At 41.7% G+C, this 71,816-nt stretch overlaps 5 protein-coding genes across 6 annotated transcripts in view; 1 reads left to right on the forward strand and 4 right to left on the reverse strand.

Moving 5' to 3' along the window:
- baiap2l2b (BAR/IMD domain containing adaptor protein 2 like 2b) overlaps window positions 1-4,150 on the reverse strand; it is a gene marked incomplete at its 5' end in the record, with an annotated part of 13,246 nt that extends 9,096 nt beyond the window's left edge. The window contains 3 exons of the mRNA XM_084070134.1: window positions 1,661-1,747; window positions 3,539-3,614; window positions 4,097-4,150. Coding sequence (XP_083926260.1) covers window positions 1,661-1,747; window positions 3,539-3,614; window positions 4,097-4,150 — 217 coding nt within the window. The remainder of the gene's footprint in view (window positions 1-1,660; window positions 1,748-3,538; window positions 3,615-4,096) is intronic.
- A 3,053-nt stretch (window positions 4,151-7,203) lies between these two features.
- LOC311054269 (extracellular serine/threonine protein kinase FAM20C-like) lies at window positions 7,204-57,820 on the reverse strand (the record flags this gene model as incomplete). The annotated part of the gene is made up of 10 exons (XM_084070145.1): window positions 7,204-7,477; window positions 8,551-8,610; window positions 9,151-9,232; window positions 51,114-51,223; window positions 51,821-52,001; window positions 52,305-52,420; window positions 52,700-52,792; window positions 52,926-53,004; window positions 55,179-55,354; window positions 57,297-57,820. 10 exons carry the CDS (start codon window positions 57,818-57,820, stop codon window positions 7,204-7,206), a joined length of 1,695 nt encoding a protein of 564 aa, XP_083926271.1.
- Window positions 10,333-49,489, reverse strand: dnhd1 (dynein heavy chain domain 1; the record flags this gene model as incomplete). Its single annotated transcript, XM_084085323.1, has 39 exons — window positions 10,333-10,746; window positions 10,964-11,589; window positions 11,976-12,140; window positions 12,413-12,504; window positions 21,084-21,297; window positions 21,608-21,700; window positions 22,016-22,190; window positions 22,294-23,340; window positions 23,674-23,855; window positions 26,696-26,881; window positions 28,444-28,530; window positions 28,861-29,263; window positions 29,558-29,989; window positions 30,310-30,501; window positions 30,828-30,956; window positions 31,598-31,700; window positions 32,421-32,607; window positions 32,801-32,933; window positions 33,597-35,491; window positions 35,618-35,864; window positions 36,030-36,183; window positions 36,331-36,430; window positions 36,540-38,916; window positions 39,133-39,254; window positions 40,095-40,220; window positions 40,553-40,775; window positions 41,054-41,145; window positions 41,680-41,733; window positions 42,062-42,338; window positions 43,213-43,370; window positions 43,468-43,711; window positions 44,316-44,533; window positions 45,234-45,339; window positions 45,576-45,707; window positions 46,611-46,865; window positions 47,245-47,401; window positions 47,756-47,959; window positions 48,148-48,232; window positions 49,108-49,489. 39 exons carry the CDS (start codon window positions 49,487-49,489, stop codon window positions 10,333-10,335), a joined length of 12,468 nt encoding a protein of 4,155 aa, XP_083941449.1.
- On the forward strand, window positions 14,206-18,721 carry LOC311064597 (uncharacterized protein). Its single transcript, XM_084084474.1, has 8 exons — window positions 14,206-14,296; window positions 15,937-16,094; window positions 16,201-16,326; window positions 16,636-16,683; window positions 16,829-16,925; window positions 17,062-17,190; window positions 17,486-17,581; window positions 18,603-18,721. The coding sequence occupies exons 5-8, from the start codon at window positions 16,847-16,849 to the stop codon at window positions 18,710-18,712; spliced, it is 414 nt and encodes a 137-aa protein (XP_083940600.1). The 5' UTR covers window positions 14,206-14,296; window positions 15,937-16,094; window positions 16,201-16,326; window positions 16,636-16,683; window positions 16,829-16,846; the 3' UTR covers window positions 18,713-18,721.
- Window positions 57,821-65,154: 7,334 nt separating the features above from the next.
- Window positions 65,155-69,663, reverse strand: LOC311058019 (dynein axonemal light chain 4). Of its 2 annotated transcripts, none has more exons than XM_084075283.1 (4): window positions 69,515-69,663; window positions 67,581-67,667; window positions 66,440-66,523; window positions 65,155-66,216 (listed from the first exon to the last, which is right to left on the reverse strand). In XM_084075283.1, the coding sequence occupies exons 2-4, from the start codon at window positions 67,650-67,652 to the stop codon at window positions 66,052-66,054; spliced, it is 321 nt and encodes a 106-aa protein (XP_083931409.1). In that variant the 5' UTR covers window positions 67,653-67,667; window positions 69,515-69,663; the 3' UTR covers window positions 65,155-66,051. The 2 variants fall into 2 exon arrangements, with proteins under 2 accessions (XP_083931409.1, XP_083931408.1); XM_084075282.1 differs by having other exon boundaries at window positions 69,511-69,663.
- Window positions 69,664-71,816: the final 2,153 nt, after the last annotated feature.

Consider the following 71,816-nt stretch of genomic DNA (forward strand, 5'->3'; position numbering starts at 1 on the left):
ACTTTTGTACTTTTACTCAAGTAACATTTTTATTCTGGACTTTTACTTGTAACAGAGTATTTCTATACTGCAGTGTTGGTACTTTTACTTAAGTAAAGAATTTGAGTACTTTTTCCACCACTGACTATTTGTCATTAACATTGTGGCAAGCCAATGCAGTCAAGCACAAATAGTGTTACGAATTTCAAACATAATGTTCTTACACAACACATTTTGTGAGTACATCCATACATAACATGAATATTATGCGCTGATAAAGCAATGCAATTTTTATTCGGAATGAGGTTGTTTTTTTATGGTGAATAAAAGGCATCAACCTGTATGAATAAGACATCAGCTATAGGAATAGACTAAATCATCATGACATCACCACAATCAAAAATGTGTTGCCGGGTAGATAAATAATATAATGTTGTACAAAATATGCACAGGTTGACAAACTAGACATAGCCAACGTTGTGGACACTTTATTTTATATTGTGTAAATATCCATTTATTCTAATCTACCCGGCAATACCGCTCTACACGTTTGTTTACCAACATTATGATCAGATCAAAATATTGTGAATTAAACATATCAATGAATTTCCCAGCATATGGGTTTTACTAATTTTTCCAACTGTGACATACCCAGACTGGAGAGTATCCATTTTGTTATTACTTAATACTTCTATCCACTACATCTTAGAGGCAAATATTGTACTTATTACGCCACTGCAATTATTAGAAATGTTTAGATACAAGTTACTTTGTAGATTTTGATTATTATTACAAAACATACATTAACCACTTACGGTAAGCCCTATGTTATACTTAAACTATTCGAACAAGCTATTTACAAGCTCACAGTCACAATGTGTCACATTATGACTATATTTCGCAAATGTTTTCGGAAAAGTTTGACAAATTTAGAAAAATATATAAAAGCATATTTTGATGTCAATACTTTTGCACTTTTACTCAAAGTAACATTTTTAATACATAAGTTTTTCTACAGTTTGCTACTTTTAATTAAATAAAAACAAATCTGAGCCACCTCCACCACTGCTTATACAGTATGTACTACCACTCAGATCATTCCGCCCTGTATTTGAATCAATGAACCAGGTTGCCAAAGTGGTAGACCTTTAGCCAAATCTTTAAGGTTTGCTCTGGTCTTATCTATTGGCACAGTTTGTGGGCGAGCTTAATGAATTGAGTGTGGCTGAAAGACTGTCCCCATCTATTATTTAGCGGCAGCTACCTGATACGGGCCCTAGTCACACTGTGGCTCCCTGACCTTCTCAGTTAGTCAGCCGAGCAGATCTGCATGGGTCATGCTACGCTAGAGCTGATGTATGAGTGGGCCAGTCCCAAAAGGGATGTTAGCATAATGCTTACCACGAACAATGCTATCGCGGGCCCCGGAGGTCATAGAGAAAGTGAAGCTTACGGAAAATACTGTGTGCATGCATGGATGCACGCGCACAGGCATACACACACACACACACACATGCATGCACGGACACATGCGCGCTTCTTGCACACACAGAAACAGGAATGTATGGGGTGGTGGTTGGGGATGACTTTGAGGTTGCTGAAGAGTGTGTGATGGATTTATCGCCAATGACCAGCAGTTAATCACCAATGAACAGAAAGGATCACATACACTGGCACTTACCGAGAGAACGACTTGAAATGGTGTGAAGTGCGTGTTCCCCCATCTTAGCCACGGCACTGAAATAGGCCTCACTGCAAACTGCTAATGCTGTAGTACACACACACACACACACACACACACACACACACACACACACACACACACACACACACACACACACACATTGAAAGCCAATGCTTTTTGTATGATTGGTCTAATAGAATAAATGGTCTAATACATTAACCACTTGAGCCATATTGCAAAAATTGCTGAAACATCAGATCTTCAAGCTCTAAGACACAAGGTTGTAGATTGTCTATTTTCACTATTTTTAATATATTTCTGAAGCTTTTTGAAAATTCCCCAAATAGGGACGTCAGGTTGAATGTTGTTAAAGGTAAGGTAAGTGATTTTCCTTTGTTAAAATAAGTGTTAAATAACTATATATTCTGTATAGTGATCCTTGCTACAGTGTTTGTTCAGTAACAGGAGTATCCCTGTCTCTCCAGCTCTTTACTTAACAGAATGCATTTTCAGGTCGGGACACCAATTTTATCCAATCAGGAGAGAGAACTCAGGATACAGGATTAACAAGTGAAGTAGGAAGTGATGACACAAAGAAATGAGCAGACAAAATTGGAACTACCTTTAATTAGCATTGTCAGTAATTAGCACACATTTACGATCGTCCCAGTCCATAACACACAGCCCAGTAAAATTACTCTTAATTGACTTCAATCACTCCTCGTTTCATCCGAGACAACAAGAAAACACTCCCAGTCCCAACACTAGTGACATGTGATAGGGTGATTGTGGTCCAATAATAGACCATGTCAGTGGCTATCACTTTACCATGCTGACTAGCTGCCCTGTGAGTGAAGGCCTGTCCGGGGTGTATCAGGCAGAGTGGGACATTAATGTTGTATGCTGCTCACCCAGTTACTAACCCAATTCATAAGCATGTCAAAGAATAGGAGGGCCGAAGTCATCCAAACGGATGGTTGTAATCATATGTGGGTAAATGGAGCATACTATATATGATCATAGTACCACCTTAATAAAATTGGGTCATCTTGAGACGATCCATGCACCAATTGTGTCAAGTTGAACAAATCTCTCGTCCTTTACGTTTGCCCTCTCCTCCTCTCTCCTCCCTCTTAAGCCCTTAAACATTATACTTTTGTTGACTGGGTCCCTTAGGGCTGTACCCTATAGAGCCCCTCTTTTTTTTCTTCTCTCAACACCAAATCTCTATGCTGAAAATAGCAGATCTACAAGCTCACGTTGTGATGTGGTGAAGAGTGAAGTCAATATAGACTCAAAGTTCAATATTGCATGGAAAATTCAAGTGGCTCTAATATTTTCATATAATAGATTTGATTTAATAAAAATTGCAAAATCATTCTTCCATACTGTGCATATCATATTCATTACCTCTAGATATTCTGTGAGTCTGCATATATACCCAATTCCTTGTTTATTTGCGTATACCGAGCCACAGAATTCTATTCACTTTCGTTAAATATCTGGTTATTGCCTGTATAGATTTTGTCCATATATTTCCAATGGCTTGCATACATTTGTAAGCACTAAATAAAACTGTACACTTCCTGTGCATTTAATGAATACATTCTGCAATGACTTTAACAAAATATGCTGCATATATAATTACTGCAGTTAATATTATTATTCTACACTTGCTACATCTAGATTTAATTGAGTTTGGGATTTAACATCCTAATCTATTCTAACTTTCCTGTAAATGTTTCGCTCCATCCATTTTGTGCAAATGAAACAACTCATTTTCACCTCAGGGCTCTTTTATCCAATCTAATCTTCATTTGACAGCCTGTTTTGCAGAGTTTACACACTCCCCCATGCACGAACACACCCACTCACCTTGGAATGCCTTGATGTAGCTGTTTCCTAGTGTAACTAGTTTCTGAAGGCCTGGATTGAACTGCTCCATCAGGTTCTAAGAGGACAAGAACATAATAATGATGATACTAATAACAATATTATTAATTATTATGGTTATTGTTGTTGTTGTTGTTGTTGTTAGGAAACCAGTCACCGAAACATACTGACATGCATGTAAGATTTAGCTGATGCACTTATACAGGACATTGCTTACAGTGAGTTGGATATAAGGATACAGTGGATATAAGCTGGGGGTTAGGGGTAAACAGCATCTCTTTATTTGATTTAATAAAACAAGATTACATTCAGGTGTATGTACAATGTGTAAAATGTGTGTGCATTGTGCAACAACTCAGTCCAAATCCTCAGTGGTAATTTACCATTTGTAAATCTGAGTGTGAGCAAATATAACCAATTTGTACACACTCAGAGTTAAATGAACACACAGGATGTTAGTGAAGGGGCGCAGTGAGAGAAGTGAGGAGATCATTGAGGAAAAAGTAGTAGAAGTAGTAGGAGGAGACAATGTCAACTTACCGAGTAGACACCTAAAGTGGTTCTGTGTAGCTGGTCACTGTTTGTTCCTGCCATTGTCACCCACAATGTAAGCGCAAACTTAAAAACTAAGCAAAAAAAAACGAAATGTGTCTAGCAAAGATGTCCAAAGCGGGATTTGAACCGTCAGAGACAATGATACACCGTTGTGGAAAAGGTACGCAGTCCCATGAACACCTGGCAGTTAGAGCAAGCTTCTGGGGTCCTTTCTTCAAGAGAGTGAGGCAGTGAAAGTCCTCTTCACCAGAACCCCCCACCTTCCACACTGTCTATCGTTCCCACCTGTCTGATGGTACGACTTTCGTCTTTCTTCTCTCTCTCTCTTTCTCTCATTCGTTAATGAGCCTTTTTATCCTTCTTTCATCGGCTGTTTTCACAGAGAGAGAGAGAGACAGAGAGACAGAGAGAGAAGGAGAGAGGGAGGGAACGAGGGAATAGAAAAGGGAGCAGGTGCCATTGATACGGTCAGGCCAGGTAAATAATTGATAGTAGCACTGAAACGAAAGGAGATGGACAGCCAACTGCCCAACTAGCTGTGACGTAGACCCACGCCGCAGGAAATTCCTTCACCTCAGCCTTCAAAAATATTCAGTACGCTAATATAATACATTTTCAGAAGTTCAAGTAACATATAACTTAAAAAAAAAAAAAACTTTACAGGAAATGTGTATGCATATTGATTATTCATATTCTGTATATCATCTGTCTATCAGCCTATCAATGACACTACTACAGTACTACTACTACTAGTAGTTGTTGTTGTTGCTGTTGGGCTATTTGCCAAGTACTACTGCTAGGGCATAGCATCTAATATGGAGGCCACAAATGAACAGTAAACTGCGTTTAACAAAATAATTAGCAATAGAATACGATGATGCTCAGAAACAAACTTCACATCTAACATTGTCTGAGTTTCTCCCACGCTTTATTGAGGATGTTATGGCAAAACTTAACACTATGTCCATTCAGGGGCTCCGTAGAGAATAGATGGTTGTTGCTCAAAACACATTTTCAGTTCAGAAAGAGGAGAGAAATTTGTATTGGCATTTTGGTGACAAATGGCTTCAAAATGCATTAGACATTTTGTTCATTCAAACAGCTCACAATTTTTATTTCTTCTCCTGATGTAAATATGTTTCAAGCCTACAAGCCTATCCACAAGACCTGCCAAGACCTGTATTCATGTCTTAAGGGGCGAAAATGCACCAAATGCATGCACGAATATTGTTAAACTTGGGACTTCAACTGACTTGTGATTCATGACCTGCTACCCTATACTCTTTAGTTCTATTTCAGTCTTCCTGACAGCCAGAGCCTCTAACTGGATGCTTCCATCTCATGAATGCACAGTCCGAGTAATTATAGCATCAATGTCACCTGTGACCTGGGATGACAAGGCCTATATAGGGTGTCTAGTGTACCGTAAAACCCCTGCAGTCTGTTCCTTCTATCTTCTTGATTTGAAAATAAAACTAGAAAAAGTGCTCCTCGGAGCACAGGTCTCCGCCAGGTCAGGTAGGTTATTATGGGCGAGCAATGTTCGGAATTGGCCAATCAGGATGGAATATATAAAACATTGGACAGAACCATCTTGATCACTTGACTATAGGGATAATGTGTACCGATTTGCATGATGTTTGGACACAATTTGTAGGAGTAATATAAAAAATCACACCCTGTGTGAAGGTAGCGGCGCCTTTGATACATTTTGTCATCGATATGTGTTTATAATGTGTTTATAGCCATGTGTCACGTGAAGCTTGACCAATCACTTTGTTGACGCACCTGACCAATCAGAGCGTTGACGGGTCTGACCAATCAGAGTGTTGACGGGTCTGACCAATCAGAGCGTTGGCGGGTCTGACCAATCAGAGCGTTGACGGGTCTGACCAATCAGAGCGTTGACGGGTCTGACCAATCAGAGCGTTGACGGTGAACACGGACAAAGTCAGGTATAGAGCAGGATCCGCTCTATACCTAAAGGTATAGAGCGGCTAGCGCCGCTAAAAAGAAAACTGTTGCAAAAATTGGCCTCAAGGTGGCGCTATAATAGGGCAATGTTAAAAGGGTGGCATTTGTTCCTCAACATAGTGCGAATATGCGCGCAAAGTTTCACCGCAATCGGACGCTGCGTTCATGATTTGCGGCATTTTGTTCAAAACCGGCCACTCCTTTAGATGTCAATTTTAGCCAATCAGGATGAAATATGAAAAATCTAACAGATCCGTCTTGATCACATGACTATAGAGATCTTGTGTACCGATTTGCGTGAAATTTGGATAAAATCTGAAGGCTTACAATCAAAAAAAATGTTTTACATAAGTCGGCCTCCTGGTGGCGCTATAAAAGGCAAATGTGAAAAATGCAGGGCAATGGTTTTTCCTTGGCCTCTAGTGTGCATACAAAATTTTACACAGATCGGTGCAGTTACAGGAAAAAACACAAATCGGCCTGTTATAGCGCCACCATGAGGCTGATTTAAAAATGTTCAAGTGGCATGTGTTCCTTGGCGTAGTGGGAATGTGCGCGCAAAATTTCACGGAAATTGCATGCTGTGTTCATTTTTAGAGGCATTTTGTTCAAAACGGAGCATTCCTGCAAACTTTGGAAGGCAATTTTAGTCAATCACGATGGAATTCGAAAAATCTGAAAAACCTGTTTCGTTTAATGACGAGATACTGTGTAGCGATTTGCGTGGACAAAATCTGTAGGAGTACTGTCAAGAAATGTGTTTTGCACAAATCGGCCTCCAAACAGGCCCCTGTGAAATATTTGGGGCAGAGGTTCTGCTCTGGTATCCAGGGACTGTGTGTGCACAGTTTGGCTGCGAGCAAGCCAACGGTGCCGGAGATTAGCTGTACACAGACAGATCAAATGACGGACGGACACACAGACGGACGGACGGACGGACAGGGGGTAAAACGTACTCTCTCGCCATTGCTTTCGGCCTGGCGGAGACAATAAATTTAAGAAGACTCCAAATGTACAGCACCTCCACTAATACTGGGTTATGACATGATAAGTGGAGACAGCACATGCTGTCTCTCCGGGACATGATAATGGTTGTGGTGCTTCATGTACTGTACATGCTAGGCAGCAGAAGAAACCACGCCTTCGAAGGAGCTGATGTCATCATAGATGACCTCATCGCCCTTGCCCTCCCTGCTCCGTCGCTCTTGGCAATGGCTGACGGTTTTGAGCACCGTTGTCAATCGACGGTCAAGAGAAGCGAGGTGGGCCTCTGAGAGCAGCGGAGCCACACTGGTCAGAGGGTCTTGGGACAAGGACTCCCGCATGACATCACTGAGACGGTACTGAGGTTGTGAAAGGAGACGGAGCCGCAGCCAAGTAGAGCGGCGGATTCTGGGAAATGGGACAGATGGGGTGAATGAGAGAGTGATGGGAAGCGGTATGGACAAAATTACAGTTTTTCTGGATGCACTTAAAAGTTATACAGATATTTTATATACCAGCTCAGTGGTCTTGTGGCTATACACGAATCCACAGAGCACTGCCCTGTAGGTGGCGCCGCCATTGCTGCGGTGTCAAACTCAGTCAGCTGCTGCTGCGGTTCTGTCCGTCTGTTCACGTTACTCTTTACCTGCTTGGCTGTTGGAGCAGCCATAAACTACACAGGTTCATCCCGATTTTCTGTACATCTTTGTAAAGTTAGTAAAAAGCAGGTAAAAGAGTAACGTGAGCAGTCAGTGACTGCAGCTGACTGACACCGCGCAGCAGCAGCTGATCGAGTCTGACACCGCAGCAATGGCGGCGCCACCTACAGGGCAGCGCTCCGTGGATTCGTGTATAGTGTCCCTACTGAGATTGGGAGGTTGGGGTTCAATCCCCCGGCCGCACTCAGCATTAAGGGTTGGATTGGGGGTAAGCCCCTGCGACATACTGTACTATACAGTAGCGTCATGTCCAAGGGGTGTACTTGTACTGTACGTCATGGCTTGGGAATGTACTTGCCCATCAAGCTGCCTCACGCTACAGAAACAGGAGATAGGCTCCTACCCTATTGGCCACATGGCTTGGCAAGGCTTGCTTACTATATTTTATGTATTGCACTGCATTAATACACATTTGTAACACAAACATCTACAATGAAATCCGCCAACTGGAAAAGCTACAGTACTGTTCAGACACATTTAATTCTGCATAGATTAATATAATTAACATTCATCATACTTAGCCACTTAAACCCTATATTATTAGTTGACCGGAGTCCCCCAGAGCTCTATACTAGTGGCCCTCCTGTTTTCCCGCTACACTGAATATCTTCTACGAAAATAGCTGACGTACAATAAAACCTCACAAAGTGCCATGTTGCGACACATTGCGAGTTTGTAGATCAGCTATTTTCGCCGAATGTTCGCCCCCAGCGTAGGATCGCTAAGAATAAGTGGTTAAGTGATTAACCACATTGGCATTACCTGCAACATTGCTCGAGAGGTACAAGGATAGAAGGCTCATCTTTAGAGTGGCGTCCAAACCTACAGTGAATACACAAAAATCACAATTTTCTCATCTGAATCAGAAATCCCTTTATTGCCAGATACATTTGCATGTACTGTACTAGGTAACAGCTCTTCACAGAAGACAAACAGAACATTATGCATGAAAACACAGGGCAGACAGGACCTCACAGTAAAGTGCCGTAGTAGGCAATTAGAAGATACAAATAACATTTGGGGTATAGCCATGAGTGAAGTGATTGTTCAGAGGTGTTCAGGATACACACAATTGAAAACATTGGTGGATGGGTACAGTAAATGCACATGATGTTTAAGCACTCATCTATTTTGGGTCACTATAGGCCAAATCTTTCAAAAATCGTAACATTTTAAAAGCTTTTAAATTCATGTTGCGATGTAGATCTTTTTTTTTGCTATTTGTTATAAGACAAAGTATATAGTGCTTAAGTGCTTAATAATTAGTTAAACCACCATTAGAAACAATGGTTGTAGTGGCTGGCTGGGTGGGTGCAATGGGTTTTTCTTACCCAATGATAGTGACAGTATTATGACACTCACCCCCTCCCATTGTCCAGGTGCATCAAGAATGTGTTGTTGCCAAACTTCTCGAATGTTTCATAGTGATGCCTGTCCATGTTACCTAGAGGACAGGCCAGAAGACTTCTGTTACAGTCAGCTATCATCTCATAAGGCAGTCATATATTAGCTACTGTAGTACAACCACCTCAGCAACTCTCTTTGCTGTACAAATCCTGTTGAGACTTCTGCTGAGTGGAAGATTTTATTTAAAATTACACTTTCGCATTGAAAAAACTGCCACCTCCAAAAAAACGGTTTGCTCTATTTGGTAAACCAATGTAGGCGACACACTTGTACCGAGCTCTTTACAGGCGGACCTGGATTGATAATGAACTCTACATACGACTACACATTTCTGGTTATTGCATATTTGTGTTGATATTTACAAAATAATGTCATATCGATTTGATTACTGCTTTCCATTATGCTGTTTAACTGTCTAAGAGAACAACTCGTTTTTTTTTTACATTTAAATAAATATTAAATGTTGACCAACAGCTATTTAGTTAAACACAGAAGGGAGAAAATAATGCAACCACAATAAAGCTGCATGGTGCACTTTATTGTCTACTCTACACATTGCACACACTTCTTTTAAAAACATAATTAAATGCAAATTAAAAGTAGTACTACAGTATATGTGTGTAAGAGTGTGCGTGTGCATGTGTGCATATGTATGTGTGTGAGAGAGAGATTGTTATTTTAAAGATGCAAATCTTTGGATTGTATGAAATACCAAATCCATGCCTGAGGGATTCATCTACAAATGTAACTTAATCACTGAACCAGAACGCTGATTAAATAATTAAATAACTATCATTTCTAAACAAGATCGTATGCAACATCATTTTAATGGGGAAATACATCAGTTTCAGTACAATATGTAAGAGCAACAATTATGGAAATGTATATGAATGTTAACACAAGATTTCTCATATAAAAAGTTGGAGAAGCTAAGACACATTTGAATCCACATAGAAGAATATATTATGTTTAACAACTTCAACCCTATACTTAGTGGACCGGAGTCCCCCAGGGCTCTACTAGGGTCCCTCCTATTTTTGCTCTACACTCAATATCTTGGGCACAAATTATCAGAGTTAAATGAACACTCAGGATTTCACAGTGCAGGCAGGAGCAGACACAATCAGTCAAGAGTAGTCAAAGTGTACTGACTAGCCTCACTCTTCTCAGACTACACAACACAGGATTTAGCTTAGCTGCAAGGGGAACCCTGGTGACAATATTAGCGCCTGCCAGTCCCCATTCTCCACAGTCACTCTGTTGGTCCAGATACAGAGGACAGTGATAAACTGGCAGCTGAGGGGGATCCAACACTTGGGTGGCATCGGTGTTGGTCATGTGTGAGGCGTCATGCTGACTATGAAGGCCAGTGTGAGTGTCCTCCGCTCCAGGCCTGACATAGAGCAAGGGCAGCGAGCAGGGCTGAGGGGAGAGCGTGTCCTGCAGAGCACCGAGCCGCGTGTCCCACAGCGCCCCCCTCAGCTCCAGGCCACACAAATACACGCCACCCTGAGGAAGAGGAGAGGCTGGGGGTGGAAAAACACTCAGGACCTGGGGAGACAAGAACACACATTAGTTGTGCAGCAAAGAATTGCTGTTATATTCTTAAATGTTTTTGTATCGATGTGGCTGGTTAGACGCGTGAGTCAGCTTATGTGACAAAGTAGCAGGTAGAACCAATGGTAAAGCATTGAATAGCACGACAGTTTGCCATTGGAAAGTGGGGACTTTGATTTAATTTCCGTTGGTAAAGATTGTCTTGGTTTACCTGGAAATGCAGGCCTACATTACTGACGTCTTTATGTTGGGCTTGAGCAGCCTCTCTCCTCACAGCCACCAAAAAGCCTCTGGCATTGCTGAAGGTGGACAGACGGTAGGCGGTAGGTGTATCTTTGCAGGCCTCATCCCAGAGATAAGCTCTGAGCAACTCGGCTCTCCTTTCTAATCGGAACAGATCAGCGAAAGCGAGGAGGGAAGAAGTGGTTGACTTGCCGTGTTGATTGGGCTGCTTGAGCTGTGAGATCAGTGAGGAAACCAGGCCAGACAGACCATCCCACTCAGCCAGGAGAAAGTCTTGCATGGGGCCGAGGGGAACGATTCCTTCACTTGTTACTGTACGGGCGTCCTTGGTTGCAAGCGTGCATTTCAGAGCTTGCAGTCGGTCTCTGGATTGACCGTAGTCTGGCAGCATCGCATGGCAGTTCCGCTCATTGCTGCGGCATCTGACTTTGCCTTGTGGTACCTGAGAATCCTGGAGCAAGTTGTTCAGAGCATGGCCATTGACTTTGATTATCTCGGCAGCCAGATCAGCACCGAAGCCCAACATTAATGGGTCACTGACGTAAGCCAAGTCTTGAGTATACTGCTCCAGGCCCTGCAGTAATCCTGACACATCTGTGAATATAAAACAATTCAGTGACTATATGATCCCTATCTAAAATGTAATAGTGAACCACTTAAGCCCTGTATTTTACAATACGTCATTGTACAACGGTTTCATGCAAAAACTGTGATGCGACACATATGAGTTTATAGATCTGCTATTTTCGCTATTTGTGAACATTTGTGAAAATCGTCACTTATAATGACATGCCCAAAATAGCGACACCAGGTTCAAAGTTGTTAAATAGAACATACAGAATATCCACACTGTGGAATTTACACATACACATCTTAGTTTGTTTATTTCTTGCCATGCTGACACAACTAGGAACATAAATTGATCGTAATTGATCATATATACTGTACATATGAAATCATAACAGAACTAATTGTCTTGCCAAAGCAGCCAGAAGCAAAGTGTCCAGGAATGTTGATGATGTTCCCGAGGACATGTGGGCCACTGCCACAGAGTGGAGACGCAGTGTTAAGACAGGCCTTAACAACACTCGCCACTGCGTCCAGGTCTGCAGGGTCTGACACATGGCCGCCATGCACCAGATTGACTGTGAACAAGGATGAGTTCAAGGTAAGCAATAATAAAGAGACTTTATTAAGCATATAAAATGTACATCAAATGTGGGGTTGCAACTATCGATTATTTTCTCAACAATTATTATATTATTACTTTTTCAGTTAATCGAGTAATCAAGATGCATGTTGTTTTTTGATATAAAAAAAATGTTTATCAACGAATCAACGTGAAAAAAATCTTGGTGAATCTTTCATGAATAGATTTGAAACTGAGGTCTGTTTGATTAAGACTAGAGGGATTCACCTGCAATGTACTCCAGAGCCTCCATTTTGTTATCACAGCGACTGGCAATGTGAATGTGTGCTTCTACCAAGGCCTGGAGGTCCTCCTGAGTCCTTAAACAACAACAACAACAACAACAACACACATACATACATACCTATACATCTTGTACCAAGTGTCTCCAATCATTGAAGTAGCTACTGACTCATGAGAATTCTAATATTTTTTCTTTAGAGACACAATTAGCTTAGCTAAGCTCCCATCCCACATGGAAAGAATCTATATGTTCCATATATGCAACTATATGTAACCTATATGCTACATATAAGGATCATATATGCGCATATATGTGCATATATACCACATATATGCCTGGTATAAGCTCCATATAGGCTGCATATATCTCACATATAGGTCAAAATCAGGTGCATATATGTGCATATACAGGGTATATAGGTCTCCTATATAGCTTGTTTATACCCTCATATAGGTCATATATGTTGATAATACAAGCCATATAGGTCTCCTATATAGCTTCTTTATACATATATAGGCTCTATATGTTCATAATACAGGACATATAAGTCTCCTATATAGCTTCTTAATATGCACCCAGAGGAAAGCATAATCCAAGTTTGAGCTCTCATCTCTGGCTCATTTGTTTCTCAAGCCATAAATGAGATAAATGTGAGGCAAAATAAAGGAGATATCTATCTATCTATCTATCTATCTATCTATCTATCTATCTATCTATCTATCTATCTATCTATCTATCTATCTATCTATCTATCTACACTGTAACACATTTCTGTAATCTCTACAGTAAAAATGTATAGTAACTTATTATTACTTATTATGGAAAAAAAATCATTACAGAAACTTACTGCATTTTTACACAGTAACATAATGTAGAAATTACAGTCAGGTTATAATCTAACTGTAGAAGTTAGTTTTACAGTAATGTAAAGTATACATAATAATGATAATAATAATAATACATTTTATTTATAATGCACTTTACATTTTTGGAAATAACAAAGTGCTACAGGGTTTAAAAACAAAAGGCACAACAATTTAACAAATGTTTTACATGATGTGAACATCATCATCATTATCAGTTATTTTTATTGTTATTAATTTTATCCTTCAACTTCTTGTTTATGCCCCAAAATGACTGCTATACAGGTTTTCTAGCAATTTCTAGCAATTATAGAAATATTAGACCTTAATTGTCAAATGTTTAAGAATGTTCTTCTAATCATGTATACATTTTGGACAAAATTGCCAATTTTACATTGAGGTGTGCAGATGTCCGAGTGCCCACCTATCCTGTTACTTCACTGGTTCTCAACCTTTTCAGGCCACGACCCCCCAAAATAATCATATTTGAACTGGGGACCCCCAACACTGATATGCACTTGTAATGTTGGAGTTGAGGCATTTAGTTTGACTCCGTTCCACAGATCAATATTTTGAAAATAGCTGATCTACAAGCTCACAACGCCTTGAGTCGATGGGCTATTTTTTGCCTCTTTCTTATATTATTTGACAATTTGGCCAACGTTTGACCATTTTTTTTGGTATAGTTTGTTGATTACTTTTGATGCAGTAATTCTTTTTTTTTTTTTTTTTAGGTATTAAAAGGGTTACTTAAATTGTTTGTCACTTCACTGTCACTGCCACCTACAGATCCCCCCAATCATGTGGGGATCCCCTGACAGTCTATGGTCCTGACCCACAGGTTGAGAACCTGACCAGACCTACAGTTACGTCACGCAGCTGCTCAAGGCGGAGCTTATCAGTTTTGAACCGGTAGCGCGAGACACGGAACTAACTAACCGTCGGCTAAGCGAACATTTATTTACAAACCAGTTGCTTCCGTACTTCTACTCTACCAGATAACAGGTAAGTTTAATTAGTTTATGGAATTTAAGTGTTATCCAACTTGTTAGTATCGTAAACGGTGTGCAGTTGTCATGCATTAGCTATGGATCATACGACGCTCGTCCGTCACGAGCGTCACGGCCGAACTTCAACCTGTGTTTTGCACTTTCTCCATTTAGAACCTGTACATCTGCATAAACGTTCAGATTTTAAATATAAAGTGCTTACTCTATGGTCACGGATGTTACAAGTCTACTCGGGCACTCAGCAATACCCGTATCGTCTGTATTGTTCAATAAAAAGCATTTTAATTCGATCGATGGCCATTTTCTCCGTATTTCTGTAGGCTTTCAACTACTTGACCCTATCGGTTGGGAGGAGTACTGCACTCTGTTACATTATAACTCTATGACAAAATGGCCACCGATCGGATTAAAATGTTTTTTCTTTTAACAATCTGGAATATACGGGTACTTACACCGACCCGAAGTGAATTGTAACATCCGTGGCCATGGGGTAAGCACTTTATATTTGAAATCTGAACGTTAACGTAGATGTAGGGCTTTACATGGAGAACGTGCAAACACCAGGTTGAAGTTTCGTCATGACTGTCATAATACAGGTGGTTCGTCGTAAGACTGTGTTGCATGCCCAAACATCACTGATCTACAAGCTCACAGCGACGCATTGTGAGCTTTTAGATCAGTTTTTTTGGGGCGTGCAACACAGTCTTAGACATGGCATTAGCATATTAATTTCCATGTGGTGCATGATGTCATTGTTTATTTCAGGTATAAATCAGACCACATCAGTGAGAGCGAGAGATAATTCATTATTATTATTATTATTATTATTATTATTATTATTATTATTATTATTATATCTATGAATTTTGTTTTGAATCTACAGTACAAAGTAAAATCATTTCATTTAGGGAAAGAGAGTACAAATGATCCATTCAATGGAATGAATGGATCCTTATGACCAGGGGTCTTCAACGTTTTCAGGCCATGGACCCCCTAGCTGAGAGAGAGATGAAGCAGGGACCCCCTCTATATTGTATAAAATTGTGTTTCAGATTCAACTTTTTTTGTTTACTTGGTCTGCTCTTTTTCCCTCTTTGCCAAAAATAGCTGATCTACAAGCTCACAACGCCTTGCAGTGCGAGGCGTTGTGAGCTTGTAGATCTGCTATTTTTGGCTAAAGTTCTCCTCAGAAAAGGGATGCTAAGGTTCAAGTGGTTAAGGTAAAATAAATAATCATATCACACAAAGATTTGGCGGACCCCCTGTAGTAATTCTGAGGACCCCCTAGGGGTCCCGGACCCCCTGTTGAAGACCCCTGCTTAAGACAGTTAAATTAACATATAATCATATCACACAAAGATTTGGCGGACCCCCTGTAGTAATTCTGACCCCTTGTAGTAATTCTGAGGACCCCCTAGGGGTCCCGGACCCCCTGTTGAAGACCCCTGCTTAAGACAGTTAAATTAACACTGAGTTTAGTCTGCACACTTTTTACTTTTTTTTTCTAATTTGTTTTAAAGCATTGCAAATACGGAGACTATATCGAGGTCATGTTTTAGTTTAACAGTCTATTATGTGGAAAGCAACAGACAAACACTGTTAACATGCAAACCATATATGTCAAATTATCTTTAGGTGAAGTTCTCACAGCTACACAATGGATGCTGAGCATTGAGGTCGGTCGTTGTGGCTCCACAGATCAACTTCCTGGCTGGAATGGCAGCTTTTCCAGTTATTACAACTTTGGTGTACCAGGAGGAGCACGCCTGTTACACACTGGAATTCATTCAAAGGTAACTTTCTGCTTTAAGTAGAACCATCATGTGTAACTCGAATGATGTGCTCTCTTGTAGAACGGCTGTGAGTGCACCTTTTCCATTTTTTGTTTTGTGATTTCAGATGTTTCGTTGGGATCAACCCATTGGCGGTGGCACCAAACAACAAAGCTGCTCAGCCAGAAAAGTGGGTTTGTCCTCCTGTCTCCTCCCTCCTGAAGCAATTGATGGACTTCGATTGGCTTTGAGTGTAAGTTATGTGCAAAACATTTGGACCATTCTCTTCCCCACTACGTGAATGACATTGTCATGGTCATATTTTAGTAGAGTTTTATTACTTTTTTCGTTTTTTTTAGATCTCTATCTCAGGCTCTGATTTTAGGAGTTGTTCAGAAGTAAAGAAGTGGTCAGAACACTGTCTTAAGGGGTTTTCTATCTAAAATCCACAATGCATTGCATAAAGGCATAGCTATTTTTTAAATATCTTTGACAGACTACAAACTAAGGTTACTTTTCTATGTCTCTGCAACCTTGTGATACCTTTTACCCCGATCTACAGCCATACCCTCCAGCCTCTTCTACACAGGCCTGCTGACCTGTTGATGAGGTATGTTTTCTTTAGATTTAACCCATTTAGACCTACAAGCTCGTAGCACAGCACTCGGTGCTGCGCTATGAGCTTGTATAGTAGCCTATAGTTTTGATGATTTTTGACCTAGTACAATTAAGGGCCTTTTCTCTTTTCTGCACAGCCGTATGCAGCTACATATATGGACTTGGATCAGTGGAACCAAGAAACACCCAGTGTACTGCAACCTCCATCTCCGTCCAGTGATGCTCCAGTAGAAGGTGTGGTTCCTCAGCTAAGTGTCAGCAGACTTGCACTGTTGTCCTTCAAATTCAGGATTCATAGATGAGTTTTGCATTCTACTTTTTTTTTAAAAACTTTTCTTTACAGTTTTTGACGTGCTTTCAATCTTTCTAGGTCAACCAAATCCATCTGACCAGAGCATACCAGAGGGTCAAGGGTGGCAGCCTTGCGACTCTTGGCGGTCTGAGGTGGAGAAGCTCCAGCTCCAGTTGAGGAGGATAACCACTGTGCTCTCCAGTATCAGTAAGTTTTATTGCCTGTAATGTTGCAGTTTTCAGTTGTCTGCTAATTTCTTTGTCTCACTTGAAACTTTACTTTATCCTGTACCTCTTTTGTGAGTTCTCTGACATGACTGGAAAACTTTGGTATCCCAAAATAAAACTGTTTTCTGTTTACTGGGAAATCGACCCCTGCTACTGAGCAAATACTCATCAATGACTGCTATCAGAATATACTGTAGAGCTATATAGAACAGTACTCAATCTTATTGTTTTACAAATACACTCAGTAGACTCAGATTTTTTTGTCTTTGTTCTAGGCTCTGAGCAACTAGACGCACTGAAGGGCTTTATCACCCTGGTCGGTGACCTAGAGTCTGGAGTGTCCAGTCTCGGGCAGCAGGAGCTATATCCAGGTATGGATGTATACGTTTGCCATACATTTCACACTGAACCTGACGTTCTTGGTAGCGAGTGATCCGTGTTGTGAGCTGCAACTAGATAGTGAAGTTTTCAGGGTGCACTGAGCGCAGAAAGGGGTCAATGTAGCTGAGCCTTACAAGTGCAAAACTGATGTCTTAAAATGCAGTTTGTTAATTGCTCGCTCTCTATTCACAGGCTGTGGACAGTTGATTTCCTCTGTGCAGCTGGCAGCCATACACCAGCGTGCCAGGAAGGACTGCAAGAGGCTATTCCACGCGTTGTTCGAGGTGTTCTTCACTCATGAGGAGTGCCGCAATGCCGTCGTATACGGAAAGCATGGTGTCACCCCAGAGGGGAAGAACAAACTAGATGAGGCGAAGAGGGATGCACTGTTCAGTAAGTATTTGTCACACCACTAGTTCCTCAGAGTAGTGTTATAGATGGCCAGTCAGTGGAGTTGGTAACCACTTATAGATATCTTGGGACCATAATCGACAATCGTCTGAAATTCGATTTCAGGTAAACAACAATTCGGTTTCAGGTAAACAAATCAATGATATAGAGCCTTCATTTAATCTGTCATCTTCTAGCATGGAATTCTCCTTTAAGGGGGCTAGAAAGATTGTGGGGGGTATCTTGTGACAATGTATACACATGTCTGTCTTACTGTATTGTGTTTTAGGGCTTTTATTATCTGCTGTAAAAGGCCCAGCTTGGGACATATAAATACACTTGATCCTTGACAAATCTTGGTTTTGTAAATTATATTCTCAATTTATGATGTCACCAATACATTATCATTGGGCAATTTGGCTGCCTTTGTGCAGTAAAGAAATGCAGGTTCCAACATGTTGCGCTGGTGGGACGTACAGTACACTCTGAACCAGGTTGGTCTCATCTGTGGCTATGCTGTGCTCAGTCTGTAGAGAGTCATATAGTCTTAAATATGTATATATTTAACCGGGGGAAACCCATGTTGACTGACTTGTGTCATGTCATCTTCTCTGTCTGCAGACTACGTCTTGCGGTGTTCCTCTCTGGCATCATGGACAAATGTTTTCACTGCAGAGGGCTTGAAGAAAGCCATGACCAATAAGTGCCGAAACCGTGCTGCAAAGGACTAGGTACTCCCCAGTGTTTTTGGCAGCAGATGTTTGTCCACTAGTCCCTTCCTAACATTTTAGTCTAGTTATTTGTTGACGAAATTGTCAGTACATTTAGTCGTCATAGCTTTTATTTAGTTTGTCAGTGGAAAAAGGTAGAACATTTTTCGTCTTAGTTTTAGTCGACGAACAACACTATGTTAAAAAAAAAATGCACTGTTTTGTTTGTGGCCTTTTGTTTATTACACATGCAAAATGTTAAATATGATGCACTTTTGCACTTAAAGGACCACTTTTCAACCGGCTTTCATAAAATTGGTCCTCACTAATGTTCATGATAAAATACTACCCTTTTTTTCCTACTCGGTCTGTCTCATAGGAGGGCTGTGGGCATTTCAGAAACCTGTCCACCAGTGACATCATCAATGTTGAATTCAAGCTAATAGAAACTGTAACTTACTATTCATAATAATATTTGTGAAAAGTTGCAATGCAATAATGGAAGCCATCGTTTTCACGATAATACAAATCTAAATGTGTTTTAAAAAATATCTTGTTTAATTAAAAAAAACGGCCAAACGATGATGTCACTGGTGGATGGGTTTCTGAACTACCCACAGCCCTCCTATGAGACACAGACAGAGTAGAAAAAATGGTAGTATTTAATCATGAACATTAGTGAGTACTAATTGTATGAAAAGTGGTGAAGTGGTCCTTTCAACTTTTATGTAAATTTTGATGCCAATACATTTTTGTTTTTTTATATACTGTTAAAGCTGCCTGCTATGTTTGTTCATTAATAAAACATCAATGATGAGTAACTAACTTCTGTCTGTCTATTCTCTTGGGTCTGGGTCTTGTACAGGTAATTACAAACTGGAGTAATTTAATTTAACCTGGTGGTCAAACTGGATGTCCATGTACTTCCCAAAGCGACTTGAGTTGTCATTCTTCAGGGTTTTGGCATTTCCAAAAGCCTGGCAGGGGAAAAGGAGTGTTAACCATGTCCCGGAGCTTAATTTAATTACATTTTATATATATATTTTTGTATCCAGCTGTTTGCCACTTTAAAAGCCATAATGTTTCATGTTTGCATATTATAACTTGTTTAAATAAAGTGTTAAAGTTCTACATTTGGGTTTCTATTGGATTTGATTAATGTGTGCATATAAAACAAACTTATCACCTATTTCACCTATTTTATAGGTGATATAGGTATCATATAATTATGTTTCATTGCATATATGTAGATATAGGTACATACAGGTCATATATGTACCTATATGTTACATACAGGTCATATGTACCTATATGTTACATACATAAAATTGGCACCTTTCCTATATGTATATGCACATATGTACATATATGTACATATATGTACATATATGTGTGCATATATGTGCATATATGTACATATATGTGCATATACATATAGGAAAGGTGCCAATTTAATGTATGCGGTCCTATATTACAAACATATATGACGCATATAGGTTCTTTCCATGTGGGATCACCCAAAACCACAGTGGTTTGGGTTGATTCCCTACATAAAGATCAGAGTGTCAGTACTGCATTATGCTATGCTCACGCACCTTTATATCTTATCTCAGGTACCATGTGTAAATATGTAGATAACTTGTTTGGTTTTTTGGTTCTCTTGTTTGATCCCCCCCCTCTCTTCCCTTTCTTTTTTTCTATGGAAATAACGATACGATGGGATCTATGCACGAAAATGAATTTCACCCACTTTTTTACTTCTGTAAACCTGTGATGTGACGATAAAGCTGGTTAAAGGGATGAGAGAGAGAGAGAGAGTGTGTGCGTGTGTGTGTGTGTGTGTGTGCGTGCGTGCGTGCGTGCGTGCGTGCGTGCGTGCGTGCGTGCGTGCGTGCGTGCGTGAGAAAGAGAGAGAGAGAGAGAGAGAGAGGTTGTTATTTTAATGACAGATGCTAATATAAATTTGATTGTATGAAATATTAAATCCATGCCAGAGGCATTCATATTTAACATTCCACTTCATCACTGAACTAGAACCCTGATTCAATTATATTATTAATTAACTATTATTTATAAACAAGATCGTATTCCACAACTTTCGATAAAATCCCTATTTCATTGTAGTATGTTAAGTGCTAATGTTAAATTAATGATTGAGTGAGTGAGTGAGAGAGTGAGAGAGTGAGTGTCAGAGAGAGAGAGAGGAGAGAGTGTTTGTGTGTGTGTGTGTGTGTGTGTGTGTGTGTGTGTGTGTGTGTGTGTGTGTGTGTGTGTGTGTGTGTGTGTGTGTGTGTGTGTGTGTGTGTGTGTGTGAGAGAGAGTGAGTGAGTGAGTGAGTGAGTGAGTGAGTGAGTGAGCGAGTGAGTGAGTGTTGATGAAGGTGTTTCCTCACCAGTGATAGATGTTGCTCTGGCCCACGTTCTTGCAGGTCTGCCTCTGCAGTAAGACAGAGTGAACGATGGCACAGCTTAGGAAGGGCTCCATGATGTCACTTGTCCCTTCAGTCTGCACAGCAGAGAGCACCTGACACATGGAGGCGCTGAGCTCCTCCTTCACATCCCGGGGACAGTCGCATACCAGATGCAGGGCCCTCATTCTCACTGCAGCTGCAGGGGACAGGTGGAAGGACTCAGTCAGGAGGACTCAGTCAGCGAATGCACCAATGCCAATACTTACGGGTTAATTTGGTTACATCTGTACACTCTCAGAGGTGCAAATGTATAAATGAACATTGAGGATGTCATAAATACATCAGAACGTACAATGTTTGACATCTCATCTTTCTATGTGGAGTACATGGTAAAACATCCATCATTTTCCCAATAGTAAATGTGTGCATGCTCCCTTAGGCTAGGTAGTGGATGATCAAGAGCATCAGATCTGGATGTTCTATTCCTGTCATGTACACAGACTTACCAGGAATGCAGCATGGGGTATATCCTCTAGTTATAAACCATAGCCTGAAGTTCGGATGAACCACCTCGCCTGCCTCCATATCAGTTAGGTAGCCTAGTAAAGTAAGGTAAAACAACATAACAACAGGAGTAGGACAGTAGTAAGGCAGTAGTAAGAGAAGGAATATGAACAAGAATATAGAAAACAATCTCTTTATCTCTCCCTCTATCTTAGTGCAATATGGGAAATAATAATGTGTGTCTACTGTGGACAATTCCTGAATTTATGTGGTCTACGTCATACATCGTCATGAATACCATGACCACCATGCAAGGTCTGGTGGGGCTCTGTCTAAGCCATCCTTAGAGCCCCACCACAGCAAAATGCTAAATGTCTCTAGCTTAGCTTGACTCCTTATGGACAGCTTACCTCTGGAAGACAAAGCCAGTTGATTAAGGCGTAGCATTACTTTTTCATCCCATCGTTCCAACAGGTGGCAGTTGTTAAAAACCAACCAGTGACCATCAGTAACAGCTCTGTCCAGTGCTGAGAGGATGACATCTGTCTCACACTTGCTTCCAAATGAAATTACTTTCAGTTGAACCTGAAAGACAGACATTTAGAAACACATCAAATAGGGCAAAGACAAGCAATGGTTATGTTATGCTATGGTAAACTGGTAACTAAAATGGTTCAAAACCAATTACCCTGTTTGCATATGCTTGGTAAGTAGTCAGCTGTTTCAGCAGGTGGAGAGGCTGAATGCTTGCCCAATTCTCTCTGCCTGGACCAGGCAATGTTAGCACTATGGGTCCCTCGTGTGTGACAAGTAATCGGGACAGGCCCTCTGGGTTGCCACAGTGAGGGGCCTCAACCACTGCTGTGCTTCCAGAAAGGCCCAGGTTGCAGGCGGCCAAGCTCTCCGCCACTACGGCCAGGCTGTGGGGGAGCAGGGTCTTCCAGAGCAGAGCTCGCTGCAGTAAGGACAGATGGGAGTGAGAGGAGCAGGTGACGGTCCCTGCCACCGTGGAGGAGGGGAAGCGCAGGTACTCCTGCCACTGCCTGGGAGACGTGGCCAGCGAGGAGAGTAATCCCCTGAAAGATGGAATTCTCTCCAGGCGAAACAGCTCGGGAAGGATCTGAGGAGGTATCCATCCAGGCAAGGCGTGCCTTGGTGTTGTTGCCCTAGGTGAAGCGGTGGAGAGTGGGCAGTCAACTATGTTTTTTTGTTCCTGCATATCCAGGTCTCCCAGTCCCCGGAGGAAGGCTGCTCTCTCAGCCTCGGAGCACATCTTCTGGTGCTGGAGAAGGGTCACAGACGTCAGCAATTTCAGAAGCGCGGCGTGGCTCCGGAAGAGACGAGGCTGGTATTGGGCCAGTAGGTGGGACACCATCCTGTGAGTGATCTCTGGTATCATGCCCTCTGTCACTTGCCTACCGGTATTAGACACATTTGAATCCCCCTTCAGAACCGAGGCCTCGCCCATGGCCGCGATAAAGCCGTGAAGTGGAAAGAAGTAGACAGGAGACATACGCGCCACATCCTGCAGGTCCTGGTAGAGGGCAGCAGCCAGCCTCGCTGCTCCTCTGGGAGCGGACAGTTGGGACTCATAGAGTTCCAGCTCAATGTTCAACTGCTTGACTTCAGTGTGCAGTTTCTGAGATGCTTCCTGACAGGCCAGAACGTGGGGGAGGAATTCAGGGTCTTGCAGTAGTGGGCTAGAGGACTGCAAGACATAGTCCATCAGAGAGACCTAAAAGAAAAACAAGTATACAACATGAATTATTGAAAACATTGTTTTCAACATTTTATTTCCATGTTATTTTATGCTAGTAACATATACAAAAGTTATTCAGTAGTTGTTTTTAGTTGAACAAGTGAACATAAACACCCTCTAGTGGTTTGAAATTATGATGGAAGGATTCAAATATTTTGAAACCACAACTCACCAGCCACATATTTTTACCATCCAAATAAGTTTGTATAATAAATGGTTGGTTAACCACTAGATATAGAGGACCTTCATGCTATTTTCATTCTTATATTCCACCTGTATAATTGTATGATATGATGGCAATTGATTCACCTCCTCTTTCAGCAGTCTGTCCTGCAATGCCCTCTTGTCTCTGCTGACCCGAGTCTGCTGTGTCCACGCTTCCACACATTCAGACTGTAGCAGCAGCTGTGACAGCATCAGCTCTTGGGTCTCTGCTGAGCCCAGAGCCAGGTCAACCACTTGTACCTCTGCCAGTATGGATGGGTGGATCTCTATAGGAGCAACACAGAGTAAAGCACAGTTCAAGGTAATGCACGCAAATCTGACGTGTTCAATAAGCACATGGTGTCCACTGGGGTGTCCAAACTTTATTAAATTCAAAAAACTATGTTTAGACCGTCCTGGTCTCCATCAGGTACAACCTGTACCTGGCGATTGATACGTTGTTTACCCTTAATATCTATATACCTTTATTCCACACAGATAGGGCTGTCATGATTACAAATTTAAGTTGACGATTAATTGTCACTCAAATAATTGCGATTAACGATTTAATTGTGTTTCTGTCGTTGAAAATGAATGGAACGTTATGAATAAATATTACATTTCTGTTTGGCTTTCAGCCACAAAAGTTGCACGGGGCACATATGACAAATAACACATATTTAATGACCATTAATAGTGGAAATATCTACAAGCTCAAAACGCGTCACATCGCGACGCGATTTGGGCTTATAGATCTGCTATTTCCACTATTTTTGACATTTCTGGAAAATATATTACATGTTTTTACATGGAATTGATTATGCAAAAATAATTGCAATTATATAAAACTAGAAGTTCGGGCCGCTACGCGGCCCGAACGTCTAGCGTGACGCGTCGTTCACTTTGCAGTGCCACCTTACAGGCACCTCACAGTGTGAGAGAGAGTTTTGTGCTCTCCTAAATCCACGGCAGGCTTTGAAAGTACCCACTTCAGAAAGAGGTGACGTGCATCACCTCTCCAATGACCAAAACCCACTTTGTGATTACTCAGACCTGGTATGGCAGACCTGTGGGGAGTGTGCAGTGGTGTACAATGTGAAAAGATAGTTGAAATCGCAGGAGATGAAGTTAGCAGTTTATTTGTGTAAAGGGTCGTCGGCGTGGGTTGTGTTGAGGATGGAAGCCGTCGAACTGGTGCATCCTACCTATTTATAGGTAGGATGTGATGTCATGCTGTCGTGAGATTACGTCACACTGGCGTGTCTCATCGTGATGTCACGACCGTGATGTCATATGACGTCACACTGGCTACATACAACGTTACAGACAACCGACATGGCGCAGGATTCAAATTGTATATATACTAGAAGTTCGGGCCGCTACGCGGCCCGAACGTCTAGCGTGACGCGTCGTTCACTTTGCAGTGCCACCTTACAGGCACCTAAAGAGGTGACGTGCATCACCTCTGCAAGGACCCAAACCCACTTTGTGATTACTCACACCTGGCATGGCAGACCTGTGAGCAGTGTGCAGTGGTGTACAATGTTAAAAGAGAGACCAAATGGCAGGAGATGAAGTGAGCAGTTTATTGGTGTAAAAGGTGTATAAGAATGAAATGGTGTGAAAGACAGTGCCGACGTCGTCAGGCCCACAGGTTGTCATGGCAGAGCCTGCAGAATGGGAGAAAAGGCGAAGGCAGGAGTCAAGCACACAATGTGAGACGTCCACCATGGATCATGTGAGAGTGAAGACAGTGATGTTTGTGTGAAGTTGTAGGCATTGTTAGTAATGTAGAGCAATCAGAAACGACACATGGGAGAATGCGACAGCCTTACCTCAGTGGGGAAGAAGCACTTTTGTGAAAACCACGTTTTCAGTGACGTTTTCAGTGTGGTTTTCCTGCTTGTGTATGGCATACTTCAGGGCTGCTGGGTCACCGGTTCTTGAACTGGCAACATAGAGCTGTCCGTGAGTGAAGACAGGGGATCGAAGCCAGACCCCAACTGTTGTAAGTGTTTGCCCTTGTGATTTGTTGATGGTGGTGGCGAAAGCAGTGCGGACTGGAAACTGTCGCCTGGCCCAGTCAAAAGTGAAAAGTCCAGCATCAGGAATGAACTTGATTCGAGGGATGAGGACCTCCTTTTGCGTGGCTGCTGTTTTGCACAGCAGCAGCTTGTTGTTGAGGGTCCTCTGGAATAAGAGTTTTGTCCCATTGCAGAGTCCGTCTTTGGGGCTGATGTTGCGGAGTAGCATCAAAGGCATGCCAGGCTTGAGGGTGATGATGTGCCTGGGAAATCCATGGGGGCAGAGGGTGTTTAGATATTCCACGTTGAAGCGCATTGCGTCTTGGTCGTATTCCAGGGTGTCAGCACTGCTGAGCTTGGTGGAGGTACCTGGCAGTGGTGCTCCAATGTAAGAAAGGTAAGAGCTGATGTGTGGTGGTGTGTGTGGGTTGATGGAGGCAAGTAGTTACCTCTGGCCTCTGTGGTCTCCAATGAGCGTTTCCGGCGCAATGTCTGGCGTTGTATCTCCAGCCGTTGTGGCTTTGGTGAAGTTGTCGTCATTGTGGTGGAGAGAGTTCTTGTGGTGGAGAGAGTTCCTTGTATAGATTATTACTATGAATTTATAGGTAGGATGGGATGTCATGTGATGTCATGCTGTCGTGAGATTACGTCACACTGGCGTTGTCATCGTGATGTCAGATTACGTCACACTGTATAGATTATTACTATTTATCACTATGGAAGCCGTCGAACTGGTGCGATCTGACAGCGTCCTAGAATTTATAGGTAGGATGTGATGTCATGTGATGTCATGCTGTCGTGAGATTACATCACACTGGCGTTGTCATCGTGATGTCAGATTACGTCACACCGTCACACTGGCGTCGCATACGGACAACCGACATGGCGCAGGATTCAAATTGTATATATAGATAGATAGATAGATAATTGCGATTAGACGATTATGTAATAATTGTGACAGGCCAACACACAGACAGACACTTTTTTAATAGGTCTGCGGATGTATTATTTTCATTTTATTATTATTTTACATATAAATCTTATCAAATTGACCTTTTTGATAAGATTGAAGATTTGACTGTGCACAAGTTGACCCTACTCACCACTGCTTATCAGTCGGACAGGCAGGTGGGTGCTGAGGAAGAGGCAGAACTCTGGGTGGGCCGGCTGGAGGGGTCGTCTGAGCCCTGCTGAGTGATGAAGATGAGATTCTGCTGGACGCACCAACATGGCCAGGAACTGTGGAGTGGGGACAGCACGCTCCATGTGTCTGATCAGCACCCTCACACCTGCACAGGGACAGGATGGAACGAGTTTGACAATGATAAAAAATATATATATTAAATGAAAAACTAAGAAAATTTGACCGTGCACTGTAAAATCATGAGTGTTAGTTTAACTCAGAGTGTATAAATGGAGTCAAATGGGCCCTCCATTCAGTGGGTAGAGAGGCCGTCTGGTAATCAGAAGGTCACAGGTTCACCTTCCAAATCCACGCCACCCACCCATGTCTACACGTCGAAGTGTCCCTGAACAAGACAATTAATCCCTAACCCCGCCTCGGGTGAAGCTGAAACTGAATGTCCAATGCAGGATAATAAAGGTCTACACAAAGAAAATGGGCAAAAGTCCATTTGGTTACATTTGTACTACACGCTCTCAGAGTTAAATTAATACTTTACTGTGTATTTTGTTTGGCTCTTTGAGAATCCATTAAGACCGAGAATGCATCCGTGTCATTTTAGATTGCTTTGGCTATTCAAGCTCTGGGTCTTCCTGGAACAAAATATTTGACCAAATACATAATACATAAATGCTACGGCTGGGACTTTAACTGATTAATTGCAATTAATTACAGAAAAAAGTACGCACTAAACAAATTAGCGCATTTTAATCACGCTTATTTTTGCACCACGGAACCTTTGTCACTGGACGAGTTTCAGGCGTACCGATCATACCGATGATGATACCGCTGTTTATTATTTTGGCCAAGGATATTGAGGGAGAGTTGGACTGAAAGGTTTTTTTTGGCCTCTTAAGCAACAGAGTTTTTGCTTGTGTTAGTTTGGTTTGTTCATACAGGATATTGGACAAATAATGTCATTGAAGACTTCTTTTATTTATTTATTTTTTCTAATGGTCAGGGTTAGGGTTAGGTTTCCACTGTTCTGGAATGTACTTGAAAGGATTGTGTAGTTGGAAAGTATTGTGTTTTGCTTGTGCTTGAGTTTACAGAAGGTCCTTGAATTTATATTGCCTACCTGCATCTGAATACATTCCTAAAATTGCAGTGATCTGTTTAGTACCACCCTGATAAAAAAATATTTTGTTGCTTAAGCTTTTGTATTTATTCACTATTCATTGATTCACTCGTATATCAAAATCCATTTGAATTCAAAAAATGTCTTCTCAGGTCAAATATTGATATGTGATTAAAATGTGATTAATTTTTATAAATTAATTACAAAGCCTATAATTAATTAGATTCATTATTTTAATATAGTAGATCATATAATTACATATTAAAAAAAATCACAGAATAAAATGTTTTATGGTCATGATTCACCAGGACGGCTTGATTCTAGGCTTAAAATAATTTATATAAATATTGGGAAAAATGCATGGACTATTTTTTAGTGGAACCAGAAAATGGCCACTGTTATGCCCTAAAGCAACATACTGTTAGGATTTAGAAAACATTTTTAGATAGGTATTTGACCGCGGACCCCCATCTAAAAATGTGTTGTCCCAGGAACCCCCAGAAGCAAAGATTTGAGTTGAAAAATATATATATATTAAAATATTTGCAGACAAATCCTACTGTACTATAATATAGAACTACAAGACCCACCATTCTCAGCAGCCTGTTTCAACTTGTCCAGCAGCTCTGGGTCATCAGCACAAAGCACCATTCCATACTCTGGCTCCTTCTCAAACTCTGCAGAAGAAACAGTTATGTTTTCTTTCTTTTGTGCTTTTCTCTCATAATTGATATCCTACACACCTACAGTGTTTATTTAAAGCCAACTGTTCCTATAGCACAACAGATGCATTACATTAAAATACCACTGTAGGTTTAAAAAAAGATCTACACCAAAGTGGAACTGAGCACTATCATGTGGCTTTGAACGGTCAACTCTTTACATATTGTTGCTTATAATAACAGGAATAAATGTACTTTTATTTTAAATCAGTCTTTATAACAACACCAGCTATAATGTCTAAAACAGGGAAAAAATGCATGTCGATTGGGCCTACAGTACTGTACCTGTAATGAGCTCTTCGTGATGCCGGGTGTCTGCCAGTAGAGGACAGTGTTGAACCCAGGGGCTTCTGTAGCCCCACAGGAGCAGTTTCACCACCAGCCTGGCAGGCAACCCTTGGAAATGCCACTGCTCCATGCCTAGTGCCCGAGCCAGGGCCCACGGAAGCTTCTCAGCCACAGGGATGGCATCACTGAGGGAGGGCTCAGGGCAGAAACAGTCTGTGTTCGGGAACAGGGAGGTTCGCGGATCTTCAGGATTTATATCCATCGTCCCCGTTAGACACAGCTCCTTCCATTTGTGCAGTAACTCAGTGCGTTTGTCAGCTCCAAAGGGACCCAAGTACGAAATGGCAGCGGCCAGGATAAGGGCATCCCCTGGTAGGGTTTGGTTGTTCACTTCTGCCTCCTAGAATATTGTGTGCATTAAAAACAAATGTTTTACATGTATAGAAGACATTCAACTGACTCATTGTTGAAACATGTCATATTGTCGCTGTCGGGCAGAAACCTAAAGACATTGCAAAAATAGTCGATCTACAAGCTCAAAACGCGCCGTGATGCTACGCGTTTTGAGCTTGTAGATCTGCTATTTTTGACTTTTTTAATTTGAATCCTGAAAAGTAGCAGTTCTGGACATACTGTATCAGGTTTCCACCCGACAGCATTGATATTTGTACATTTGTCAATGCATGAGTTTTACCTGAGCAGCAGTGTTCCAGTCTGCCATGTGGCTCTGCATCTGACTGACGACAGTGTCAGCATGGCTCTCCAGGCTCTGGGCTCTACTCAGCTGCTTGAGGAGCTCTACTAGCCCCTTCTGCACAAACTGGAGCTGACGCTCCATGTCTGCCAGATTCCGAAACACCTCCTCCTTCCGCAGCCTGGCCAAGACCAGGCCATCATGAGCCTCCTTGGCCAGCTTTCCTAAGCACTGCTTGCTGACTCCCTGGGCAGCCATGCGGCGCTCCATGCAGGCGTACTCATACACAGCTCGCACCCAGTTGCACAGAGACTCACATGCATGACTGACCTCTCTCACGGACTCTGGCTGGAAGAGAGGACTGTGAACTATCTGGCCGAGGGCTTGTAGCTGACTTTTAGTCAGTCCGTGGCGGTCAAAGAACTCTAATTCCTATAGAAAAAGGAAAGAAAGTGCAGTTGGAAGCGTCATTCATTTCGGAATCAGTCATTTCTGATTTAAAGCTGCAATTCGCAACTCTGTCCTACCCAGGATTTGAACACCGGTCTCCTGCATAAGAGACCAAATTTAAAATCTCTTCCAAGACAGAATCCCCGCAGATTGATTAGAATGTTTGTTGTTAAAATAGGTCCTGGATTTGAGCTTTAAGTAGGTTTATTTTATCAGTTCTGTCAGGTTTGATCTATTTTCAGTTGATTCACACTTGACTCAGTACCTAGTTTGATTAAAAAAAAGAATATTGTCCCACGCACCTGGAAGAAGTTGGATTGCAAAAGAAGCTGTTTAGCACTTTCCCAGTTGCATGGGCGGTTGAATAGCAGACATAGGGCATCCATGATTTTCACCACTCCTTCTGGAGGGTTTGTGTAGTGACGCACCTCTTCCAGGTCAGATAAACTGAGACACTTGAGGATCGTAAGGCTTAACTGGAACAGAGGACTCTCCTGCAGAGGCAAGATTGATGAAATACAGTTAGGTGTCTATGCACTTCATTTCTTATGACTGAGTATTTTTTGATGAGACTTGATAATATCTGAACATAACATCTGGTGACATCTACATTGCTAGAAAAGCAGGGGAAACAGCTGCAGACAAACCTACGCGCACCGCTTTCAAAGCTATTCAAATCACCATACCAAAGTGTTTGCATTAGTTCTGCATTCAGTAGGCAGAGATTACATGAGACTATGCAAGAGTCTATGTGGTTTTTCATGTGCTTTAAGGTCTAGCAGCATTTCATTATCTTAATGCCTCTAAGGTAACAGTTGACCTTGTGTTTGGTGTGATGAATCTGCTCTTCCAGCTGAAAGAGTTTCATCTGGGCTAACACAACGTTCTGCCGGGCTCTTTCACAGAGGATCCTCTCAGCGGCCATGGCTCTTAGGAGCTCCTTCTCACACTGCAGAACAAGCACCATCCAATAAAAGCACAAACATTGGCACACAACGCATAACATTGCTATAGAAAGTCGTTTTTCTTTCATATTGTGATTAGTTGTGTCGTGATACATGGAGACATCTATTTCAACATCATTTCTTCTTTATCATTTAGTAATCCAAATATGGTAGCACTTGTTCCCAAATTGGGTTGATCCATAGACCAAATAGACCACTACCGGTCTGTAACTCAGAGAGTATACAAATAGTTAAATGGTCATTTGCACACTCTCTGTGTTAAATTAACACTGAGGATTTTACAGTAAGATTGGGGTCCCAGAGGTAACTTATTAACACAATTGTGGTCTGTGGTCTAATGCATATCAAACTGGGGGTCCTTAAAATGAGTGGAGTATCACAGTATTAGAGTGACAAAATAAATGTTATTACTGGGGAACTGTTTAGTTGTGTGTTTGGGCGCAGCACATTATAAGGGAATACGAGAAAAAAAAATATGCAGGCTTGCAGAAATTATAATGGACAATATTGTCAGATTTTGAGCATTCATATACAGTATCTGGCATTGTATGTCTAGTGTCATCCCAGATCACACTAGACATACATGCAGTATTTCATTTGCATGTGTTAAATTGCTTTACAGTACCTGTTGTGCTTGTGCAACATTCTCCTGCAGTGTGATTACGTGGTGTTTGTACTGGACAGCTGTATCTGTCATGACCTTCAGTCGGGCCAGGACAGTTGTAGCTCTGAGAAAAATGTAGAATAATTTCAGGTCAGTACATGTGGTAAGTATAACAGTCTAGTTTACATTATACATATTCCTCATTCTGAGAACACCTACCAGACATTTTGACCAGGAAAGTTTTCACCTTTTTATTTCATTTGCCTATCTTTTTTTTCCCCTCAAAACTGATGGGTCAAGGCTTGTTTATTTATTCTTATTTATTACAGTTTATTTAGCTAATAGCTACAACATTTTCTTAATCAGATTTTGCTTCTGTTATGAGTGAAGAGATTAATTGCAAGTTAAGTTATTATCAGCAAAAAACACAGGATCCAGTAATGAGAATGCAGCGGTTACAGCATTGAATGAGACCCTGTGTTGAACCATGTTATTGTCTGATTATGCAGCCTGCCAGCCTTGTGTAAATGCTAATTCTTTGTTAAGAATGTCGTTGTGTGGAGCCAACCACTGTATATGTTAATTAAGCCATAGTCTGAAAAGGTCTAGCAGAATGCCATGCTTAATAGTGTCAAAAAAGGAAATATGCACCCCAAGAAAATTAGTTTAACAGGTGCAAAAGGAGAAAAAATAAAAATATATCAAAGTAGACCTTGTACCACATATGTCTTAATGAAGGTCTTGTACCAGAAGCTTAACTAATGAATCATTGGTGTTTGCATAACATGTTGAATGGAGTCTCTACTTGATATGATTAACAGTGTCAAAAGAATGTATGGCAAACCTGTTGGTTTGATGCAGTCCCTGTTTGTAGAGATGGCTACTGAGGTAAAAGAAGTGAGAGATGAACGCCATATAGGTCTGGGGGCTGAAAGGTTGGGTTTTTAACAGGACTGAAGCATATCTGCATGCTGACTTGTGGATTCTTGCCATGGCCAGGGGCATGCTGGCCTCTAAGCAACGTCTCTGTACTGCATCAAAAGCAAACAAAATAACATCAAGTCAGATTTGATGATTTCCTTCATGGACGGTAATATACTTATACACATTTTAAAAGCATGTAACACCACAAGGGAAACATAAAATGTAGTGGTCCATTTGGTTACATATGTACACTCGCCGAGTTAAATCTGAGTATGTAATGTATAAGAAAGAGCAACTGACGTGTTCCATGTAATTCAGGAATCCGGAGATTATCCTTAAAGCAATGAGTAGCAGCTTCCACTAAAGACTGTCTGGACCATGGTTGGTAGACTTCCACACAGCAGCTCAGGCTCAGGGCCTTCGTTATGTGTGCCTGTATCATTATGGCAATGGAAACAATGGAAGAAGCACACCATGGTGAGACATGCTGGTATACAATTGCTGGGAGGTTTGACTACTACACATTGATAGGTTGGTATACCTACCCCATACCTGTCATTATCTATTGCACACTCTATTTTTCCATGTTCTTCTGTCCAGCACCTACTGTACAGTATATAGTATTTATTTTGGATGTGCATGGTTTTGTAATATGTTTGCACTGCTTTTTAACTGCCCTACCTGGGTAATTTGTATGTTTGAATAGTGAATAGTGAATATTTTTTTGTGCACTGATGACATGTATGCAAAAACATGTTTCTTCAAAGCAACTACACACTAAGTCTACATTAGTTAGGATGATGGGTGAAATGCAGAAGACAACATTTCCCCACAGGGATCAATATAAGACAAATTAAATGAAAAAAAAAATCCTCATCATTTTACAATGTTAATTTTTGAGAAAGTACAGTTACGTTACAGGCCTGGGTATTGTAGTAAGGCAGATCACATCCCTCTGAGGTAGCTAAAGGTAGCAGAAGAAATGCATGCATATTCCTCTGGAACTGCCTTAAATGCCTGTCAATAGGGGGGAAAGGGTACAAATATTGTTGTTAACAATTAGATGAGTTAGACTTGAATAATGTGGAAAAACTACCACAAGAGCTAGATGTTCGTTCTCGTACCTCTCAAGTGCCTGAGGATCCGTGTGACATCTGTGTGAATTCTTGACACCATTCACTCTGGGTACAAGGTTCGCCAGCTCCTCTTCTGAGTAGAGCCCTGGACAGGTGCCACTGGCCATCACCATCAGTAGCTCTTCTCTCACAGCCTGGCTGACTTCCTCATGGGCCAAGATCACCACATTAGCACTGTTCACTTCAGTCTGATAAATGGCCTCCTTCAGGTTTTCACGCAACTTTAGCTCATTACCAGGGTGCACTTCCATCAACTGGTAACCGGTCAGATAGGCAGCTAAACGTACATTGCTCTTACGGCCTGTGCCTCTGACTGCACCAAACAGCACTCCATGACCTCCAGGTATGAGCAGTGCTCTGAGGATATGCAATAACTGGTGCATCCTCTGTCTGTGTACTGTATAACCTGACGTCATGATGTACCTATCATCAAACTTCTCTCCATGTTCCTCTTGTCTTTTAACAGAAGCAGACAGCTGCTGCACCAGCAGATCAAAGTCTCGCTCTTGATAAGAAGCATTGCGTTTGAAGTCGTACTGTTGTGCCATTGAGTTGACTGGATCGGTGATCTCAGGGCCATATACAATCTTATTCATTGTTTGTTCCATATCTTGGAGAAGTTGAGATGGCAGCGGACATGGGGCTGAGCTTGGTTCTTCTGAATAAATTCCTTCATTCTGCACTGAGTGTTCAGTGAATCTATGGCCCCTTTCTGACTGAGCAGCTGGTTTGGGTCCTTTGGGTGGAGAGGGGATTAAGAGTTTACACAAGCTTGCATCTTGCAGGATCAACTGATCCTTCTTCACAGCTTTCTTGTATTGTACTGTATTTATTGTATTCTCTTCTTTAGAAAAGGAAATATCTTCTTTAGAAAAGGAAATATCTTCTTTAGTTCCATGACTCCTAATTGAGCTAGAGTCTGAACTTGGAGACTCAATGCTGCTTGGTCTACCAGACTGTCTGGACTCTACCTCTTCCCTTAGGGTTGTCAAATCCAACAGAGCCGCAGGAGCTAACTGTGAAGATGAGGCATCACTGTCCCCTTCTCTTTTATTTGGTGTGTCTAGACTCTGACTACTTGACTTAAGGTTGTCTGTGATGACCGTAGAAGTAGTGGGGATCATAGCAGTGGATTTGTCTTCCAGACTCATGGATGAGGACTTATCAACCAGCTTACCATAGTATATTGCCGATACTCTGGCTATGAGTGACACCAGTGCTTTTCCTTCATCTACTGAGAACAGTCTATCACTGAAGGTGCGCAGGCACTCATGCATCCAGAGATGGACTATGTTGAGGACACTGGCAGCATAACCTGTTGTGGATGTGGCAATGCCAGTTTGTGAAGATTTGGAAATATCCGTGATAAGGCTGGCATCTTCCTGGACTGGCTGTCTGTTTGCGTTGCAAGGTTGCCAGAGACACATTCCTTGGAACACTTTGTGAAGGTCATGGTGGGAGAATGTGTAATGGGGTCTCTGTGCAGTGGGTGGGAACTGCTCACGCATTTCATGAAACAGATGCTGAGTTGCGCCGATGATACAACGTGTCAAATCTGCAGATCCTTGCAAGCTTGGGAGGTCTTTGAGCCATAGCTTTAGTCGGGGGGAGTGAAGAGAAAATAGAACCTCAGCAGATAAGCTGGGCAGCACAAAGATGGAGAACAGACGAGAGAGGCGGGAGCTGATCATGGTACCACTGCCATGACCAGACCTAGATGTGCAGCAAGTAGCCATGTAACTGATGCCTCTACACCTCATGCACTTGAAATGATAGCCATCATAGGTTTGGATATGTCCTTTTGAAACACTTTGTCGGAGTGTTTCTAGAGCCATTGATGTTTTTCCAAAAGCATCTAAATATAGGAAAGTTACAGAAACATAGTCTTGATAATTGTTTGGAATACAATATTTATTTATTTATTTTGGTTTAGAGTATCATTGCCAATATATTGTGGTTATACTGTATGTTCTATACTCACCACAGGGAGCCTCATGCAGATCATCCACAAACAGAAGCAGTCCTGATTGTCTTCTCATAGCAGTCTTCAGCACAATGCGCACATCACAGGAACTCAGGAGTGGACTGGCAGGTAGGTCGATGTGTGGCCTGTCCTGATTCAGTAATGTTTTGTATAACATGGTCTTCCCTGAACTGGCCTCTCCTACCAGCATCACTGGCTGCTTTGCCTCCAACATGAGGTTTAGAAGGTAGACATGTTTCTCATACTGTGTGAACAGAAATTGTTGATTATATTGATATTAAAATTTGTAAATGATCAAGTTGTAAATGATAGTGCAAAAAATACTAAAATAAAAAGTAACTAAATAATGTTTAGGATTTGGAAAGCAAACCTTGGGTATAATTGGACTGGCCAAACATGGGTCTCTAACCCTGGGACAGTTGATGCCATTGATTATGTCTGCAATCATCCCCTCACTCTGGTTGAAAAAGTGCTCAAAAATAGTCCCTTTGTCTGGAACCTCAACTCTATATCGGCTATTAAACAACACTTGGCGGGCAAGTGTATCAAACTGTGGCCAGTGGCTAAAATAAAGACAAAACATGTATGTTAATATCAACACATTCATAACTTATTTTAGAGTCTTCAAGTCTAAAAAAAGTGACGTTTATATGACAAAATATGGTCTATTAAATAGTTGCATAGACTATTTTACATGATAATAGCCTCACCGGGGGTGCAGGTGTCCACCAAAGCCCCAGATATAGGCCACCAGAAAAATGTCCCTGGCTTGTAGCTCCTTCTGAGTTGAAATGACGTAGATATCAGTGTCTGTTAAGTTTCCAAGCAGAGGCATATTTGTTGAGAATGGACCATGCAATCTATTGTTAGGAATGTTATCACCTCTTTGAATATTTTTATATTAAGGAGTTTACTGTACCTCTTTTGTATGTCTGTCTTGGTGATGTTTCTGACCCAGAATCCCTCCCAACATGCTCCAGGAGGGCCTGTATAATCCTAAAGAATGACATAATTTCCTGCAGTCCATATGTAGGTGGTTTAGAGAATTCAACATTTCCATCTCCTTCACTGTATAATACAGAGGTGAGGGCCTTGTGCCTAAGCACATCAAGTGTTCTGCAGAAAAGGTCTTCAGCTAAACGATTCCACATTTTCAGGGTCCCTTCATCGAGTGAGCGTTCTCTACAAAGAGCATCCATCTCCACCTTCCACACAGCCTTCCATAGATCAGCTCCAGTGAAATGCACCAGGCTGCAACAGGTTACTGCTGAGGGGGCTGCGTCCTTGAGGTCTGTGATCTCTGCCAGTAGTTTCAGTTTTGACTGGGATGGCACAAGTTTTTCACCTGAAGACAGATACAGGGAGGGATCGTCAGGATTGCAGAGCGTAGTGAAGCAGTCCAACCAGCCAGGCTGGCCCAGTGGCTCTCCATCCATCACTAGCCACTTCACTTTTTGTGTCTGATCCCTCTCTATCTTACTGTTTGAAATGGCAGTGGCTAAGAGGTCATGCCGCTCTGAGTCTCTTAAGACTTTAGTGAAAGCTCCATCCCACCACCCTCTCTCTTCTCTGCAGTATCCAAAGACCTCGTCATGGTACATGGCATTCGGAAATAAGACCACAGTGTCAACAGAGTGCCAGTTTGAAAGGGGGATTTGTGGCTCTGTCTGTGGGTTATCTCCATAATCGACATGCTCTGTTCTGGCAGCCAGGATATGCAGTGCCCCAGCTAAAACACGGTAACAGGTTGACTTTCCACTCCCTGAGGGACCGACCAGCAGAACTGCCCGTGAGAACTTCATGGCCTGGTAGAGAGCAAGGGTGTTACAAATCGTTTGAGTGTCAGGGTGGAACCCAGCTCTTTGTAGCTCTTCTGTCACAGCATCTCTGAGTAAGTTCTGTTCTTCTTCCTCAATATGGTGTGGGGGGAAAGGAAAGTACTTTGCCATGGGAAAGGTTTCCTCGAGAAGGGTGCGAAACTGAGAAGCTTTCTTTTGCTCACAAATGTATGGCAATAAGGTAGAGAAGAGCGCTTTGACAACAGCCTTTTCCTCAACTAAGCCTTGCACAATTGCTGCAGATTGACTGTTGTACATTAAAGTAGAAGACCTGGCATCTAGGTGTATAGCAGAGGCTGCAATGATCTTTTGCAAGACTACAAGCAGGCCAATCTGGTCTTCATTTATGAATTCAGGGAAACAGTTGGAATCTTTTGCCATGCTAAAAAGGGACATGAGGCATTGACTCAAAGACATCGCCTCTGAGAAACCAATGGAAGCAAGCATTACTTCTGTGATGACCCTGTAATCTGGGTGCATGAATGCAATGGGTCTGGTTGCAACTCGCAGACTCTCATGAACCTCAGTTGTGTGCCCTTTTGATGAGATAACAACACATCCATAGCTCAGTTTGGCAAAAATGTCTTTCCCTGCAAATGACATTGGTAACTGAGGCTCTTCACGGTTTTTGCACCCCTGATTCATGTTGGTCATCCTGTCCCGTGGCTCTCTGTGCTCTTTCTGTTGTAAAATTGTCTTCCAGGCAGAGAAGGATTGGTGAATATCTGCTAAATGCTGTCCTAATAATGACAGCGTTCCTTGTTTCAATGAGTGCACAGCGTCCAAAACAAGCCATGCTCCTGTCTGGAGCGCGCCAAGCAGCATCTGCTGCACAAGGCTAGGACTTGTACTGGAGAAACACTGCAAAGCAATGACCTGTCGTCCCAGTGCTCTTCCTAACTGAACCACCGTCTTTTTCTTACCAGACATGGAAGGTCCATTAACAAAACCACATCTGTAGCTGATCAAAGCAAGTAGAATCCCAAGTATTGCCCTTTCTGTAGAAAGAGTATTCACCATCATGCAGTGCTCTGGACCAAGGTACTCATAACCATACAGCAACTGAGTGCCAAGGACATCCACATAACAAGTGATATAATCACTGCTGTCCTGTGGATAGCTGAAGTCATTCTCAGTCTGACACTGGTCATGTGAAGTTATATGATACTTCAGTGAACTTTGCCACTCAAACGAAGATGCCAGCTCACATTTCACATCCATAAGTTTGGATATCTGTTGTGCATGATTCATGGTAAGTTGCACCAAAGCACGCAGAAACATCATTGTGCGATTAGATTTCTCTTTGGCACCAGTGATTCCACCCCTTATAACATGGCACAAGGTTTTCAGTGTGGAAGACTTGTGTGATTTGATGTGGTTCCACCTCGCTGGGCCTGAGGCCTGGTTGATCTTTAGAACATCAGCACACCACGCCACTTCCTCAGTCACCAGAAGGCACTGAAGAGGATAATCAGACACTAAATTCAACAAAGGTAGCATATCTTTCTCTCCTTTATTCTTAAGTAACTTGATACCTCCAACTCTCGTGTCTGTCTTCAAATCTTGGTCTGATGGTTCAAGCAGTGTCCGTGCCACAGTGCAATCTTTCATGAGTTGCATCATCGTGTGCATTAGTTGTTTCTCCAGCAGACCGAGACAAACCAAAGGACTCACACTGAGTTCTACAGGACATTGAAAAGCAATGTGCTCATTGAAGCTGCCATAGACCCCTGGGATCTTCATCTGTATGAGTTTATCATTTGTCATCTCACAGTCCACCTCGAGCCAGCGTACTCCTGGAAAGCATTTCCGCACAGCAGGGAGCAAGGTAGAAGGTGTGGGGCGCAGAGAAAGTAGTTTTATCACTTCTCGGTCGCTCAGGAAGCAGAGTCTTGGGAATTCTCCACGAGGTACATGCAACATCTGGTTAGAAATGGCTTCCATTGTAGACAGATCATTGATGAGGATTTGGCGATGGCCATGAAACAAGTCCTTTGTCTTCTGGGACTGTGCAATGCTCAGCACATGAGGGTCACTTGATATAGAACAAATGATATCCCTGAATGTTTTATCCACTGGATGGAACCTCTCCAGCTATAAATGAAGAGAAAGTTAAAATTAACTTAACCACTTAAACCTTATATGATTTGTTGACCCCCCAGGGGTCTACACCAAATATATTCGCCAAAAATAGACAATCTACAAGCTCTCAGCGTGTCCCAACGGGACAAATTGTGAGCTTATGAATTGGCTATTTTCGCTGAATATTTGCCCCAGAATAGGGATGCTAAGTTTCTCGGGGTTAAATACCTGGATTTTCAGTTACAACAGGTTATGAATGTTTAAAGTTCTTTAGAATTATATTAGTATGTATTTTTTATTTATATATTTGAGCAAAATTACTTAATGTACATACCAGTTCCACCCTCTGAGTACTAATAGTTGTTTTAGAAAACATTTTGGCCAGGAAAATCCATGTCTCCTGGTATCTTTCAAAGAAATTAAGCAGCTCCTCTGCAAATATCGTAAGGAAAAGGAGACAGAAAAATACATTATTTAGGATTGAAGATGCAAATATTCTTAACTTTTTACGCCAGATAACTCTCATCACCCATTTTTCATATTGTTCATGTTACCGAGCTCTTGTAGCAAATGCACCCAGTGTTCCACCTCTGGCCTGAATTCAGCAACATGCGGAGACATCAACATATTGGATAAAGCCATCACACTGTCCTCTGTCTCAGCAAGGAGAATCTCCAGATCTAAAACATAATTCAGCAAAAACGTGTACATGGGATATGTCCAATGTAACTAGTGAGAAACAGAGATAATTTTAACACTTAACCACTTTTAACCTGCCATTAAAAAATATCAATTGTTAATTTATTTATTCTATAAACATTTTCAAAAATAGCCATGCGTTGTGAGCTTGTATATCTGCTATTTTTGTTATTTGTCGTGAGAACAAAGTAGGGCTTAAGTGGTTAAGCTTGATTTATACTTTGTTGTACAACAGTGTGTGAGCTTGTAGAACTGCTATTTTCAGCAAGATACACCATCATATGACAGAGAATAAAAAAAGTATTAGCCTTACCAGTAATGATGAATGTATCACTATCACAGGATTGTTGCGCTGGATGTTGACTGGAAACAATGTCGGTTGCAGGAACTTCTTTGCAGGTGCGATCATGCGGCTCATCCTGTTGCCACACAGCCACTGTGGACGTAGCCAGTCGAAAGAGTCTGGCCTCCCAACCCCGCTGCAGCTTCAGGAGCGCCTGCTTCATGTCCCACTCTGCCTTTGCTTCTCTACATATCTGAATAGGTGAAAGGTCCACCTTTTATCAAATGAAAATATGTTCTGCAGCTATACAAAATGGGGCGGCAGTGGCCCAGGCACCATTTACCATTTTACAAGAGGATATAACATTATGTTCCACTCTTTTTTGCAAACTGTTTCAATTAATTGGTCTCTTCTTTATATACACCTGACACTCATCAAAGCTTAAGTGGTCCTGATATTTTATACACTTTCATACACAACGTGCTTATGCTGACAGTGTTGAATGTGAATGATAGCACTCTCCTCTCTCACCTTGCCAATGATTTCCTGGTGCTCTCCAAACTGCTTAGACATCAGATCATCTACTGTCAGCTTCATGCCTGGGGAATACATTCGCCCCATGCCTGAAGAGAAGAAAAGTATTGTAATATAAAGGATGTTAGGAATACTGAACACTGCACAAGGTGTATAATGCTGTACAATACACCCACAGCCTACTCTCTGACCTTTAAAAATGTTACTCCAGTGTTTATGTGTGACTCCGGGACTGCACAGTTTGTCCATGACAGAAAGTTGTTGGTTAAAGTGCTCCACGATATGTAGTGTTTCCTGGAGCACTGCGTCGTTGGTAGGTATGGTCCTTGACAGAGATACAGCCTGCTGCTGCCACATATCAACTTGCTCTAGGGCTTTTGACACCACAAACTGACAGACAGACAGACAGACAGACAGACAGACACACAGACAGACACAGAGATAATCTGTTGTTAATCCCGTGTGAGGAAATATGGGTGTTATCCAAATCATTTGTTAGTAGCATTTATTTGTTAATGATATGCAAAGCTAAGTTCATAGAACAGTCACCTCGCTGAGTTGTAACTGCTTCCACTCTCGTATCTGAGCTGTGCATGCAGTCATCAACTCCCACAATCCCTTACGGGCTTCAAGTGTCTGCATAGCTGCCGTCACGACAGTCAGATCCCGTGGATGCCCTGAAGGGAGAAACCAAGGCACAGACAGATTCTAGGTAGTTGAGAGAGCTGTAAAAATGTGGTTTTGTCTAGTTTGTCTAGGACAGATTATTGTAAGATTTGTTTCTTCAAGGCTATGAACAAATGTACTGCCGCTACAGTGGGATCTGAAGGGTCCTTGAGGAGTTACAGTCTGTATCTCAGAGAGTTTACAAATGCCATTTGTGCACTCTCAGAGTTAGGATTTTACAGTGTACATTGGGGTCAAATGGGGTCCGTCCGTGGCCTAATGCATATCAAACTGGGTTGAGAATCACTTGTCTAGTTCCAAGGTCTGTGGGGCCCTCACCTCTTAGGTTTCCACTGATCCCACTAAGCTCTTTCAGCTTGGCGCCGACAGCAAACACCTGTCTGCACACATCACTGATTTTGGAGAACATCTCATCGGCATTCTGAGTGGGGTCAAGGAAGGGTCCAGAAGTGGCGCCGGACACCATTTCGTCAAGGTCACTGACCAACGATGAGAAGGCATGATCCAAGGTATCGGCCACCAAGGGAACACGCTGGCACACAGTCTGTTCCGCTTGCTTCAGGAGCGGGACGTAGCATCGCCACAGGCTTAGCATCTAAATATAAAACATAGACAGACAGATGGAGACACACTTGCACAAACAGGGCAAACTAGGACAAGAGTGAATCAGGGATGCGTGAAATTGAAAACATAATTTTAACACTGACCTGGTCTTCCAAAGTCACCTCCTGTTTTGTCATCTTTCTACAGCTCTTGCAAATGGTGTCTTGGAGAGAATGCACACGCTCTAAACGTAGCTGCATGTCAGCAGTGTTTTTCTCACATTGCTTCACCTAAAGGAAGATAATGATCATTGTGTAGTCTGCCTTTATTGTAAAGATTAATATAATATTTATTTCAAGTTTCTTTAAGGCTATGCTACAAATGTACTGCTTAAACTTGCTATATAATTTCCAGTGGACAGAGCTTTCTATGGTGTGTAAAGGATCACGCAGACTTTTAACCATAATCATTGTTATCATACTGTATGCTTATAATGCATCTAGTGTACAATTCAGTGCGCTGTCTGCTTTAAATAACTTAAATGACATTATCAAACAGTAGGTTTCCTACCAGATCACCAGGGTCTATATTTCTCAATGGAAGATGGAGACCAACTCCGACAATTACACACGTGTTGGTTGTATTGACAATCTCTACAGATAAATTAATGTTTTATTCATTTATCAAGCCTAGCCTAGCATATAGCAAAAATAGGTAAACATTCAGCAAAAATGGCAGATCTACAAGCTAACAACGCATCGCAACACACTTTTAGCTATTGGATCGGCAATTTTCCACGAAGAGATTTGGTGTAGCGGATAAATGAGGGGGTCAAGTATAGACCCCTGGGGGACCCCGGTCAACAATGTATGTATGCTTCAAGAGGTTAAAATAAGTCCTGGAATGTTGCTTTAATTTTTTCATACCATTGAGGCATATTTGTTCAAGTCGTAGAAATCAAAAGGTTCTGTGTTGAGTTCATTGATAGACGTCTTCAGATCTGATATCAGGCTCTCTGAGCACTGCTTCATCTCCTCCACCAGCTGCGCCTTGACTTCCCCCACAATGCTATTTAACTGCAATCCTGGAAAAACAAACAACATTTGCATTAACATACTGTATCAGGCACGGATGCTGTACAATAGAATCTAAAGCGATATTTTTTTTCTGTGCATGCATACCTAGCTTCTCCTGAATGTGTGCACAGTGGATGACAAACAGTTTGTTGGAGGTAGTGAATGAGGGGGGAAGCGTGGACATCCTTTCAGTCCAGGAGCACACTTTCTCAATGTGTTTCTCATATAGTAAGGCAGGCTGGTCCCTCATGGCCTCCAGACAGGCTGGGTTCCATTGGCTGGTGAATACATGGATGTCAGCCAACCAGGCATACTCCTCACACCACTGCTGGATCTCTGATTGAATCTCCTATCCAGAGACCAATGACAACACACAGTACAGTATATAAACGCTTTACAAAATTGCTGAATGCATAGTATGGTGTTTTGAGATATACTGTGTGTGTGTGTGTGTGTGCGTACGTACAATTATTAGTGTCATTTTTTTTGTAGTGTTAAATAGCTCTATATAGAGAGTAATCATTGCTATAGTGTTTGTTCAGTAACAGGGGTCTTCCCGTCTCTCTGACAAGAATACAAAATAAACCCGGCCAGAGGAAAACGCTAACACCCCGCCCCCCCCGTCCCCCCCGTCCCTCACACCTCCTCCCTCTCCTCACTACCCTGCTAGCTGGAGATATGGGGAGACCTCTGTTACTGAAAAAGACACTCTGAGCATTACTATCAGAATATTGAGCTTTACCTTTTTTAACAAAACCTTTTTAAACCAAAAAATACATTCCCTCATTATATCCATTCAAATTAATGTGCTAAACACACATGCATGTCTCAAAAAATACAGGCAATATTTCTTAGCTCTCCAATGTCATCACAACCACAATAATGGTGCTTTCTCTATGACCTATGTATTCTACAAACAAAGAAACAAAGAACCAACAAAAAAAAAGGCCTGCCTGCATGATCCTTGCTTGCGCTCTCTCAGCCTTTTCTGAGAGATCTTCGTTTCTGAGCTGCCACTCTAGCTGCTTCTTGAGCAGGGGATAGTAGCAGCCTCGCAGCCTGTGGCCCTGAACCGCCAGACGGCTCAACTCTGGCAGCACCGGCCTGTGATCTGACTGGTAACAATACAAAAGGCTTCCAAGACCAGTCATCCCAGTTTCCTCCTCATCCCCTGGAACAGGAAGAACACATGATTCGAGATTGACATGCCTTGTATATTCTACAGTCAAAGACTGCTGTCATGGGGAAAAACAACATGAACCATCTTCACATAAATTTGGACCAACTAGTCCACCCGTGGGGGATATGCGCCGCACAGTTTTGGGCTCACCACCGACCACCCACCACACAGATTTTTCTAATTATAGGAGGATGACAAGAACAAGACGAGGGCCTTATTTTAGGAGTCTAAAAACCCCGCTAGCAGCCCCTAGAGGACATGCTGATCCTTACATACAACTGGACTGAAGTGGTTTGAACCTATACCAATATTGCCATCTTTTAAGAGCAACACTCACTCACTAGAGCTATCCATGGAAAGAAAGGTATGTATTTAGTTATTGGTGGTAGAATTGATAGAGGGAGGATAGAGGATTTCCTCATGGCAATCTGACCATTTGATTTTTAAATAGCTTGTGTGCAAGTCAGAAGTCTGGCTGACAGCCACCTTTAGAGCTCTACTGCTAACGGGGCACAAATAATTATTGATGTGTGCTGAGACAACAGTGGAAAAATCAATATCTGTTCCACTAAAGTCCTGAAAAGTTCACATTTTGTAAACACACACCAGAAAAAAACACAACATAAGAATGAAGGAATAAAACTGCTAACAACCACAAGCCAAAAGCCCTTGCCTGCAAAAGCACTGCAACCTGCCAGGTTGAAGCCCGGGGTGAGCTCTGGAGCACAGCTGGACCTGGAGGTGCTGGAAGCCTCACTGTCATTGGTTTCATGGAAGAAACCATGAGCGTCCAACATCTACAAGGGTAGCATAATGCATTTTTGCAACAGTGTGAGCATGAATATATTAAGTCATTATTGATACATACAACATAAGCAAGGTGTCTTTTATGTCTGAGCGCTGAGCAGCATGTTTCAGATATATTTTCCTCTTCATTTCGATGTTGATGGTAATTTCTATTCACAGGAGTTTGTTTTGTAGAACATTCCCAAGAGGACAATTTGTGTTACCTGGAGTACAGAGTCACCGTTACCTGGACTGCAGAGTCACTGACAGTCAGGAGAGCCTCACGCACCACTCCATCAAACAAGTGCACGGGTGGATCTACGGTCAGCTGACCATCTGCACTGAAAATCAGTTGGGCTCGGAAGAGAGGTTTCTCCGTCTAGGAAACATAATAGAAAAATATTTAATCATCTTTATACCAATGTTTCTTTGGTACGTGTACCCCTAGGGGTTCATGAAGGTAGGGCACGTGACAGAAAGTGGAAAATGGAAAAAAGACAATAATAATAATGTTATGTATAATGATAAAACACTGTAAAAAAACACTGATCTGTAAAGTTGAACCAAATTAAATGGAAAAATAAACTACCTTGACTGTTCCTATTTTATTTGGAACATATTGACATCAAAGCGGACTTATAAAGAATTAAATTAATCTGCTTGGGAGGCAATTATCACAACTCTTTCACACCATGCCTTACTTCCTAAATAAAATGGTTGGTTATCTTATCATTCATTCATAGCATCATTATGCGAAATATGATTTTCTTTTGCGGTCCCCCCCCACCATTTTGCCAATATTCATGATGCATTAGCATACACCTGGGGTAACAACACTCAGTGGATGCCTCTGTCGATTGACAATGAAGTGTGACTAGTTAATGGACTAGTTAAGTATCTTGCCGTTTTGTAAATCTGTTCCGAAATTATGTGCAAAACAACAAAATGTTGTAGTCGGATAAAGGGGGTACTTGGATTCAGAAATCAGGGAAAGGGGGTACTGAAGCCAAACCACTCAGCCAAGAGGTTCATTGCTCCCACCGCTTATTTGTGTTTTAGAGCAGTGGTTCTCAACCTTTTCAGGCCACGACCATCCAAAAGAATCATATTTGATCTGTGGCCCGACCCGCAGGTTCAGAATCACTGTTTGAGAGAAAACAGGGAATCATTATAATGATCATTATGATATTTGTTTTCTGGTATTGGTAGAGTACTACCACTGCATGAATGCAGAGGAAACATCACTGTGAAAGCCTTTGATCATAGCATCAGTGTCACCAACCTTCATTACATTGTTGAGGAAAGACAGGACCTCTCGTCGAGTGACAGTGACAAGCCCCTGCATGATCATTTGATCAACGAGAGTGGCCATGTTGCCCAGCTTCTGCATGACATCCTCTGCACGGACCAACTCTTTCTTCCATTCCCTGTGGCGAGCGAGCTGAAGGTGTAGTGGTTGGTGGTGTTCACGTGGTGTTTTGGACTGCTCAACGCGGAACTGCAGCTCTTGACGTGTCCTATAGCTGTCCTTCTGTACCTGTGAGCAAGACAATGACAAGGCCTTATAGCAAAATTAAAATCAGCATCTAAATCGTTGTCCGGTGCTAATCTCACAAACTGCTGGACTGATCAACACCAAATTTCTTCTGCACACTGTAGTAGGCTTTCTTAGGTTTTTTTCACATAATGGCTCACTTATTTTCCCAAACGTTCTACACCTTTTGATGTATTAAACTTTCATCATTTTATAATTGAAGTAAAGGGGGGCTCGGATTCTCCAAATCCATTGACTCTAACTGTTTGACTGTCCACCATAACTTCAGTATCGACTTGTAAGACTTTAGCGCTGTCTATACATGAAGCTACTGTATAAAGGCAACTATCAATTTATCATCTAGAAAATGTAAACATAGTACCATATTTAGGATGACAGTGCGATAATGCAACAATTTCTCAATTATCCCCATCCACTGCTTGTTTTTGTTCATCAGTATATTCTTGAATTCCAGCACTGTGTAAGTCTTTGACTCATCTTGTGGCAGCCAGTGGGTCTCTTTCACTTCTTCAATTACTCTGTGAAAGGTAAACAACGTTTAGAACAAATTGCGGCGTCACAGATGCAGATTGGAGACACTGTGAGATGTTTTTTTTTTTTATTCCACCATAGGAACAACACTGATGCCATAACAGCAATTAAAGATGAGGGAGTTAATCTATGCACCTGGAGAGGAGAAAAAGGCAATTTCTGAACTGAGGCACCGCCATAAGCAGCATATTCTGCAATGTCTCGCATTTCCGTTGGAAGGTAATCTTGCACACATTTCTGTGCCACCTAGAATCAAGATCGAAAAGAAAGCGTCAGGGTCAAACAAGGAAATGTTATTCACAAATCAGCAACAACAGATAAAGACTAGATGCCTTGTTTACCGGGTGAAAGCTTTCCGCAGTGGATAGTCTCTGAAAAACGAGAGCTCTTGCAAAGCCCTCCACAGCACAGACTCTCGGTACCACTCCTCCAGGGTAACAAATCCACCATAGCCCTTCTCTGTCACATGGAGGACAGTACTAGGGGAGAATACGTAGTGTTGAGAGCCAGCCTCGCTGGGATGAACCACGCGCAGGTCATAAGGTCTAGAGGAAACGGAAACACGCTGCATGTCACAAGAACATGGAAACAGCTGGGTTAACTGTAGCTACGAGGGCTGTAGTACTAACCCATTCCATACGTTTTATTGTGGCCGTTATTGACCTGCCCGACCCACACCCATACATAATGTAAATAAGTACATAGTCATAGAATGATAACCTAAAGTCAGTACCTGAATGAGTCCTCGTTTACTTCTTTGAGGTAGTAGAAATCAAACTCTCTGGGGTGTCTTTTCAAGGCAAGGATCTCAACCACCTCTGTGCCAGAGAGAGTGCCTTCATGCAGCATGGTCTCTTTCACACACTTAGTTTTTCTGTCTTTCTTAATTGTGATTATCATAGATTCATCTTGATCTGTAAGACTGAAGATTGTAGTGGTCAGACAGTGAATATAGAGTACATATAAATATGAAATGTGCTCAGTAGTAGAGCACAGACACCAGCCAAGGTCACAGTTTGTGGTGTTGCAGTGCTTCTGCTGCCAAGTCCTCTTTTGGCCAATATAATGTCATGATGCATTAGTATACACATGGGGTAACGACACTCAGTGGCCTCTGGAGATTTACAATGAAACGGTGTGACTAGTTAATGGTTCTTCCTCCACTCATGATAAAAAAAACTTTACGAAAGACTCCCTAAAATATAATACAATTTTAAAACAAGAAAACTGCCAGCTAAATCAGGCAGCAAAACTAAATTCAGCAACTTGGAGAGCTCAAACAAACTTTAATTATATCATTTTCTAAGTACATTTTGTAACCGTGAAAATGTTCAGTGAAAAATATTTCCTGCACTAGACACATAAAAAAAAGGTCCAGCGAGAGACAGCCGTACAATACAGCTAATGTATCTTCCAAGTTCCAATTATTGCTTTTCATTTTGAATTGAATATTAGAGTCTCACATTCTATCAAAGCTAGTAGGTTGGTCCCATCACTGGAAATTAAATAGAAATTGTATGATTTATGTATTAACATAGGCCTATAGATTTTCTAATGTAGTTCTTCAGTAAGATGCTGCTCACCTTTTTTCAGGGCACTCTGTATTAAAGCATCAACTGTATTATGTCTAAAATATAATGCAAATGTCCAAGTCGAAGAAACCATTCTGCCTACCTCTGAGTTGTTGACTCACTACCCCGCACAGATTTGACTGGGATTTCGGTGCTTAATGCAGAGGCCATGAGACGAGGTCCTTCCATCCATTTTGTGTCAGCTATGGCCTTCTCAGGGCCCACCTGTGCTATAAGACGAGGGAGCTCCAACACTGACACAGGGGTCTTAGGTGGGGGATGCTCAAGGGTGGAGGTACGACCGGACAGGGGTTTAAATGCAAAGGCAGATACTCGCTGTTGGTCCTGACATAGTGGTGGCAAAGTCACTGAAGGACGCGAAAAAACGCTGGGCATTAGGCCATGGTTGTTTCTCTTAGCTTTGGGACTCAACAGAGCGCTGTCCCTGCCTCTGTTCCTTAAGGTCACATCAGTGGGTTTGTCCTCTTTTGAGGCAGCAAACATGCCGCAGGTGCTTTGTTACCATAGCATCAGCAAGTCTTTAACGGGACAGCTTCCACAAACAGCAACCCAAGTGAACAACACAGTCTGCCCAAGCTAGCATGGAAATAAGAAAAATACATACAATTTACTTTTTGTGGCCAACGCTGTGTGATAACTCCAAAGAATTATCTTAAGTTCTTCACAATCCAACAGCAATTCATTACATAGAACGTATTGCTTTTCAAATTCTGTTGGAAAACTATACAGTCCTAAAAGCTGCCAGAAGTATCACAGTATCAATCAAATCCAGCTGTTTAACTTTACATTTGCATGTTTTTGTGTCATGCTCATGCCAATGTTAACCTAATGTCACTCCCAACAGCTGCATATAGATCATCATTTCCTTACATCCTGCTAATTTGATAATTCCAAGCTAGGTTAATTAGCTCACCTAGCTTTGTCAAAGTTACTTGCTAGCTATAGACCCACACAGTGCAACTGACTTCAGTTAATTCATTTGCAGTATCAATACCAACATCAATTTCAGGTATTGACTAATACATTCTTTATGTTCATAATGTTACTTTTCAAACAAACCTAAACTTTAAAACAGATAATCTTTAAACTCATTTGTTTTCTCACCTGAAGAAGTGTCGACGCAACCACAGCAATGTCTCGTTGCCATGGTAGCTCTCACATAACTTTAGTTGTGCTCTTCAGCAGACTTTCCTGTGAGTTGCAGTGTGTAATTACGTTGCTAAGGAACAGCTTGGGTCCAAGTTCATTTCCTGTCAGCTATTCCCAAACACAGCAACAGGAAATAACACGGGACTCATTTGACTGTTTATGTTGTCAAGTGTGAAAAGGTCTTGAGTTTTCTTTTTATGCAGTACAATTATGATTTTATAATCCCAATTTGATGAGAAATTAATCCCATCCATTTTTTTTTGGTAAAACCTCAAAGAGTGTTCATTTAGAACTATTTTGATAACACCTTTTCAATGAGCTTTTGAACCATCCTCTAAGGGTTATTTTATATTTTTTTATGATTTTATATTTGTATTTTAAATGTAGTAAACACGTACATTTGCTTCTATATCATGTGCTTTCCAGCGATGTAGCGGCGACCATGTACACACAGGCATACATGGTAACCTCAGAATCTGGAATGATTATAAAAACCTCTTTGCTAATGAAACGTTTTCAACATTTCAATTCCATAAAATATTGTATATAAACTTGCATAGCCAGTAGAATATGCAAGGGTATATTATCGTTGGGTGGAAACCTTTATGTTCAAAACTGTTACTTTTCAGGATTCAATTCAAATATAGCAAAAATAGCAGATCTACAAGCTCCGCGTTTTGAGCTTGTAGATCTGCTACTTTTGTGTGACACTGTAGCTGCAGTATGATAAAGTTAAGGCATTCATTTATGAAAAAACACAAAAAGTGAAAATTTGGAGAAAAGAGGTTTCTGCCCGACAGCAACGCTATGTTACCTAACTTAACTAATGTATGGTAAGCTACAATATACAGTACCACTTCTATACCACTGCTGTGGTTTAAACACAACAGGTACACAGTAAAATGTTTAGATTTCAGATTAAAACTCAGTTTACAGTGCACACACAGCATGAACCTACTCATAAGGAAGTCCAGTATGACCATGTCTATAAGGTCCACCAGTCTGGTACCCTTATCATATGGTGCTGTCTTCTTCACAGTTTCACAGTAATCTGGTTCCGTCTCCCACCTGAAACAGATATGATATCATTCATATTGTTTCCACAGTCCATGGGTGTAGTGAAATAGTAAGAAGTGACCATGAACTAGTCAATGACCACCATTATGGTAATAATAATACCTGAAATGTATATAGCTTTTAAATGGGGGGGGCAACTTTATTAGAAAAAAAAAGATAAGTATTAAAAGCAATAAAACAGTAAAAAACAAGAGTTGAGATCAATCTCAGCTCATAAAAGCAATTCAAAACAGGGCGGTTTTGAAAGAAGGGAGGGAGCTAGGTGGTGTAATTTGTTTGGAGAGTGCATTCCAGAGGTTGGGGGCTAGCCACAGAGAAAGCCCTGTCATCCCAGGTTTCGGAGCCTGGTCTATGGGGACCTCCAGGAGGCCGGCATCACTGGAACCTGAGGGAACGGGACGGGACATGCAGCTGGAGGAGGTCAGAGAGTTAGGGGGGAGCCAGGTTGTGGAGTGCCTTGGTGACCAGTAGGGACAACATAAGTTGTCCCTTGAAATGATGCCATCATTGTTAACGCGTATAACAACAGCGGTTAAACTGCGAAGCGGTTAATGCAACAGAACAGCAGAAGAACAAAGATACACCCACTTTGCCAGCTTGCTGCGGCTGTACGAGCGTCTCCACGGGGACCTCCATGTTCTGCGGTTGGCCAGAGAGAGGTCTGGCAGCATCACAGCCAGAGAGGACTCAAGGGCCCGGGGCCGACCACATACTGCATGCTCTGTGGAGCAGTAGTAGGAACACTGGCCGTAGAAACACACGTTCCCCACTAGATGGAGCCAGACGAAAGGAAAGGAATGGTGCAACGCAAATAGAGAGGAGAGGAGAGGAGAGGAGAGGAGAGGAGAGGAGAGGAGAGGAGTAAACATATATAATAATATATACATATATAAAAGAGGAGAGGTGGGAGGTTAGACAGAGGGATAGAAAAAATGTCAAAACAGGAGGAAGGAAGGGTTACAGAGGAAGAGCAGAGCAAAATGATCATTCAGTTAGATTATGGGACTCAATATGTACAGTAGGATATTGTAACTTTCATTAAAGAAATGAGAGTGTAATAAGTGAGAGGTACCAGGGGATGTGAAGAAAGTTCGGGCCAGTTTGTGATCGGTTGTAATGTCTTTTATCTCCTTGACTACATCCACTAGCCTCCCGACTACTGGAGGGATCCTCCTGTAACCCAGGATTCTGGAGAGAGAGAGGGGCAGGGTTAACGACAGACCACAAGGGGCAGAACTAAAGAGGGACAGCGAGAGAAGCAGCCAAAGAAAGGCAGAAACAGATGGAGAGAGAGACAGCAATGGGCACAGAGTGGGAGTGGATACTGTATGTAGGCTATACGGATAATAAAAAAGGGCAAATTGTTTGAGAGAAAAAGTAGATGTGATGCATAAATAACAGTACATTATTCACTGCTCATTGCAGTGGTACTGGATTTCCCAAAACATTTATTTTGAATTGCCATACCTGTCCAGATGAAAGGCAGAAATTTCTGCATTGTGCCTTTCGAAATCAGAGAAGTAGTAGAGGTTGTAGTTGGATTCATCATCTCTATCCTGCCTATTAGTGTAAATTACATTCACACAGTTACATTGACCGTGTGCAATAACCTTCATCACCTGTCATGATGTAACATGTCTCAGTATATGCCCAGTTAGATGTGTGGTGTATTGGGTTTTCCTCACTGACTCACTTCATGGGTTTGAACAAAGCTTGTCCATAGTTGGGAAATGACATCACCAGCTTCAGCTGCGTCCCTCCGGACTTCTGCACTGAAAACAATGCAGAGAATGTTACCATAGCAACATCCCAAACTGCGTATGCTCCATGCTAACCCAAAGACCTCTGTCATGACTCAGTAACAGATGTAACAGCTCAAAACATGACTCACTGTAAAAGCATAGCATAAATTGGTCTGTCACGTTCACTTTGATTTGCTTTTAGGCCTTTACTCCCCCTATCTCTCGGTCTCTTTCAGAAAATACAAACATACACACTCAGTCAAGCACGCATCTCTCAAAATACAGTCAGAGGGGCGGTCTAGAAAGACGGAATTGTTTAAATTATTTAAAAACACTATAAGACACACAAGGCACACAATCCTTTAATCCTTCCAGCTCCTGGAAGCTGTTACTCTAAGTGAATTTGCATATCCTCTAACGGAAGCACACTAATGCTTAATTTATGCTCTGTTGTATGAAGTATAAATCGGAACACCCAAGTCTCTGCTATACAACATTATCCTAATTCAATCCTCTACTTCTGTCCTCACATCATCCCACGGCCAGCTCCACACATACAACCACAAAGTAGTTTCATCTTAGATGCTATAATATGACATTCACAAGGCGTCTGGGAGGTGTACAGGCAAAGCACTCACTCACCACCACAGGGACCTGTGCTCCGTTCCCTGCAGAAGTGCCTCTGGCTTCGCTGGAAGCCAACACAACTGTCAGTGTTTGTGGGTGGCAAGCTGATGAGGGATCATCATGTGCATATCGCTGCACTAGCAACCCTGCTGGGCTCCAGTTCAATGTGGAGGGGAACTGGGGGAGATAGCATGCACCTATGCACGTGTTTTACTCTCCCAGTGAATGTTCTCACGATCAGCTGAAAGGTCAAGGCTGGTAACTCCATGTGTGTAGGTTCTGTGCATAACTGGAGTGCCAGGTTTCCAGAAGGTGACATACCTATTTCCAGTTTCATTTTCACAGACTTCAAGTGACTGGTCTTTGTTTTTTTTAAATTTAGAGTAGCCAACTATAAAAAAAATGTACCCCCTTTTACTCCCCAATTTAGTCGTTATGGCGCAGTGGCAAAGTCCCTGCCCACCACCACGGAGGTTGTGGGTTCGAATCCACCGTGGTGCATCCGGCTTTGTCGAGCGTCTAAACGAACACAATTGATTCGGGGGAGGGGAGCCGGGCGGGGAGATATTGGTCACTGCATGTACTCCTACGGGCGGCACCTGTCAGCGGGGAGTGTTGGGCGGAAGGAGTAGGACGAAGGCTCTGCATCCTCCTGGTGGGGGCTCCTCACTGGCAGGTGAGTCAGTAGGATACAACAGCAGTGACCACACAGAAATGTGTGTGGGGAGGAATCAATTGGCATAGCGACTGGTCTTTGTTTTAATCATAGTCATCTGAAATGTTTTAGTTTTTGTCTAGTTTTAGTTAACTAAATCTACAGTTGATTTAGTCGACTAAAATGTATTTTGGCGGGCCTTGATGGCGTCGTAATGGCTGATTTTACACTTGGTTACATGCTGGAAATAGCCAATCTACAAGCTCACAACGAGCTTGTATATCTGCTATTTCCAGAGCGCAACACCCGAGTGCAAAAACACATAAAATGACTTGTCTTTTAGTTCTACTGGATCTCTTCTCCACTAGTCCCTCCCTAACATTTTAGTCTAGTTTTTATTTGTTGACAAAATTGGCTATATATTTAGACTTAGTTTTAGTCATCGTAGCTTAGTTTTTATTCAGTTTTCGTCAGTGAAAAAAGGTAGTCGACGAACATTTTTCGTCATAGTTTTAGTCGACGAAATCAACACTGGTACTGTGATGTCTGTCATCGCCATATTTGGGCAAGGTTTCGGCCTGAACCGGGGCTTTTTACTTCCTTGGCCTACTACATACAGCTGATTTAGTTCAAATGTTTGCGGGATTAGCCCCAGACTCAGTCTCATAGACTCACACCCAGACTCACACCCAGACTCACAGACTGACCCCTAGACAGCTCTACCCCTTGGAGACACTCAGCCACGTTGTAAAAACAATAGCATAAATGTAAACGAAATGAGGTTTGGTAGGAAATGTGGTTACATTCTAGGCTATCATTATTATTCCCTATCTTACTTTAGCAGTACTGCAGTAGAAATACTGCACAGGTACAGAAAGACATGTAAACAATTACGCTAAAACAAGAAATCTGCATATCAGACCAGCGCTGACGATGCGGTGGGTTGATAACTGTTGGCTCAGTGCCTCCATGTTGGAGTCCCGGTGAGGATAAAGCTGCCAGCGGGAGATTCCCAGATGGAGACGCAGCCAAGGAGGGTGACTGTCACTGCTACTGTTCCACTGGACATTCTCGTAGTCATCCTGGCTGGCACTCGCCCTGGGAGAGCAAGGAATCAGAGGTACAGTATCAGGGTCCATTTGGTTCCATGTGTTACCCTCTCAGAGTTACTTTTTTTTAAAACACTCAATTGACACTCAGGAATCAGGACTTATCCAGAGCATCCGTAAGTGTCCTACCCGGGATTTGTGAGAGACCAAATATCTACTACTCTCTTGGCCACAGAGGGTATTGCGTTTATGCTTCAGTCAGTACTACTTGTCAACCAGTAGGCCCGACACCAGGGTCTACATTTCTCAATGGAAGAACACCACCTCCCACCCCTGGAGAATGACGTGCTATGTTATATTGTATTTACATACTCGGTAACCGGAACGCTCACCCCAAAACACATTCGTCCCCATTTTTTCCTCGGAACGCTCGCCCCCCCAGCCCGGGACCACCAAGCCCCCAGAACCACGGTATAACCGTGAAGCTGCCGCTGCCTGGTGGTCAAATCTGGGATTGCAGGACTTCCGCATTTAGAACGCTACTGCGGGTGCGTCTACCGTAGTGAAACCCTAGTGTGAAACCCTAGTGCGCCTCAAATCAAGAAAAATGCAGAAGTAGAGTGCTCTTCCGGGTGCTTCATGCGCTGGTGAGCAGCTTTCATTGAAATGAATGGGTGGGGGCGGGGCCATCTGCCCTCTAGATATATTATAACTCTATGGGGACCACTCGCCCCACTTGGCGCGGAATGCTCTCCCCAAGCAAGGCGGACCACTCGGCAGACCACAGCCCCTAATATTAAGTTAGGAAGTAGTTAAAAAACATCAAAAAACTGTTACAATGACAGAGGCGCGCCGTCTGAAGCGGACCCAGCACCGTTTGAGTTACGTGTCTAGAATCGTAACCCCCCTGTAGTCTCAGTACCTCCGATACGTCAAACGTGGCCGAGTAGGTTATGGTGGCCAGAAACACCTGCTGGGTCCGACCGTTCCGAGGTAGCCGGATTTGTGGGTCTGTCTGTTCCGAGGTAACTGGATCTGATTGGGGCGAGTGGACTTCGGTGGCCAGAAATACGTGGGTCCGACCACGTATTTACAGAGGTCGCCAAATTTTACCCGGGGCGAGTGGGTTTTGGGGCGAACGTTTTTGGCCAAAGTGCAGATGCTATGTAAATAATTAAACTGATAAAATAGCCTTTGAAGTGTTCCAATTGGCCAGCCAAACAGGTTATCGGTATACTGTATACGAGATAATGCACTAATCAGTTATCCGTTCCTGACGCAGTAGTTTATCCACACAATCATGAAGGCTAATTTGACCTTTGAGACAAATAAATAAGTAAATGTGTCCAAAAACATAGTTACTGCTCTTTGATTTTGTAAGGCAGCATACAGATTGGTTAAAATCGTGTTTTATTCATTAAAATATGTTCCGGATTGCAGCTTTAACTCTAGCCAACCAAGAACAGGGTAAGTGGTCAAATAAATAGAGTGCCAGGAAAACTGTTAAGTATTACAAAGTAACTACCAGAGCAGCAGAGTGAACCACCTGGTATACATAAATCATAAATTGTACCCCCTAGCCATTTTGGCTGTTGGCTAGATTGAATATCCTGGACTTCCAACAAAACAATGAAAACAGAAATGGATGCAACTCAGCCAATACCCTCCTCTAATCAAACATGAGAAAATGAGAGAGAGGTGGATCATGAATGATATGAATAACAGTGAGTCTGATGAACGCCTACTGAACATAACACATGCATGAATGTCTGCTCCTGTTATTGTAGCAGATATGAAAACATCGCTCTCTCCCTCATTAGTGTGGTTGCCAAAAGGCAATCACAGTACAGTAATTGTGTAGTGTACTTTCTCGCTTTCTTTATGCCTTTCTCTCTCGCTCACACACACACACACACACACACACACACACACACACACACACACACACACACACACACACTTCCTGCATCTTTGCTGGAGCATGCACTCACCACATTTGTGAGCTCTTCTCGCTAGCTTTGACTTTTGGTTTGACCCTCAGAAGCCAATCATCTTCAGGTATGGGCAGGGTGGGCATATTATACAGTGGGTGGCTAAAGAGGACCTCCAACTTTGATACCCCAGGTGGCACGTAAGTGGCATGGCTTCCTTCTGTGGCTGAAATGTTAAGTGAAACATTTTTCGTCTGTTTCAGGGCAAAATCCTTGACCGGTGAATCTTCTAAGCCGGCCATAGCGGCCAATTTGTGTGTAGCAGATTTTGCGTGACCTTTGGTAACCTCATTAGCAAACTCCATGTGGTTGGTATCAGTCGGTGTCCTGACGAGGGTACCAACTCCCACTGAGCTGTAGTTAACGCGTTCCAAAGCCCGCTGTATCCTGGGTAACGAGGAGGAGGAGGGGCTACAGGGCTGCTGATAGACAGAGATGAGCACCAAGAAGAGGTGGAGGCAGACAGTAACGATTGCCAAGGACAGACAGATTGTCCTGGAGCGACGACGCATACACCACCACATCCCACTGAGAGAGAGAGAGGGGGAGGGGGGGGGGAGAGATGGAAATACATAGACAGACATAGAGGGTGAGAGCGAGAACTTTATTAAACCACTGAAAAAATATATCAAAACCCAGAAAAAATAACTCAAAATCGCCAATGCTGGTCAAGGTGAAACTACTCAATTCATCAACAAAACATTAAACCACTCTCTTTAAATGTGAAAATAAAAATGAAAACTGAAATAAAACCAAAAAAAAACTTAAACACCTCTATCAAATCCAGCGACCTTCACTCTTATCATTGTTGTCTGTCCACAGATTTGGAATTGCACTTCTGACATTTAAAACAAAACCAGTTTCTCTCTGTGTATACACTCAGTGGAATTTGTGTTTAGCTTCCTAAGAGTTAACAAATTAGACAGAAAATGCCAACAGCAAGAAGGAATCCCAGAAGAAGCATTTGAGAAGGCCCAAATGCCATGTGCTCAATGAAAGAATCTCCTGAGTACGGACAACAGGGACGGTTTGACCGCAATAGCATTGCCAAAGTCCAAGTTAAGTTAATTGCATTCCGGGCTATGTCTCCTTAAGATGGAGATTTGTAATAAGATCGACAAGAGAATTGCTGGCTTGACTAATAGGTTGAGAAGAGAAATAGCAATGCTGAAAACAGAAAATGGCTCTCCTATGGCTAAGCTGAGGGCCTGAATTAATTCTCAACACAAAAAGTAAAGGGCCCGACCCTGGAGGAGTGGGAACATTGGATTCTGTCGTGGAATTGGAAACCTTGGTGTCAACTTTTTGGCCAAGTTGAACAGCTTTCAGAAAAATGCTTAGAAATACCAGGACATTCAATGAGACAGAATCTGAGAATTGCTGGGTTTAAAGTCAGCCTGGGCAGAAAACCTGGAGCTGTGACTTTGTTGCAAAGTTTCAGAAATAAGTGCTACAACAAGATGATAATCCAATAATAGACAGAACCTATAGAGCTATCCAGAGACACCAGGGGATAATGAGCCAACGTGACATTTGATTCTTAAGGTACATTATTGATTCTGAAAGCCATGCTGTTGAAGAAATACTGCATAAGGCAGCAACCAATAGAATAAAAAATGTCAAGGAAATTGTTTAGCTGGTAGTTTAGCTATAGTTTCTTTGAGATAGTTTGTTCTGTAATTATTTACCTCGTTTATGGACAGGTTCTTGCTTATTCTGCTTATTCCGATTCATGCTTGTAAGTTTCTCTCGATAAGAGCATCTAAATGCTAAATGTTTAAATTGTAAATTGAGATATAACATTTAACCACTTGAACCCCAGCGTCACTATTATGGGCCGGACATTCGGTTAAAATAGCAGATCTATAAGCTCACACTGCGTCATGTTACGACTAATCTCTCAAGAACAGATTCTGCTCTGCGTTGGAATCTGTCGGGGAGGTTCGTCATAACGTGTACGCAATGGGCGTGCCTTCCGATTAGGAAGCAGGCCGCGCTTTACCCAATCAAATGTAGTGGGCGGGATTCACGTGTCCGTCGATCCTTCCCTACTAGAAACAAACCGAAACTAATTTAACAATAGCGTCCGCGGAGCAGACAAAACCACGGAAAGATATTCACATTTTAACTTACTCTTTCATCATAGAAACAAGTGGGCTTATAACCAAAACAATCCATGTTCTCTGGGAGAAGTGGTGTTAGTGTTCCGTGTAGAAATATTGTTAGTGGGAATGAAAACATAGTCGCACCACCGGAAGTGATGCGATGAAGGCAGACCAAAACCCCGGTTTCCTTGCGCACGTGTGCTGCGTTTTCTTCCTCCCAGAGCTAAATGACATAGTGTCAAACAGCAGAGGTCGCTGTTTTTCCTTGTCAGTTGGCGAGGGGTTCCCAGATTGTGTTACGACAATCTACAAGACAACCTACAATCTCGAAATATTTTGTGATCTTGTAGATTAGCAATTTTTGGCAAAAAATATTTGGTGTATACTAGACCTAGTATAGGGCCCTGGGGGACCCCTTAAGTTTATGTTTAATACATACGTTTGTTACAGCAGGTCAAAGGAGAAGTACATTAAACACAGAGGTCAGTAGTCAAGTAGTCCTCTGCTGCTAGTGGCCAGACTAGACTATACTTATAAACATAGAGAGGGGGAACATAAAAAAAAACAGCATGAAAGTGATATCTTGACTATAATATTCAGAATGTCAGAACAACTCATAAGGCCAAGAATCGACACCCTCATGTCAATGTTTGTCTCAATAGAAACAAGGCCCTAGTAACCATGATAACAGCTAGTTATCAGATAGAAGGCACTTGCATAAAAACAACTAGAGAAGTGCGCTCCTCAGAGTGCAGATCTCCACCAAGCCTGGTTGTCTATCTACCCAGGGTTGTGCCAGTCAAGGGGTGCAGCCCTCAGGTCACCAGCAAGCTGTGTGAGGAAATTGAGTTCGTACGACAGATGGTGCAAATGTTCACGTTTGTGGCACCCCAACAGGTAGACGTGAAAGCTGTTTTGGAGGTGCGCTCTATAACGCCCTCAACCTGCAATTCCAATTTGGGTATGATTAGATGTTGCGTTCATGATATATGGCGTTTTCAATAAGACATAGCCCCCCCTACACACACAAATATGTGAAAAGGTATCAAAACCCTGTTTGATGGTCATTGTCACATGAGACATGAGACCATTTACTAATTGGTTGGAAACAAATTTCTGCGACAAACAGTGACATTTGTAGCATTTGGGCGTCATTCTGACCTGGCAGAGATAATACATTATTCCACAATATACATGTACAGACCCACAATGGCAAGAAATGAACAAAGGACAAAATACCCTCTACCAACCAATCAGCTTCAAGAAGACTATGCTCAATCAATCTGGCCAAAAGAAACTGTCTCTTAACAAAAAGAAACATACACAATAAAAGTCAGTGTTAATTTAACTCTGACCTGTTAAGTGTCCATTTGGAGTAACTATTACACCCCAGAGTAACACCTTTTCTGTGTATATGGAACATTTGAAAGTAACAATATCCCAGAAAAGAAGAAAACTAATCTCTGAACTGAAACCCCTGTGATAGAGACAGAGAGGCCAGGCTATATTAATTTAATAACCAGGGAGGTTTTACTCCCTAACCTTACTTCTTATTGCACTTGGAAATAACAACACTTGTTTGCTTTTGATACAAAATTGCAATATAAATTATATCCTGGGTTTGCACAGACAGTGTGTGTGTACGTGTGCGTGTGCGCGTGTGTGCGTGTGTGCGTGTGTGTGTGGAAATGCACAGAACAGAACAGCAGCAAAATGTGAATATTGTTATCCCACAGTGAAGGAAGAGAGAGAGGGGAGAGAGAAACAGAAAGATGAGCAGATGGAGGGGTGAAAAAAGAGAGCAACAGAGACAGACAGACAGACGGAGGAGTTAAGGCCTAAGAGACATTAAGACAATGAAATAAATAATGATACAACCCATCATTATCTAAAGCTTATAATGTACATTGTTCTACTCTCCTCCTGTCATTCAATTCATCAGACAAAGCTACTCAAGCAAGGAGACAAGAGGCAACCGGATAGTCGGTTACTGAAATGAACAAAGGCACATATATCCATTTACAAACCTGTCTTTTGAATGGCCGTGCTGTAATATCCGTCACTCTCCTCTCATTTCTCTGTGAAACAAGACACTGCTCAAGCCCTCCATTCACTCTTTATTCATGTTTTGCACTTTTCCAGGCTCCAACGGGGTGAGGTGCCAGGTTACGGTGACCTAGGTGGCACCGTGTGGGCACACAGATCAATGTTGTTTGATCATCCCTCCCAAAAGTACCTTGGTCTATCTGTCCACTCATCTAAGTTGGTGGAGAACAGTTACACAACCACTTTGACTGTCCAGCCCAGGGTGGTTGTACCGTAGTGAGGGAAGAATACACACACCTGTTCATGGTGGGAAAAGGGGAAAGCAGGTTTGTGTCACATGGCTCCTGGTTATCAAAGGATGCAGGGGTGCAACAGTTAATCAAACAAACCGATTTAATGATTACAAACAATAAACAAAATACAGAAAAAAGCAGATCTACAAGCTCACAATGCATCGCGATGTGGTTAATCAGACGAATCGATTTAGTCCATTATATAAAAACGAATTAAACAATTAAATACGAATCATTTTCGTGTTGATATATACTTTTTTTATTATCCCACAAGAATCTGGGTAATCGATAAAATAATCACATAGGCAATAATCGATATTTGGACCCCTAAAAGGATGTCATCATAGTGTTTTAATCTATTTTTATATATATTGTTTTTGTTCACCTTGCCATCCAAGCACACCAAGGAACTCAGCTTGACTAAAAAGGTTAGGCTACATTTACCATTTACAATGGTATGTATCACTACGGGAACATTATTAGACAAGCTAATAGTGTCCCCTTGGTGATACACATGCTATGTGGTTTAGGAATCTGAGTTTGCTCCAAGTCATATTTCATCATACCATTTGTTACAAAGTTTTAAGTTTTGTTTTATCAATGGATCTAAGACTCTAGTTAGACAGCGAAAGTGATATACAGAGGGTCTGACACGGGGAGCATAGAGACAAAGAAATTGTGTATGCTATTTGGACAGGAATGTGCAAATAGAACATTCGACTGCAGTCTCTAATCTGACAGTGGGAGAGTCTGCTCTTTCATATTCTGTGTGCATTAATGTTCAGACTTTCAGAAATGCTCCAGAGACTCCATGGGGATTCTCTAAGGATACACTGTGTACTGTATGCCTCTCTCTGAGGTAGGAGTCTTTTATTTTCTGTGTGCGTGTGTGCGTGTGCGTGTGTATGCGCGCGCGCACACACACACACACACACACACACACGCACACGCGCACACACACACACACACACACACACTTCGCAGAACTAGTCTAGCTTTACTTCTAAATTTGATAGTTCATTATTTTGTATGCAGCCAGTTGACATAATAGACTTGCCTAGTATGCCCACGCATTCCTTTATTTTGAATATTATTTGAGATAATAATGTATCTCTAGTATCCAGTTGCCAACTGTCAGACCACACTTACACAACACATACTCACAAACATGGTCACACACACACACACACACACACACACACACACACACACACACACACACACACACACACACACACACACACACACACACACACACACACACTGCTACACTTGTGAGGATTTGACTGATTTCCAGCGACTCCATTCATTCACCTCTAACCCATAACCATCAACACTACATGCCAATCTTAACTTCTAACCTGGTACACACACACACACACACACACACACACACACAAAGAGATGAGTTTCATCATTCCTCTATAAATGCCCCAATGCCGATGACAGATTCAGCCCTAATTCTCTTCTAGTGCACTTCTTTGCTCTTGCAGCGATTGAATGCACTGAAGTTTTCTCCACAATATTGTCTAACAGCTATCCAGTTCAGTTGCCCTCCCCTCTCTCACATACACACACAAACTTGGGCCAAACCAATTTCTGCCACAGGGGGCAGTGGAAAGGTTGCTAAGATACCACACTAACTAAAATAGGGCAACATGGATTGTGGTCTCGAAATGGCATAAAATGACATGGGACAGCACAAACCATGAACACTTGGGTGTGGGTATATTCAGTATTTCAGCGTTGAGATTAAGCCTAACCATAGACTTCTAAGTGTGTCTCTTTGTATGAATATTTAATGACATAGGGGAGAAGCAGGGAGAGGGAGAGATATATAAAGAGCATCTGAGGTGAATTATAGATGACATCAAACAGAGGGTTGGCCTGTACTTACAGACAGAAAACTGACATCAGTCAGTGGATTGGCTGAGGAATTGCATCAGCTCTTCTTCCCATGATGTAGATGGATATAGGCTCAATCCCATTAAAAGCTCTGATTCCGCAAAGATTTTTAAAACTGGAGACAACGGAGTGGCAGTGAAACTGCCAAAAATGATGTAACTCAGTATTACGGAGGTGGTCATGTCTTGTACAATGCGCTTCATGTTCAATTTCATGTTCATTCATATTCATGAAAACATTGAGGCAGGTGGAGCCAGAGAGGGAAAGTGCTGCCTGTGTAAATAAGAATCTCTGGGGTGTTTGTTTGTGTGTTGCCATAGTGCAGCCTGACCTGAAATGGTGTCGTGATGTTTCAGTAAACATGGTCGGGTAGAAGTTGGCAGGCGCTCTTGTCTGATATTTGGCATTGTTTGTCATCAAAACATTACCTTCCTATTGGTAGTCCTACAGCATTTCAAACTCAGATTTGCAGAAAACCGTGGAAACATGAAAAGACATACAAGTATATCGGTTCCTCCCTGTCTGACTTGGCTGTATTTGGAAAATAACAAAATGTCTTAATGAAATTTCTAAAAATGTTTAAACCAATCCTCCTGCCTTTTGCTGCATGGGCAAAAAAACTGTCAATAATTATAATGTTTTTCCTTTCAGTGTAACACTATGAACTTTCAAACACAAAGCCATTTGAAGGGGCAGCTCTACCATACTTCATACATTAGAAAACTCTACTCTATTATGCCCTTATTATCTTGCAACTTGATTCCAGAACCCTTTATCCTCTGACTTCTTTGTATAGTCCAAATAAATGCAATAGAATAAATATTACATATGTATTCAAAAGTCTCCATAAACATCAACAACTGGTCTATATCTACCCAAGACTGATTCAATACTCTTCAATGAGGCCAGTCTATTATTAGACTGCTGCATAAAAATGAAGGGTGGCCTAATTTCAAACAAAAGTTAGCCTCCCTCCAACCAGGCTAAACACAAGACATGTACTGTAGCAACCATTTTACAAATGTATGTTTGAGTAGGTAAAAATACTCAAGATAGATTTATCATTATTTATTGCACTGATACAGTACTTACATCGTGTGAAACCTTGTCATGCGCAGCCATCTGTGGTGCAGATCTAGGTTGTTGAAATGTCTTGGTTATTTTATATTGTAGCTCATTCTGTGGGAATAATGCATTATTAATACATAATTTAATATATTCAAATTGTTATCACAAACCTTTCAGTGTTTATATATTATCCTCAATTCAGTGCATTTCTAAATAAACCAGTTATATACAATAGGTAATTATGTCTAAACACTGTCACAAATAAATATGAATCTCAATTTATCATTTGACAATCCCTTCTTTAGTACTTTGAGCAGATTTCTGCAAAATATGTTTATTTTCTCTGATTTCACAAAGACTAATCCTGTGAGAATGACTGAGAGAGCGAGGACAGCTCACTTTTGGATTACAATTCAGATTTTTATTGTACAATCAGGTCAGTTCACACACATAGGTCCGTTCTACTGAATCGTGAAAATTGGCATCAACATAAAAACCTATCACATTGCTAATATCACCCAGCAGGGAGATATTGGCATGGTAATACAAACAGGGTAATACAAACACCTTTTCAGGGAGAAAAGGTGAATCTGGTTTAGTGGTATTTGGCTGCCAAGTGTCAGAGCCCTTCAGCATAACAAGAAGTCTTGGGTGTTAAAAACACTTTTTTTTTTTTTTACAAGTTCCATAAAAATATTTACATATATAAAATATCAAAAAACTTAACTGAAGACAAACCAAGTGCTTGGAAAGACGAGGAGAAAGAGAGAGGCAAAAAGAAGGCAAATAGAGATGGAGCTAGAAGAAAACAAATACCAGGACATTTTGCTGTTGCAAAGAAAATGTGGTCAGACTGCAGTATGGTGAATAGTGCAATCTTTATCAAAAAACAGTGTTTGTCCAGCATACACATCATCAAGCACACACACATACGTACAGTCGCAGTCCCTGAAGAGAAATGAGGGAAAATGGATATTGGAGACCCTGGCTGGCTGAATTCTTCTAAAAGGCGAGTTCATGCCAACATGTGTGTAGCCTACTCAAAAAAAAAAAGAAAGAATGACATTGATGACAGATAAAGGGTGAGAAAGACTCGAGAGTGGTATTTCTTTTGTTTAACCACCAGCCAAAATGGCCCTCCAAATTCACCAGCCACTGTTATCATTTTATAGAGCAATATGAAACAATAGAGGACCGCCAAGTTATAGTTGGTTCCCTGTCAAAGTGGTTCAGAGTTCACAAACATACTATCCACAGCAACACATTCAGAAGGTGGTGTTGATATTCCATCCTGGTGACATACAGAGACAGAGGGAGAGAGAAGAAGGACAAGAAGTGCTAGGAGCACTTCCACACACATACTGCCAGGCTCCCTCCAAAGAACATATAGAGGAGATTCTTCACCTCGTGAGTGACCTCAAAGCCAAAGCCCTCACCGATCACCACATGCCACGAGCTGCCAAACTTCTTATCCATAGACTCTTTGATCATCTTTGCTGCACTCTGACAAACAGAGAGAGAGAGAGAGACAGAGACAGGGAGAGAGAGAGAGTTGAGCCCATTTCATACATACTTCATCGCACGTCGGAAATAGCCGCTATTTCCTGTGAGCAACTCCATTGTGTGATGTAGCATAAGGCAAGAGAAAGAGAGAAAGACATTGCTATGTACAAAGATCCTACACTCACACATTTTCTAAATCAATAGTGTCTCACAAAATACACACCTCATTGTTGGTGGCGAACTTCTCGCAGGCTGTGACACACAGTTCCATTGTCTCGACTCTCATTTCTTCTGCCATGTCTGTGTGCTAAAGTCATGAAAACAATGGTGTAAATCATCATGTTTTTTTTTGGTTCTCCGTCACATTATACTTATAAAACAGATATGTTTAGTTGTGTGAGCAAATAATGTGTCATTATTTGCATGTAAATATTTCATTTATTAATGATAATAGTTTAGAAAGATACACAGTACAATCCTCAGTGTTAAAAGGATATTTATTTACAACACTTCTGGGGTCATTTTAATGTCTACTCTTGCTTTTGTGTACACCCCAGACAGTTTTTTGTTGTTCTTTATTTATCCAGGGTAGAAGCTGAGCACAAGTGCTGATTTTCAGCAATGCCCTGCATATAGACACGTACATTAAAACCTGGGAGCTGTCCACTACAACCACAGTCTTATACTGTTGTCCACTGACCAGCTCCACTGGAGCAGGTGGGGTTCAGTGCTATTTCAGTGGTGCTGGGAGAGGGTGGGTAGTGGCCATTCACTTCCCCACCCAGATTCTTCCTGCCAGTCAAGGGAGTCGAACCGGGAACCTTCCGGTAACAAGTGCACTCCTCTAACCTTTAGGCCACAGCTGCCCTCCACGTAGTACGTTCGGTCTTTAGATATTTGATATTGATTTCAGAGATGCCCCCTTCCTATATAAACCCAATGTAACTTCAAACTCCATTTCAACCCCTGGTTCTGGTGACTGATCTTGTCCTTGTAATGCATGAGGGGGGCTGTGTGTTCCAAAACAAAAACAGAAAATAAATAATTTAATATCATAATTTTTCATTTTCGATTAATACAACATTTTTCACACCTAGATTAAAAGCTTAAAAGCAGGTGCGAGGTAAAACAGTGAGCAATATCAACAATTACAAAATCTGCACACAGCCCACTTGCACAGTGCATGGAAATGTATTGGCAACGTTTCGGTCACACAGACCTTCCTCAGGCTTCCCCATTTTCAAAAAATATATTTTTTTGGTTGAAAAAACAGCCCCTCACGCATTATTAGGACAATATTAGTCACCAGATTTGAGACAGCCCTAAATACAACCCCTGGCTCCTATTCCTGTCCCACATCGTACCCTGATAAGAGGGAAGTTATGAAGTCTCTTGTAGTCGGCCTCTTCCTTCTTCACCTCTCCTGTCTCAGCCATTCCTCCTCCAAGGTCCTGCAAAGACAATGTAGATAAAATAAACCTTTTTTGCACCCATGTAGGTGCCAATACAACAGTAGTTCTTAAAGTGGGGTCCGGGGAGGCCCAGGGGTCCTTTGAGGGGCTTCCAGGGGGTCCCTAGCAAAATGAGGAACCATTTAACCACTTAAGCCATATTTTAAAGCTCAAGCTCACAAAGTGATGTGAAGCTACAAGCTGCAATTTTCTGTATTTTTGAAATTGTTTGACAACGACATGCCCGATGTAGGTATGTCAGGTTAAAAGTGGTTTAATTCAATTTAATTTCGTTATCATTTCACCAACTAAAAGGTAATCCAATGACAGAATGTACTGTAAGAAGAACGTTTCTCCATCTACAGTACAGACAGTTGTAGAATTCTGTAGGCCACTATCTTCTCTTATGGGGGTCCCTCCCTGGCACCAAATCTTTCCAAATGGGGGTCTATACGCCTATCAGCCATAGCTGTATGATCAGTTGGGGGTCCTTGACATGAGTTTGAAATGTTGAAATGTTTGAGAACCACTGGCATAGCAGCACAGCACTAGGCATGAAACAGGACAGAATGACATTCAGGTAAGAATAGAGAAGATTCACAGGACACCATTAGTGTGAATGACTGCTATCATCAACCTTCACAAGTGTCGTTTTTGTTTTCCATGGCAACTATTTGTATGTGATGTGTCACTGAACAGTATGGGTGGGAGCCTGGGAGGGATTGAGGGTTTCATCTCTTTTGGATTTTGTTGTATAAAAGAAACACAAGAACATATATTGTACAACTTATATCATATGTTGTAATTGTTGTTCTTAATAAAAACATATTTGACAAAAAAATAATAAGAGAAGATTTAATAAATAAATATGAATAAAAGTATGAATAAGTATAAAAGTCTGTCCAGGTCAGAGTCTGACTGATGGAGGGTAAAGTTAAGGATAGATTGATTCATTGATTGAATACTTTATTATTAACAGTTTGGCAAAACAAAAAAGGCACAGAAAGTACAGTTCTATTCAGGACTTCAAGGCCTATGAAAGGCAGCCAGATAACATAATATGGACGTTGTAAAGTAAGGCTGAAAAACAGACATAAACATGCAAAGCTAGCGTGTTAAAATTACAAATCAAGGTGATGTCATCATGTCTATGACGTTCCACAAACATTATCAGGCTAGCGTTAGCAATTAGCTCATGTTACCTCTAGCTGCAAAGTGTGTCCATGTTATTAGACGAGGCCACATATGGCCCGTTTACACACTGCTCTGTTGCCCTTATCAACAGTTAGCCTGGTTTGCACAATGTATTTATTTAGTTACATTAAAGTTATCCCAGTCAGTCCACTAACTAGTTAGCATTAGCTCATTGGGTTAGCTAGCAACCAGTGTTGCCAGGTTTTGTGAGAGAAACAAGCAGCCAGATATAAGAAAACAAGCCCTAAAGAAGCACTTTTAAACCTATGCGTCGGCTATTTGAAAATAGCTCACGAGCTTGTAGATCAGTGGATTTTCAAGAACTCTTGAAATAAAATGTGGAATATTTGGAATATTTTTTTAAACATTTCTAACAGCACAAAATGCTCCCTAGTGGCACAAAACATTTATGAAAAATAATTGAGAACCGCTGGTTTAAAAAATGTTTTGGAAGCAAGCCTAATAATTAAGTACACGTTATAAACAAGCAACAACAAAAAAACGCAACCCGCAACTACCAACATTTACAAGCAACTTTACAGAAGAATAAGCCCAACGTCACTTATAATAAGCCAACATGGCAACAGTGCTAGCAACCAGCCAACACTGCCGGTGTATGTTGTCTGTTTACAGTGTAATGTGTTCCTACCTGCCTACGGACTGGAGGAATGTGGAGCAGAGTTTGAAGTTGTCTTTGTAATTATTACGACCGTATTAACAACATAGTACGTTCACACAGTATGTTCTGCAAAAAACGACATTTATTCTGCCAGCCTCAGCCCCCGGTTGTCAAGGAGACATTTTTTCTTGACTGTCAACAAATGGAATGCCCTCAAAGAGGAAGTCCCGCCCTCTCTGACGTTAGCCTTGTCTGCATTGGTTCATACGTTTGTCATTCCACCGAGTGAGCGATGACGAGTGCTGCCCGCCACAAAAAAAACTGTGCACACTTTTATGAAAACGTAAATCTAAACCGGTAATTAAATATATTCACAGATAGGCCTTTAGAACATGCTTTTATTTCTATGTATATACTTTATTTTTATTTTATTTTATTTTATTTTACTTTATTTTATTTTATTTTATTTTATTTTATTTTATTTTATTTTATTTTATTTTATTTTATTTTATTTTATTTTATTTTATTTTATTTTATTTTATTTTATTTTATTTTATTTTATTTTATAATTGCTTTGTTGAAGCATCATTTGATGGACACAATAGAAGAGAAAATAAAATAAATATGTTCTATTCTATTGACACAATAAGAGTCTGTTTTCTCACCTATGTATTCTCAGCAAACTCTGTCAGATCTACAAGTTCTTGTAGATTGGCTATTTTCAAATAGCCTATGTATAAAATAGGCCTAAAGTGGTTAAAGTATGTTTTATAATATAATAATTAATATCTGCAAAGTAACTAAACTAAAGTTTTCAAATAATGTTAGTACAGTAAAAGTACAATATTTGCCTCTGAGATGTAGTCGAGTAAGTTAAAGTACTGAAAATTGGAAATACTCCAGTAAAGTACAAAAATACCTCAAAATTGTACTTAAGTGCAGTACTTGAGTACATGTACTTAGTTATTTTACACCACTGTGTACAGGGGGGTAGCTTTTTCCGAGATGTTGGAACCACACCGTCTGGCACTATTTATCATACCATGTTCAAAGTCCCTTGATCACGTCTCATTCTAATGTTGGTGGAACTGTAACTGAACCTCTTAGCCCTTGCAGCCACATCACTCACTCTCATTGAAGTGGCCATTGAGTGTAGGCTATTTTCCACATTATTGGTATACATTATGTACAGCATACTGTAAGACACAGCCCAAGTCTACATGCCCCAATGAATCCTGTGTGTTCAGATTCAACCAATCTATAAAAGCACACCGACTGCCCCCCCCCGACCACGCACACACGCACACACGCACACACGCACACACGCACGCACGCACACACACACACACACACACACACACACCTGACATTGTACGTGTATAACACAATCCATGTAACCAATACAATCTGGTGTAATTTGGCAACTGAAACAACAGCTCCTGTTAAATTCTGGATTATAGTGGATTATCCTGGAGAAGTATTCACACAGATCACATGATAATCTCTCTCCATCACGGCCTCCCCCACTCTTTGTTTTCTCTCTCTCTCTCTCTCTCTCTCTCTCTCTCTCTCTCTCTCTCTCTCTCTCTCTCTCTCTCTCTCTCTCTCTCTCTCTCTCTCTTGTTTTTAATGAGGATAGGGATTCAGTTTGATCATGTTGTCATATTATGCTTGTGTCTGCTGTTCCTCCCTCTTGTCTCTCTGTCTCTCATGTATATATATCATGTGCTATGCAGTGAGCCATTAACTGCACAGCATGATTACATTACGAAATGGGTGGAGTACACAAGGCTAGTGGGGTTTTGATCAACAATTTGACCCAGTTGAGTTATGACACGTGTTTGAGACCCACATAGTCGTGTGTGCATGTGTATTCCTCTGTTTTTCCCTGTGAAAGAGGAAAATCAATGAGAGACAGAGCACCCAAGAGAGATTGATGGAGAGACACTGTTGAAGAGGAGAGGACCAGAGGGTGAATTGAAATAAAAAAAGGGAAAACTAAGAAAAAGAGAAGACTCAACACAGTGGGTATACTGGTGGTAAATGGAACAAGATGAATCTTAAACAGAGGTCAGAGAGAATTTGAGAGAAGCCCTTGCTGAAAGTCAAAAATAGACAAACTGGAGCTGGAGCTCAATAATTGATTGACATAGAACATGAATTGTTGCTACAGAGGATATGGTGATGATACTTGGCTATAGGGCTAACAATAGTAGATTTGTGAGTTGGATGAACGAGGAAGGGGAAAAGAACATTTTTGATGTGTACTGTATGTCAGGGTTCAGAGAGAGAGAGAGAAAATGATGTGTGCATGTGGGGTCGAGAGAGTTCTATAA

Source organism: Gymnoscopelus microlampas (assembly GCF_963454915.1).
Source record: "Gymnoscopelus microlampas genome assembly, chromosome: 2".
NCBI lineage: Eukaryota > Metazoa > Chordata > Actinopteri > Myctophiformes > Myctophidae > Gymnoscopelus > Gymnoscopelus microlampas.

What these genes read in the sequence shown, in the direction of transcription:
- LOC311064597 (XM_084084474.1), top strand. Translation starts at nt 16,847, where the DNA reads ATGGACTTGGATCAGTGGAACCAAGAAACACCCAGTGTACTGCAACCT. An exon ending in CAGTGATGCTCCAGTAGAAG is followed by an intron (nt 16,926 to 17,061) that starts GTGTGGTTCCTC and finishes CAATCTTTCTAG; the next exon opens with GTCAACCAAATCCATCTGAC. An exon ending in CACTGTGCTCTCCAGTATCA is followed by an intron (nt 17,191 to 17,485) that starts GTAAGTTTTATT and finishes TCTTTGTTCTAG; the next exon opens with GCTCTGAGCAACTAGACGCA.
- LOC311058019 (XM_084075283.1), bottom strand. Translation starts at nt 67,652, where the DNA reads ATGGCTGAGACAGGAGAGGTGAAGAAGGAAGAGGCCGACTACAAGAGA. An exon ending in ATAACTTCCCTCTTATCAGG is followed by an intron (nt 66,524 to 67,580) that starts GTACGATGTGGG and finishes TCATGACTTTAG; the next exon opens with CACACAGACATGGCAGAAGA. An exon ending in AGTTCGCCACCAACAATGAG is followed by an intron (nt 66,217 to 66,439) that starts GTGTGTATTTTG and finishes TCTGTTTGTCAG; the next exon opens with AGTGCAGCAAAGATGATCAA.